The following is a 72,089-nucleotide window of genomic DNA, read 5'->3' as shown; positions in this document are numbered from 1 at the left end:
ATAGTATTTGATATTAGTTTTTATAACCATTTGCTTTTTATATCTTATCAATTTAAAAAATACACTTTCCATCAGTTTTTCGATCTTTTCCTAGACGCCATTTTGGTATTCCGTTTAACCTTTATAGTTATCTACATGGATATTTAGAAAGCGCTTATTAATGTGACTGATATATAATTAGTTTTTTATGTCTAGCTGTTTAAAATGCAAAAAAGAGATCCGTATTTCTGGTATCAAAATTTAGAAGACAAAAGCTTAGCCAATGCGTGCATAGTTTTTACACAACACTTTTATTCCAATTTCCAAATTGCTAAAAATGACCTTACTTTGTTTTCGAAAATAAAAAGAGTGATTCAAAAAGTTAACTTGCTCACTAAAAAAAAGAAAGAAGAATTGTTGCTTTTAAATTTTATATCACCATTATGTGAAACAAATTTTCAACCATTCTTACAATCAACGTCATCTGAAAAAGAAAAAAATCTTGTGAAAAACTACATCTCAAAATCAAAAATAAAACTCTAAAGCGCAAAGTTCAAGAAATCGACAGTTTTAAAAAAGTTTCTGAAAACTACTGTAACCAGTTAAATGGTCTTGAAAGTGAAAAAAAAAAATTAAAACTGTAAAAACCAGAAATGGAGAGAAATTAGAATTTGTAAGACAAGCCATGCAGTGTAAAGCACTATATACAGCAACAAACAAAAGCCTGTTGAGTCTAGAAAAAAGTTTAACGCATTGAAACTAAAGAATAAAACAAATAAAATTCGAAATTTAAACAATAAGATTGTTTATCAAGATATAGAGTTGAAAAAAAAAAGAAAAAGAAATTGAAGCATTAAAAGCACAATTTGAAACATCTCAAACTTTAAATATGGAATTCAATAACCTTAATCAAATGCTAGAAAATAGTAATGCAAAAGTTGAAATGTTGTTTCAACAAAAAAGAAATCTCAAAAAGAAATTAAGCCGTGTAAAAAATAATTTAAGTAAAACAAAGGAAACAATTTCCTTCTTGTCAATTGAAAATCTCACTTTTTTAAAGTCAGAAGTTAAAGAACTTAGTGAAAAAGTTAAATCATTAAACAAAGAAAACATATTTTAAAAGGTCTTATTTAAAAGGTCTTTTAGAATTGTTGGAAGATGAGAAAATTGTAACATTTGAAAGAGGACGTTATTCAAATGATATTCGAGAAGTTATCCTGGAGCTGTTATCATTAAATGTCAGTATGAACAAGGTCAATGATGTTATTAAAATTGTTTTAAAGAAACTTGCAACAAAAGGAATTACAAAACTTCCCTCAGTAGGTACAAGATCTAGATTTATGTCAGAAGCTTTAATTCTTGCACAGCTTCAAGTATCAGAAGAGATGTTACATAATATTGAAAAAGACACAGGAAACTGTTTACATGGAGATGGAACAACCAAATATTACAGACATTATTAAAACTTTCAGTTGACTACCAAAAGCGGTAGAATGCTATCATTTGGACTATCAGAAATGGCCTCTGGAGATGCTGCATCAATTTTGAGTTCTTTAACAGAAATGTTATATGATATTTGTGATATTCTTGACACAAAGGACAGCGGAAAAAACTTTGCAAAGTTAATTTGTTTATTCAAAACAACTATGTCAGATTTAGGTTCTGTCAATCCACTATTTAACAGTAAGTTCAAAGAAATGAGGGAGCTATTGTTATTAAAGGTTATAGAACATTGGGATAGTTTAACAATTGAACAGAAAAATGAATTTAAGGATATGTCAAACTTTTTTGGCAAGTTACATCTTTTAGCAAACTTTGCAACTGAGACAGATAAAGTACTAGATTCATTTGAAAAAATTGCTCTGGGTGATGCTCATTAAAACACTTTTGCATTTAAAACTTTTGAATCTGGGGTTGCAAGACTGATACGCACTGCATGTAAAACATTCCACAAACGAGGTAGTGATGAAGCTGGTGTGGCAGGATATTTCAATTCTTTTCTCATTGGAAAAGGTGAAGATAAGTGTATGTTTGTGTAATTCCGGAAAGTTCTAGAACATTTAATGACGTTAGAGATTTAATAGCTTTAATAGTTTTTACCAATAATAATTGTAAATATGTTTTTGCGGTGATTTATGACGGTGTTTTGAAGGATATTTTAGGAAAAGCATAGAGTATATATATTGAGGAAAAATTTGTAAAGAGCAGAGTTTTAGTTAGGAGAAAAGATTATTGTTTATTGATTTAATTTATCTGTTTATTAATTTGTTGATTACGAGAAAAAACTACAAGCTAACCGGGAATGGAACCAAGTATGAGATTATTTGATATGTTTGAAACGTATGATGGCACTTCGGATGCTGCTGTTTGGATTCAACGAACGAAAGTGATTGCTGAAATTCAGAACTTAAAGCTTAAACTACTTTTTCCGATTCTTCTCAGAGAAGCTGCTTATGCAGTGTACGATGCTTTAACCGCGGAAAATAAAAAAGATGTTGCGGAAGTCGAGCGTGTGTTATTAGCGGCGTTTTCTGTAGATGCCTATAGTGCATATGAACTGTTTACAAAACGAAAATTATGTGACGAAGAAAAAGCCGACGTGTTTTTGGCTGATTTAAGGCGATTAGCCTATCTTGCTAAATTATCAGAGGAGTCTGTGCGTTTGGCGTTTGTTGTGGGTTTGCCAGAAGTTTTATCATCAAGATTTCGAGACGTAATGGACCCGATTGATATAATGTTACCTAGAGTGAGAGCTGCTTTGAACTGTGCAAATGTGATTGACAGTGACGCTGTTGGCGCTGTATCTAGATGCCATGCTACAAAAACCGCTGTATCTAGATCGCCATGCTACAAAAACCGCGTTAGTGTGTTACAACTGCAAAGGTTTGAATCACATTGCAAAGAATTGTTTGCTTGCGAAGAACTTGTCACCGAAGACTGTTAGATGTTTTAAATGTGGTGAGGAAGGACACATTGCATCGAAATGCTGGAAGCTGCAGGGAAACGATTCAGGAGCGAGGAATCTGCGCTACCTCGCTCCTGAACAACGGTGGAATGAGCGCATTATCTGTTATTCGTTTAAAAGTTAACGGTATGGTTGCGACAGCTTTAGTGGACACAGGATGTTCGAAGACAATTTTGAATAAAAAATTCCTGCCCAAAAGTCAATGTAGGTACTCAAAAGGTAGTAACGTTTGAAGGAAAAGTTCATCAGTGCACTGGGTCAGCGGTCGTGATTCTTGAGAGTTGATGGCATTAAAGCACGTGATGAAGTTATTTTAGTGGACTTCCAACCGTTTGGAGTTGATATGATGCTCGGAATGAGTTCCATTAAATTACTAGGCGGAGTATCCATTTCTCCTTTGGGAAAAGCGAAGTTCGGATTGAGTTACTGTGGAGCATCGGCTTTGAACAAGGACAAAGTTAAGAAAATTGAAATAAAAAAGAAAGATCACGAAGCAGTTTTTAATGGTGTTGAATGGAGAGTCAAATGGAAATGGAGAGATGGAGAAAGCCCCGACCGATTGCGCAATAAAGTGGCACAGTACGGAATTCCACAACACGCTAGAGCAGACTATGAAAACGAACTACAGGATTGGATTGATCGGAAGTGGCTGTTAGAGTATGACGAAAATGAATTGGGGCCGCCCAAAGGGCAGATTCCTTTAATGGCTGTCATTCAGAGAAACAAAGACCACAAAATCCGACCTGTTCTGGACTGGAGAGAAGCTAACGATTTCATTGAGACATACACGAGAGATGCAGATGTGTGTGTCGAAAAGCTTAGAGAATTGATTTACGCAAGGCTTATCTTCAACTAAAAACTGATAAATCTCTTTGGCCCTTCCAAACAGTGGTGTTTCGAAATAAAAGGTATTGTTTGACACGACTTGGTTTCGGATTGAATGTTGCGCCAATGATCATGAAATCCGTTGTGAGTGTCGTCATTGATCAAGACGAATTAGTGAAGAGTGGAACGTCCGCTTATGTTGACGACATTTTCGTAGACGAAAGTGTGGTGACTCTTGATTATGTCAAGAGGCATTTTTTAAAATATGGTTTGGAAAGTAAAGAAGGTGAGCAGATTGGTAATGACGGAGTTCGTGTGTTGGGATTGTGTGTGCGCAAGGTTGGTAACAAACTGATGTGGTCCAGAGGGAATCGAGTTGATGCTATCTCGCAAAAGTTAGACCTCGAAATGATACTCAGTCCTGCATTATCCCTGATGTGGAAATAGAGATGGATACTGAAACTGGTCTAGAGAACGCTAAAAATCAAGGAGAGCAAGTTAAAGATGTATTAGAGACGAACGAGGAAAATGTCGAAGCTGAAGATAGACCCCAAGAAATCGACATGCTTTTGCGACGGAGTGGTCGGGAACGGCGCATGCCTTCGAAATACTTTGATTCCTATTTGGATGATCCGTAAGGATGAATGAGGAGTGTAATTCCGGAAAGTTCTAGAACATTTAATGACGTTAGAGATTTAATAGCTTTAATAGTTTTTACCAATAATAATTGTAAATATGTTTTTGCGGTGATTTATGACGGTTTTTTGAAGGATATTTTAGGAAAAGCATAGAGTATATATATATTGAGGAAAAATTTGTAAATAGCAGAGTTTTAGTTAGGAGAAAAGATTATCGTTTATTGATTTAATTTATCTGTTTATTGATTTGTTGATTACGAGAAAAAAACTACAGTTTGCTTCTTTTTTAGGCAATAGATTTAACATTTTGTTTTATAATGGGGCTGCACTGTGTTATTATTCTAAACCTATTAAAGAATTTTTTTGTCAATTGCCAAATCCTAATAATCTACTGAAGGCAGTTAAATAAGATATATCAAATACATTATTTTTAGCTGAATCTCGTGCACTAGGTATTTTGGTTAGCTTATTACTGGTCCTCTTTGGAGACTTATTGAAGAAAAGAAAAACATTCTTAGCATGAATAAGTATTTATTTCGTTTAAAAATGAAATTGTCAGATCTTTGCAAAGATGCTTCTCCAATGCTCAATGCAACACCTGTATTTGACCCAAGAGATGTTAAAATACATAAAGATAAACTTTATGAAAAACTATTTGAGGATACAGGCAATATAGAATTTGATGTCTTGGTGCAACAGTCATTAGAAATAATTTCCCATGCATTTCTAATAATACTTTAAAGACAAGCAATTGATCAGCTTCCAGGTGGTAAATATTGGAACTCAGATGATCAAATTCAAAAGGCTGCTGAAAATGTACCAACGACTAACAAAGCTTTAGAAAGTGATTTTGCAATTCTGGATCTACTTATTCGAACTAAACCAAATGCCAAAATTCAAACAATTCAAGCATATATTATGTGGTACCGAAACAAAACCTTAGCATGGCTGGATGCAAAATCAGAAGAAAAGCGTAACATTTTAATTGAAACAGCTTCTCATAGTGTTGAAAAAATGAAATTAAAGTATAAAGAGCGACAAGTAGAGTTAATTTCAAAGAAAATGTCAATGTTGAGAATAAAAAAGCAACTCAAAACAGATGCAGAAAAGAAAGCATCACTAAAAAAAGCCAATATAGTAAATGTGTTTATTCAATTGAAATCACAAATTTGGCTAACAGTAGAAAAAGCAGAAGATAAATCTTCAAAAATTGATAATAATACTTTAAGGAAGCAAGTTCCCAGCTAGCACGCATACGTTGGGCCAACGTCGGGCCGACGTCGAAAAATTGGTTGGCCGATGGTCGGTAATCGACGTTGGCTTAACGTCGATTTGGTAGTCGGCGCGACGTCGCACCCAATTGTTGGCTCAACGTCGGCATCCGACGTTGGGCCAGCGTCGCATTCTACCGTTCGCCCAACGTAATATTCAAAATTTTAATTCATTTTTTGTTTGCGAAAACTTTGCTTTTGATTCAAAAGATGTGCATACCTTTTGAATCAAAAGTAAAGTTTTGCAAACAAATTAAAACTAATTATTTAATTAGTAAACTGTTTCTTTAACTAATGTGTAACTATTTCTTTAGAGAAAACGCAGCTTTTTCTTCAAATAAAGTGCAACTATTAATTTAAATAAAGCGCAACTCTTTGTAATGTTTATTAAAATGTCCAAATAAGTTAAAATAAAATTTGGCGCTAATAAACAAAAGTAAATATTGATGTTGAATAATGAACCAACTTTAATTTAATAATTACACAGAGAAAATCGAAACTTGTTATTATAATTATTATAATTAAGTTAAAATAATCGTATAAACTATACACATATCTAAACATAATAATGTTCTTTTTAACTGCTTGGCATCCTAACGAATCTTGCATCTTTACTTCGCTTTAGAGCAACTACAACGTTCGAATGCTCCTGGTTATACAATTTGATAGTCTTTGATAATCTTTAATTTGATAATCTTTGATTTTGTATCTTTCATTTGATGAGCTTTAGGCATTGCCATAACTACTGTTAAAATTATAAGTATTATGTTATATATTTATATGAGTGTAAAATGCACATAAATAAAAACGTAATATTTTTTTTTTTTATGTATTACCTGCACAAAAATGGTGAAAAAATATAGGTTCATTTGTTGATATTGCAACCATTTTTTCAAGTCATCGTCTATACACAAAATTATCGAATAATAGTGTCACTGCAATAATTAGAGACAATAAGCTTCAAAACTCTACTATAAAAATGCTAAAAGAATTCCAATTACCATTAAAATGCCACAAATATATATAATTAATACACTCCTAAATAATTGTTACCTTCTCCCTCTTTAACAGCTGTCAAATAAATTAAGAAATAAACGCCCCTTTAAACATAACTGAAAAAAAAAAAAACAATTTAAACAAAAGCTTCATTCAGTAAATAATTATAAATGTCAATAAATAATAATGAAACAATAAATAATAAAAACATACAATACAAAAACTATACAGGAACAATAAGTTATATAATATATTATAACTTTAGGAAATTTCAACAACATACAATTATAATGCAGAATAAGAATAGTAATACAGGAAGGAGGTACACGTATTTACTACCAATATCTTTTATCTTCGTAAAACACATGCATTTACTAACAATATGTTATCTTTGTAAAACAAAACCATCTACTAAAAATATGTTATCATTGTTTAACACATGCATTTACTGATAAATAAATATTTAACATTAATGCTGATCAAATAAGCATCTTTAGCTTTGTAACACAGAGAAAAATCAAAATTTGTCACAATATTTATTACTACATTAAAATGTTCATACAAACTATACATATATTTAAATATAATAACGTATTTTCATCTTCGCAGTCATTTTCCTTACAAATCTGTCGTCTTCATCTTTCAACTCAAAAATCTAAATGCATCTCTTTATACAATGTGATAGTATTGAAATATCTGAAACAATATCTGAAATTAACTTTTAAGTAAATATTTGTGTATCTATCTATCTATCTATCTATCTATCTATCTATCTATATATATATATATATATATATATATATATATATATATATATATATATATATATATATATATATATATATATATATATATATATATATATATATATATATATATATATATATATATATATATATATATATATATATATATATATATATATATTTATATATGTATATATATATTTATATATATATATATTTATATATGTATATATATATGTATATATATATTTATATATATATATATATATATATATATATATATATATATATATATATATATATATATATATATATATATATATATATATATATATATATATATGCAAGTTCCAGTTTATCCTTGGTTTTTCTTTTTTGCTATTGAAGAGAGAAATAAAAACCAAGAGTTAAGTGGGAGTGTATTAATAATACGCCTTTTTGGCATTTTTATGGTAAGATAAATTCTTGCAATATTTATTTAAAAAGTAAAAATATAAATTACAAAACAAATTATTCTCTGAAATATCAATCAAAAAAACTTCATTTAATAAATAACTATGTAAGTATGAAATAACATAGAAAAAACAACATACATTTATAATCAATGCAGTATAGGAATAATAATGCAAGAATCTTCAGAGTAAGGTAAGCACATGCATTTACTAACAATATCTGTTATCTGACAACATTTCAATGAATCAAATTTGTTTCTGAGTACTTTACAAATACTTAGTCTTGAAGAAGGCAATGGAAAAGTAAATGCATCAGAAACAGTGCTAAAACTTTGACATATTAAATTTATATAACTTCCTTTTTCAGTAATATTACGAATAAGATTTACAATATAATAGATTTGCAATAAAACAGTTGTTACCTTCAGATATTTTAAAAAAACCAATGCTCTGTTTGAAACTGTAAATATTGTCTTACATTAAATTCTCCAGGAGTTATAAGAATTCCTTCAAAATGTTCTTTTGTTAAGATAGGAAATATCTTTTTTATATCTTCCTGTTTATTATGAAAAATTTGTTTTTCTTCAAGTCGACGCAGTAATTGTTGAATAGGGGTTTGAGGTTTTCGAATTAGTTTTTTTAATTGACCAAGCATATTTTCATATGGAAAACTACTAAATTCATCTAATGGTCCTAAACGTTTCACATCTTGTGCTATATGGACTAATGAATGCACATTATAAACTAAACACTCTTGTCCATAAAGGTTAGCAGCCTCACTGACAAAATCAACCAGTAAATTGTTTGCAAAATCTGTGTAGTTCTTTGAGAGCTCAGAACTAGTAAGAATTCTAGATGCAACATATAATAACAAAAAATGATCAAGCAAATTTGTTGGTAAAACTCCATCTAGTGCAAATGGACCTAAATACAACAAAAACAATCTAAATTCAGTTGCTTTCCATTGCATGATCTCACTTAAAGCTCTTGGTTTTCTTGCAAACTCATATGGAATATATGCAACATAACTCAACAACTTGTCAGACAATTTAGAAACATTTCGTGAACTAATACGAACATTTAACAGACCGATTGGTCCTTTCCAATACAATAAGAATCTTCTCATAACTCCAAGACAGCCTAAATGCATAAAGTCAAGTCCAAACTGTGTTACACCACCAATATTCAGTGGCTTTAAAGCATAAGGACTTCTATGATGATCTTCATCAGACATTTGATTAAATGAAATGTCAGTTCTCAAGCGATCATTTAGTTGTGGGAAAATCACTTTACCAACATAATGACCCACTTGAACACATTTTTCACAAGAATTGTAACCTGAATGGTACTTGATACCTTTGACAAAAGCCCTTGCAGGAGCATCACAAACAAAAGAATGAATTTTTAATTTAAAATGTTTTCCACTAATCAATAATCCATTATGAAGAAGTGACAAAGTTTCCTTAACAAAGTCCTCAAAAAACTCTACAGCACTTGAAGGTTTTTCTTGGCCACAGAAAACCCCAATAACAAACACTGTTTTAATAACATTGTTTTTAAGCATACCAAGTATGGGCCATAAACTTGTTCTACTACTTTTAAAAAGAGGTAATTCATCTGTATTAAATTGAATTTCGAGACAATCAATATCAGGGAGTAGACAGCCTTGCAAAACTTGTCGAATTCCTTTTTCCAGCCCTATATGACTGTACTCTCCTCCACTGGCCAGTTTCCTAATCACATGTTTTCTAAGGGTGTTTAATAATGTTCTTGGATCTTTTGGCAGGGATGGAAAGTATTGTCTTAGCAACAAAAGTAGTGCACCAATAGCTAACAAAGAAACTTTAAAATTAACAGCCCATTCAGCCAAGGAGGTGACAATGTCTTTTTCTTCATGGTCGCTATTCATATTACTTTCATTTTCTGAGTCTGAATGAAAATAAAAATTTTCATCAAGATCATAGTCATATTGATTACTATTTCCATGAGCAGTAAAATTATCTCTTGCAGTGTCATTATTATCCTCATATACCTTGTCATCATAATAAAGACTTCCACAGTCATTAGAAACAGTACAAGTAGCAACATTATTTTTATGATTGCAACTTTCACCATAAATTTCTTTCATATCTCTTTCCACTTGCTCTCTCACTTTTCTTCGAATTGCTGTATATGAGGCAGCCATCTAAACTATTGTTAGAAAAATTATATTATAAAACATAAAAGATTCATGTAAATTCAATTGAGGAAAAAATAATGAAACCCCTTCTCTGTAGTATTTAAACTTCACCCCCGAACTCATTATTTAATTACTTTTTATGGGTTGGGGTTTGGAGTAAATATTTGAGTAAAAATTTTTAAATAATAGTTATGTAAGACAATCACAAAGACTAGGACAAAAGAAGGATCAAACAGATTTGCATATGCATATCTGTGTACGCAAAACACTGAATAGCTATATGACTTTCTTATATTGCATATTGATTTACGATAAGGTAACAAACACCAAAATGAAATCAAAGTATTTAGTACCTGTTTTTAATGATTATTTAATGATACCTTGTGCTATGCAACAAAAATTAATGGTATATCTTTTCAAAACCACTTCTTCACGTGATTCAATCTTTTTCGATTCTCCTACTGCCACTTCTTCTCGTGATTCAATCTTTCTATGTTTTAAAATTAAATCTTTACTTTTTTGCATAACTTAAATGAATAACTACTTATAAGAAATAAAACTTGATACACAACCACACAAAAACAGTTTTTTACACAGGTTTCTTCATAAAAAATAAAACCAAGGTTGGAAAAAAGATGCCAAAATGATCACTTTTAGGTTGGCAGTTAGATCAGAATGTCTGAAATAGGCTGAATAAAATAGGCAGTTAGATCAGAATGTCATGCCTAATTCCGAGGGCTGCGTGTATATATATATATATATATACACACATGGTTACATAGATAATTATCCTATTTTAAATGGCTTGAAGTTCTTCAAGGACTATTTAAAATTAAAATAACCTTGAATTTGTTTAACGGGCGACAACTAAAAACAAGACTAGACTTAAAGACACATATCTCTTTACAGAAGTAAGATAAAACAAAAAGGAAAAATGTTCTAGAAAGTATTTTTATTATAGTTTTTAAATATATAATCAGTTGTTCTCAATTAAACCATTTCTTCTGACTTTATCAACTAGGCCTGGTATAGACTGAGTTAGGCTCCGTATGAGCTCAATATCAATTTTATTAAGGCAATACTTGATTCTAGAACGTAATTTTTAAAGATTTTCTGCATGCCAATTATTCTTGTAGACAAGGCCTTTCGAAATACTCCAAAAATTTTTGATAGGACAACATTCTGGCAAGTTTGCAGGGTTATCCACATTTTCAACATAATGTACGTTTTCCTTGTTTAGGTACATGATTACTGATTTTGCATAGTGAGATAATGCTAAATTTGGCCAGAGTAGATATGCACCATCTGAATAATACTTATTGATGAATGGAATAAGTCCTTCTTAATACATTTGTTTAAATAGATTTTTTGATTTACAGTCAGTCCACTTGGTACAAAATAAGGTTGAGAAATTCCATTTTCAGAAAAAGCAATCTATAGAAGTAATTTCTTTTGAAACTTTTGTTTTGTTTGGTATTTAAATGTAGATGGAGTAGATTTTACATCACTAGTATAAAATATATCATTTCCATTGATACTGGAGTGATTTAACATGAAATAAGACTCATCATCAATGATTGGTTGACGATTGTTGAATTTCTGACACAATCAACTGCGCTTAGTTCTCGCTGCTGCTTTTTGCTGGTTTTTGCTTTTTTTTTTTTTCTTGATTTAATATTTGTTCTTTTTTTTAATGTTTTACTAATGTGTTGCTGAGTACAGTTGAATTTTTTACATGCCTGTCATTGAGAAACTCCGACTTTATGGTCAAACATGAGTTTGAGCCTTTCAATGTTTGTCCTGGTCATTTTTTTAGTTTTTACTCCACTTCCTTGAACTCTTCTGTACCCAGATTCACTTTCAGCACGTTTAATTATCTTGTAGATAGTACTTTTAGGTATATTCTCAACTTTAAAGTGGTCATAAGTGATCTTTTAACCAGCGTTTTTGTAATTTAAATAAAATTCATACACACGTTTTCTAATCTCTTCTTGTTTTGAATTTATTTTTTTATTAATTTTTCTATAAAAAATAAAAACACATGAAATATTTAAAAACTAGAACAAAAATACCTTCTAAAACAGTTTTCCTATTTTTAAAATCTTATTCCTTTAAAGAGACATGTGTCTTAAAATCCAGTCTTAATTTTTAGTTGTCATTTTTAGTTGTATATTAATAAACAATAATGAATGATTTAAAACTAGAATTTAGTTATTAAAATAAAATTATAAAAGTAAAAAGATAATTAATAAAACACTTTAACTTTCAATAATAACAAACTCCAAGAATTACCTTCAGTCAAAGTCCTTCTTTTTATGTAAGAAAAGTAAAAAAAAACATAAATAAATGGAACATACAGTAAAAACAAACATTGAAAAACTTAAATACTTAAATAACGTTAACCTTTATGCAAATCTCATCATTACCCATGTGATTACCTTGATAAATAGATTTTTCTTTTCTTTTACCTCTACCAGGAGCATCCCTTCCACCTTCGCGATCCCCAGCATACTTTAACCATGATTTAATAACATTTTCAATGGTTACATCATTTGAATCAAATGACTTATTAATTTGCAGCTGTTCAAAAAAGTTGAATAACATGTATAGACAATCAAAATACAAAGTATACTCAATACACTTATTTACCTTTTATACAAAAAACAATTTTTAAATCTTTCACACCAGTTTTATTACAACGCCCTGCCCAATTGAGTTTCTTAGCAAGGTCATTGTTAAAAACTTTTTCTAAAATACGCCTTGTGGTGTCACTGACATTTATACCTCCTCTCATTCCCAAGTGATTACTCTAAAAAGAGTAAATGGACAGTGTATAAAGTGAAGTGCATAAAGATGGAGTAATTTATATTTCAGATAAAATTTGAAAATAAAATCTTACAACAGCTTGAGCTAAATCCTTGTTTTCTAGATTTTTTTCTAAAGTTTCGAGCTCCAATAAAGTTTTAACTGGTAACTCTATGCACTCTGGAGGTTCGTGTTTCTTTACTGTTACCAATGTTTGCAAAGCATTAAACATATTTTGCTGTACTTGAGAAATGTGTAAAATTTCTTGCTGCATTGTTGCAAGTTTATCCAAAACTAATTTTAATGCAGAACTTGGAACAGCTATTGTTAGAAAAAAGACATTAAACTAAAATACAATTAAACCTTCAATAGATAGTGTTTTAATTAATTTGATCAAATTTTATTTGACATTTTTTTGAATGACCAACCACAATAAAAAGTTAAAACAAAAACACATGCTTGCTTCTACTGATATAGTTTTAAAGAAACTAGGTGTTTGGCTGCTGCAGGCTGTTGCATTAACAAACAATTTTAATTTTTTATAAATTTACCAGATTATTTATTGAATGACAATATAAAAGGAAAGTAATGAAAAATTTTTTCTAAAAGATATTAAAAATTTACCTTTTTCTAAGCAAGCAGGGACATTAGATGGTTTTTTAAAAAATCACTCGAACTAGACATAGTGCTGGATTTTCTTTTTCTATTAAAATCTAAACCAAAACAAAAAGTAATTTAAATTATTAAAGACTTTTTTTAAAGAGATTTTATAAAACTTTTATATATATCTTTATATATACATTCAAATAAGCAGCATGAAAAATAAGAAATCAAATTGGCCGGTCAATTTGACCAGCTAAAGCATTTAATAGACGGTCAATAGGTTTTTTTGGACAGTCACTTTTTGGACAGTCACTTCTAATAATTATTAGAAGTCAATTAGATTTTTATCGTTATGTAATGGAGGCAAAATGTTCATTGAAGCTGTTTTTTAAAACTAAAGTTTCTGGAAATAAACGTATTGACCTAAATTCAAGTGAGCTGATGGAGAACTTGGTAACTATCATTTGCACATGCAATTTGCCTCCACCAGAGCAAAGGAACAATACACTAAAAGAAAAAATCCAACGCAATGACTTGAGTAAGAAACAAAAAGAAGAGTTGTTTAGAAAGTTAAAGGATTCGACAATGTCACATCTTGCAAGACAAAAAAAGGTCCAGTTTTTACCGACTTTATTAGATGATCCAGGTAGTTTAGTTGGGCGAGTTGTTCTTCATAAAATAAAAGAAGTTGATGAAGAAGAGTATTTTTGGTGCAAAGCAGATGTTGTTAGAATAGCGGAAGTCGGAAAAAAAATCAAACAAACATTAAATGATGTTATTTATGAATCAGAAGCTGGAAGTATTTACACATTTCCACTGTTATCTGACTTTGATAAAGGAGATATGATCTTGTTATAAAAGGTATAACCACTGAAATTAGTTTTTCAGTATTTATTAGTTTAAAATCTTGTGATTGTTATTTCAGATCCTATTATTTAAATGTAAACAAAAATAAATCTATTATATTTTTTTAATGATAATCGAATTTATTATCAACATTTTACTTTCAGGACCATATGAACTCTATGAAATGCTTTAAAGATTGAAAAAGCTCTTGTTTTAAACTAAAGTTGTTTTTTATGTTTTCCACAGAGATTTTATTGCTTATGACCCACTTACATATTTTCTTCACTATCATAAGTGTATGTTCACTCTAATAATAAAAAAATAATAGAAAAAACTCTTGTTTTTTACAGCTTTCACAGAAATTGTGTTTTGTTTGTCCCAATTCCCCCAAATGGGGAAACGAGCCCTAGGGTTCTTAGATATTTATAGAATTTTCATAAATTTTTATGAACTTGTTCACTCTTATAGGATGAAAAGATATTATTTTTAAACAAAAGTTAATTTTTATACTTTTTAATTAGAAATTGTTACTTTTGAGCCAAATTAGAATGCCCCATATGGGGAAAAAAAGCCCTTGGATTCTTAGATATTTTTAGGATTTTCATAAATTTATGAATATGTTCACACTTACAGTTTGAAAAGGCTCTTGTTTTTAATTAAAGTTGATACTTATACTTTTTACAGAGTTTTTGTTGCTCTTGGCTCATTTACCCCAAATGGGGGAAACGAGCCCTGGGATTCCAATATAGTTTCTAGATTTTCATAAATTTGTATTAATTAGTTGACTGTGACAATTAAAAAAGCTCTTTTTCCTTAACTAAAGTTAATTTTTATTACTTTTACGGTGATTTTATAGCTCTTGACCCATATGCCCCAAAAGGGAAAAACAACCCCTGCTCCAACTATATCACAAAAAAAAATTGTATAATTGAATACATTGATTCCTTTAATTTTTTTTTTTAAAAAAAGAATGAGTATACTTAATTAATTCTGCTCAACTTTTAGTCTTTTCGTCGATGTCAATTGAAAAGTAAATAAAATTTTTAATTTCGGTGCCATAAATCCTTAAGAAAAACTTCTCAAATTTCGACCCGAAACAGGCATTATTGGGCAGTACATAAATCGTCATAATTCGGGAACCAATTATCCAAATTTAAAAAATGAACTCATTTTGAAATTGTCTATATTTTTTACATATTTTGGTAATAATTATAGCTAAAAATAATAAAGATATTAAAATCATGTGAAGTACCTAGTAATTGTTGGGTAAATTTAACAATAACAATCATTAAAACTTCAGAAAAAGCTGAGCGCTACGTCGATCATCAGTAGATTTTGCTTTAATTTATTCTTAAACTCATTAAGCGTAGAAATTGTTTTAAGTTTATTAGGTTAATATTTTCTTCCATAACTTCGGCCCTCTAGTAGAAATTGAAAATTCGGTCGCCGCAAAATAACTTTTGGGTTGAATATAACTGTTATTTGAAAATCTGGTTAGATATCTATTCTGATTTATTTTGAATAATGGGTAAAATATTTTAGGAGATATATTTTTATTAATTTTGAACATAACTATAAGAACTTAATAGACATTTAATTGATAAACATTCATTATATTTGAATTAACAAATAATGCTTGGGAGTGTGTAAACGGCCCACATTAGAAATGATTCTGATTACATGCTTTTGTTTATTAAATAGTTTTTTTATTTTATTATTAATGTACTGCACCAAGCAATATTTTCATAATTAAGATGGCAATGAATGAACGAGAAATATAAAAGCTTTAAGCAAGTTGGATTTAAAAAAGGCTTAGACCTGCATAGCAGGCCTATGTTCCTTGAGATTGTATTTTCGAGATATTGTATGTGATCTCTCCACGTCACATTTTTATCAAGAAGCACGCCGTGAAATTTTAAAGTGGTTTCTCTTTTTATGTCTTGATTGGCAATACAAAGTTTTGGAAGTTTTAAAGGAACTTTATCTCGGTCATGAAAACGATGGAAAAAAGTATATTTTGTTTTGGTTAGATTTAGAGATAATTTTTTTGCATTAAACCATTCAGTAAGATTTAATAGCCCTTTGTTTACTGACTTAAACAGAATATTCATATCATTATGTGCATAAAATAGATTTGTGTCATCTGCAAATAAAATTGTATCTAGTTCAGTTCAAGCTTTGCTTAAATCATTAATAAAAAATAGGAGTGGCTCTAATATAGATCCCTGAGGAACCCCACATGTTATGTTCATATTGGTTGCTTTACCTTCATTATAAGAAATGTATTGTTTTCTGCTTGACAAATAGCTTTTAAACCACGCAATATTTATATGATTAATACCATAGTTTTCTAATTTTTTTAATAAAATGTAATGATCGACAGTGTCAAAAGTGATTAATAATGAGATCAATAATAACACCTAATGTATATTTAGTTTCATCAAATGATTTAAAAATATCATGAACAAGATGAACCATAGCCAGATCAGTAGAGTGGCTCTTTTTAAACCCAAATTGCTTACTTTAGAGAATATTGTTTACTCCTAAAATATAATACAATCTTTTATACATAATGTGTTCTAATAACTTTGAAAAGCATGATAGTATGGAGATAGGTCTGTAATTGGAGACACTAGTCTCATCTCCTGGTTTTAGTATAGGTATTACCCTTGCAATTTTAAGTTTATCGAGAAAGATTCCTTGGTTTAAAGAAGCGTAAATATATGCAAAAGCGGAATTTTTAAATAAGACATTGATTTAATTACTACATTACTGCTTACATCATCAACTCCATTACCTTTATTTGGTTTAGGTAAGTACATGGCATCAAGCAATTCTGTTTCTGTTAGCATATTATTGTCCATTGTATTATTATTAAAGTTTAGGTATGATTTGAAGCAAGTTTTACTTTTTTATTTTTGATGCTAAATTTGGACCTGTGCTAACATATGCATGGTTTAACGAATTAGCAATTATTGTGTCGTTAATAATTTCACAGTCATTTACAATTAGTTTTTTTGGTAAACGACTAATACTCATATATTTATTACCTATAACCTCTTTTATTATGTTCCAAGTTTTTTGTATATCATTTTTGTATTTTAGCAATTGGCTACTATAGTAAAACCTTTTTGAGCGCTTTACAATCGTCACAAAAAGGCGATTATAGTTTTTATAGTTTGTTTCATTTTTAAAAGTTCTTTTTTTACTGAACTTCTCATACAATTGCTTTTTTTTCGAAGATTTTATGATTCAGGGTGTTATCCAGGGATTTTGTAGAGTTTTTGTTTTAATAAATTTAGTTGTTATTGGGAATGCTTTATTGTAGTGACATTCAAATATATGATAAAATTTATCATAAGCTTCATTAACATTTTTTGTTTTCAAAACAGATTCCCAGTTTGTTGTCGATAAAAGGCTAATAAATGTCACAAGAGAAGCGTCCTTAATTACTCGTTTTTTAGTTTTTACTTTTTTAGAGGGTTGATTTAACGATTTTTGTGCTGTTATAAAACCCGGAAAATGATCAGATATGTCTGTTATAAATATTCCAGTTTTAGTTTTTATGTTTTTGAAATTTTTAATTATAATTTGATAAATTAAAGTAGCAGTATTTTTTTAATTCGAGTAGGTTTATTTATATTTGGAATGAATCCATTTTGAAACATAATATTGAAAAAAGTTCTGACGACTTTGTTTTTGTTGTATTCAAGTAAATCTAAATTCAGATCGCCTACGAAGTAAACGCATTTGCCACATAATTCTTCGCCTACAATTAAGCTTTTAATTTGTTCGTTAAAGGCTTTTTTATTACCAGAAGGCAGTCTGTATATGACGAGCAACTGCGTTCTTGCAAGTTTTATTTACAACTTCAATAGATAACAATTCAAAATCATGCGCAACAGCAAAATAAATTTTGCTTAGTTTGAAATCTAAGGAGTTGCGGATAAAAATGCATAATCCTCCACCTGTTTTTAAGGGTCTCTAAATTAAAGAAAAACTTTATTATTATTATGTTGAAAATTAGAATTGTTTTCAATTTCCTTATCGCGGCACCATGTTTTGGTTAGACATAATTTGAAAGTTAATTTTGACACTAAATAAAAATCGTTTAAATTTCTCAAAACTTTTTTGGAAGCTCCTTATATTAAGGTGTAGGATAGATAATGCAGTTGAATTTATGTTAGCAGTAATACTTGAGATATCTGAACTATAGTAATAAGGACTTATATTTAATAATCCCTCCTCATCATTAAAAAATTTAATATCTATATCTGCTTGATTTTTTAGCGGTATATTTTTGTTTATTAGGAAAGGTTCAAGATTATTTATGTCAATATTATTAAAAGCGTCATTATAAAAATTATTCCCAAATAATCGATTAGTTTCCATTTTAAAAATATAAATTTTAGATAACAAATATAAATAAAAATGAAAAAATAATAATTACTTTTCCTTTCGAATCCACTCACAAACGATTAATTTATCGTAAAATATTATTGCAAACTTGCCAAGCTCTCGTTCCTTTTTCATTCGCTTTTTTAGATCTTTTCTTATTAATATTGTTTCTGCGCAGTAATCTTCATTAACGTAAACTTTTTTTCCTTTTAATTTTTGGACGTTTTTTAAATTAGCAACTTTATCTTTATAATTTAGAAGTTTTATAACAACTGTTCTAATCTTTTTCGAGTCTCTAATCCCTGTCTTATGGACCCGTTCAATTTTTATATTTTTCAATCCAAGTAAATCTTCAAAGAATTTTTGCACTTTTAACTCAGTCTCATTCCCTCATTTCAATTTTCGTTTTCACTTTCTTTTAATCCGTCAATTCACAAGTTATTTCTTCTTGAGCGGTCTTTTATTTCTCTAAGTTTACTTTTTATTTTTGTGATCTCACTATTATCTTTCACCTTGTTATTAATTTCTTTTGTGTTTTTTTTTCAGTAGTTCTAATTTACCAGAGAAAATATCATCGTTTGTGTGAACGAATTTCTGCATTTCACTGAATTCAATTACCAACAACGTCACAGATTTATTTGTTAATTCAAGCTCGTTTGTAATGGCAATTATTTTATTTGAGTTATTAATATTATCTTTATCATTCTTATCAAATCGTTCAGTAATAATTTTCATGTTTGCAGCTGTTATGGAAGCAAATATTTTTTCGTGCTCTTTTAATAATTTTCTAGTTTCGTTAGGATGCCGATTTTTTGCTTTTCAAGCATTTCAGGGAATAATTTTTCGATACAATTTATATCCATAATACGAATTTGAATGATACTAAGAAAATAGAAGAAAAAAGTTTTTAATAATAGTAAAAGTAACAACAAAAATAAAAAATGAAAATGCCTTTTTTTCTATCATTTTTTCTTTTATGTTTTGTATATTATTAAGGTACACAATAATTATTTTTTTGTTTCTTATTCAATAGATGAATGTTTATACTTTTGAATAAGTCATTTCTTTTATGTTTTGTATATTATTAAGGTACACAATAATTATTTTTTTGTTTCTTATTCAATAGATAAATGTTTATACTTTTGAATAAGTCATTTGACACTTTGTTTTCTGTTAGTTCATGTTTGCAATCTGTATTTTCCTTAAGTGTCCCAACTTTCCCTTATTAATTTAGTCACTTTTGAGAGCATAATTTGAACAATAAAACTGAAATGAAAGAACTATGGCATGATCAAAGTTATGATTTATGAATCATGCTTAAGTTTTACAATATTTAAAGAGATCATCCCACATGGAGTGCAAATATCAAAGAGGCCTAATAGCAGTGTATGATTATGAAGCAAAAGTTGATGTTGAAAATGATTCTTGCCATGGTAATGTAAATGTGACAATTATTCAAGTTAATGAAAAATATTGGAAGATTTTATTTGATGTTTCTGTCTAGAATTTGCCAGTTCCAGATCAGTTTGAGGTTAAAATTAAGAAAAGAGGAAGCTTTTTTTTTAGAATAAGGATGATTCATTCAGTGCTTTATCAAGACAAGGTGCAAATACTAAAAAAGATATGTGCCAACTGTCAAATAAATGGTTCTAAAACACGTTGCCAAATTATGAGAAAATTTTGCGGTCGTGGATGGTTTACTTGCTCTTAAGTGAGAAGCGCTTTGCTACGAATACAACAGAAAAACCATCCAAGTTTGTCATTGGGTTTCAGAAGTGGTGGAAGCTGAGGCCAAAATTATATAAACATGAGATATCAAATAAACATCTATGTAACATTGAAAAATTGAAAACGTTGGCAGCAGGACATAAGCTGCACAAAACAATTGATGCCAAAATTATTTCTGTGATAGAAAGGGAGAAAAAAAAATTAAGGGATATCCTGCAGATTTTTCTTTGATTCTTGCTAAACAAATAGTTTCTTTGCTAATGTCATTGTTTCTTGCTTTTGCTAATATAATTGTTTCTTGCTTTTGCTAATGTCATTGTTTCTTGCTAACAAAATTTAACATTTCGTGACTAAACAGAAGATGAATCTTTATTTAATTAAAGGAAACTTTATTGAGGTGGTTGTGATGCTTTCTAATTATGACCCTGTGGTGAAAAGTACAGCAAATGCATCCGTATCTAATCTTTAACCAGAACCTCACAATAAATTTATAAATATCCTGGCGAATCATATTAAAGAGATTCTTGTCAACAAAATAATGGCTGCAAGGTAATTTGGAGTTATGTTTGATAGAACACCTGACCAGCTGTGTGTGATAATCAGGTTTGTAAAAATCTACAATTGGAATATTGAATTGAGAGAAGTGTTTCTAGGATTTCTGAACTTTAAAGGAAAAAAAAGCTGATAACCTTAGTTCTGACATTTTAAAAAATCTAGAAAGTGATGGTCTTGGCATAATAATGTTCAGAGCTTTAGATTATCATAATGCAGCCAAAATGTATGGAATCCATAGAGGTTTTATGCAGCCGTATTCACTTCTCTCCGTTAAACTTAAAAAAGATTTTCTCTGAAATTTCATTAAAATTATTCTAAGTATAGAAGTAAAAACTTTATTTAAATTTGCTTAAATAAAACCAACACTAAAAGAAAACATTTATGCTTGAAAAGTTATACTTTTAAAGAACTTTTTTATTAATATAGTAAAAATGAAACTTTTGACTATCGCTCCGTTAAGCTTAACGGAAAGATGAGAATACGACCATTCTGAAAAGAAAGAAAAAGGAAGCTATTTTTAATGAATGTATAAATCATTCTCTTAACTTGTCTGGTCAACATACTTTTGCAGAAAATACTTCATGTATAACATTTTTTGAAACTTTGAAATGTATTTCTTCTTTGCTGCTTCCACATATCGATGAGATATTTTGGTTGAAAATATTGCAATGTTGGTCAAAAAACTATACACAACACATCATGTTGCTCTTAAACCAATAAAAGAAAAGTTTGATAAATGTGTGGCGACGATTGAAGCTCTATGCGGTCCTAGTGAAAAGTGAACGCAGGATTTGCAACACTAAATCTTTTACCTGCTGTTTTGATTTTACATTTCTCTGCTACCTGTACTTTTGTAATGCTGTACTTGAGGAAGTTGATCTTACTCAACAGTATCATCAGACAAAAGACTTAACCCTTGACAAAGTAGTAACCAAGTGGTAGAAACATTAAGATTTTCTCTGCAAGGAAAGCGCCGTCATTTAGTGAAACATGCAGTTGATTGCAAAGCTAAAACCGTTGAAGCCGAAATGATGATCCTCGGGCATAAGTGAGTGCTCCTGGAAAGACTCTTTCGGTGGTATGGGCGTAGGCAAGCTTGTTTGTAACCTCCTCGTGTTTGCAACCGAGAAATATTAGAATATTGGGAAGTAAAACGAGGACAAGGGATAGACAGAAGAACAATCCGTTTGCATCGAAGACACCCACAGTCTGAGCCAAAAAATTAGTATCCGTTTAGCTTTAGTCCTTTTGCCCCGCCAAAAGAGGCATGGTACGTGTTGGTTACGCAACATACTTGGCTATTAGAGGCACTTTACTTTTAATCCTGACTACCTACTTATACAATAGGTAGTCAGGATTTAAAGGAAAGTGCTTCAAACTAAAACGGAATTGAGTTAAGTATCATGGTCATATTATTATATAACCATGATATTACTCATCAGGTTCACGTAAATGCTAACTTTCAAAAGTTAGACATGCGACAGTACGACTATCGGTCAAGCGAGAAATACTGAGCCTCGATGAGAAATATAAGTTCGTGTCTGGTCTTTTCCTTAGGCAAAAGTTCCGCTGTCACGCCATAAACATCACAGAGGTTTGCCAATTACTGCTTGCTTGGGACGCTGAAGGTAACTTTATGCCCAGGGTTTTCCGGACACCTCTTTGTACCTAGTATCAAAGGTGGACTGTGCAGGTAGTATGGTATCAAAGCTGAAGTCACCTATAGTCTTCGAGTTTGTTTTTTGATTTTAAGAATTAAGAAGGTGTTATGGCTGCAAAACTTAAAGAACTATTTGCAATCAACAATGGGACAGCAAGACTTTCTAATCTGGCAGATATTTTTTATCTAAAGTCTTGAAGTTAAATTGCTAAGCCTTTTTTCTGATATCATTAATAAATTTCTGACTTGTTTTAAAAATATATTATAAACAATTATAAATGGTTTATTGTATAGGAACAATCGAAAAATTTTATATTTTATAACTCGTCGTGCTAATAAAAATCACTTTTGATCATAAAAAGTAAGTTAGAAATGGTTTTGTCATTTTCTAATTAGGGATAACGCCATTACGGGAGCTTTAATTCTGACATACGGTACATCGCTGAAAAGGTCGGCAAAATTTATGAAACATCTGATTTTGATTTTTAAGGTTTACAATAAAAGTTTTATAAAGCATAATTTTTTGCAAAAAAACAATTAACTTATTTTTTTTATAATCTTTAAATTGATCTAAATATTGCTATAAATTTACTTGTTCTTCAAGAAAACAGCAAATAATTCAGACCAAACTATCTCAAAAAATATTTACAGAAAACATGTCAAGCATATTTTATGCCGTAAGAAAACAATTCTGACAACCACAAATTATGTCAAAATTTTTAGGAGCAGCCGTGGCGCAGCGGTAATACACTTGCGTCAGAAACAAAGGATCCTTGAGCCAAACTCCACCTCTGGGCAAGTTTTGCGACATTGGTTAGGAAGGAGGCGTAAACTTCCAATTAAATGCTTATCTGCGGTGCTCTGTGATAAGACCGTAAGGACTTCTTGGGGCATCTAAAAAGAATTAAAAAAGGTATATATGTTAAAAGAAAATATGTCTGCCTTATTTATGTTGGCAGAAAATAATTAAGAAATAAAATTTTGTCAAAATATGTCGATAAGAAACATACATAAGATAATATATATGGGAAGAAAATAAGTTGCAGACATATTTGACAGATAACAACCCTGGTCATTGAAGTAACATAACTTCCAATAAAATACCGCGTAGTTATACCAATTTAAAGCTAACCAATCACACCTCACTTCACTACAAAAAACTATTAAATCATATCGTTTTAAAACATCAATAAAAGATAAAAGTTAAAAATAACTGGTACACTTTTTGTACCAGTTTTTTTAATTGTAATTTTTTATGATTGTATAATTTACTGATTTAGTTAGTTTACAGACATTTTTTTTATGTAGCGTTTATAAACGACTAATAATATATTTCTAGATTAGAATTGAATTAGTAAATGTCTTGATTAGAATTGCAAGTATTTTTGGTGGGTTTATTTTAAGGTATTTTATATCCCTATATTTTATATCCCTTAAATATAGCTACCGGTTTTTAAATCCGGCAAAAAAACAACAACGCAAAATAAAGTCCTGGCAATATTTAACAAGTTTCTTGTCGATAAAACGTTTTTAAGGAGCGTAATAAGTATATAGCTTAACAGGAAACAAACGGTAAAGTTCAAACAAGTAGTAAAGATTGTCTGAATAATCCACTCCAACTACAGCTTTTAGAGTTGGCATAATAAATTTCAGAATTTCTCTTTCTCAACGCCAAAGTACGATTTTAACTTGCCGCTGGAATACTAAGAGTAGTGGAATACTACTAAGACTGTACTATAATTTTAAACAATTTTCGACACTGAGAATATAATTTCTAGTTGTTGAGTAATTAGATTGGGCGCACTTTAAATATATTTAATTACAACCATAGACCTTGAAAAAAATAATTTCATCGTTAATTTTGATTTATTAAATTAAAAAAAATTGTTATTACAGTTACATTGTACAAATTTATTTTTCTATATATCTATATATATATATATATATATATATATATATATATATATATATATCTATATATAATATATATATATATATATATATATATATATATATATATATATATATATATATATATATATATATATATATATATATATATATATATAGAGATATATATATATATAGATATATATATATATATATATATATATTTAGATATATATATATATCTATATATATTTATATATATAGATATATATATATATATATATATATATATATATATATATATATATATATATATATATATATATATATATATATATATATATATATATATATATATTGCGGCCGTGGCCCAGTGGTTAGAGCGCTTGCTTTATAAGCAGGAGATCCAGGTTCGAAACGAGCTCTGGACAAATTTTCGCGTCACGGTAAGGAAGGAGGCGTGAACTTCCTGGTTAAATGCACTTCCGCGGTGTTCTGTGACAAGACCGTAAAGACTTCTTGGGGCACCTAAAAAAGAAATATATATATATATATATACATATATATATATATATATTTAGTTTACAAATTTATGTTATATATCTATAAAAATATAAACCAATATTAAAAGCCATAACGGATAACGATAAAGTAATTACAATGAGAATGCTTGGAAAACTCATGTCATTACAAGGAGATACAATTTTCAAACGTTTTAAGGAAAGTTTGCTCAGCGTTCATGAAAAAGTTGATAACTTAGCCAAGGACATGGAAGAAATAAATCGTGGGCTAACTTTTCTTAGTGATCAAATGGAAACAAAAGAGAGCAAGGTTGATAGTAAAATGGCAAAAATTAAAGAAACTATTTTGGGTAAAGTAAACAACGATTCAAATGAAAATAAAAGAAAAACAGCCAATCTTGAGGATCGAAACCGACATAACAATCTAAGAACTGTCAAAATCAAAGAAGCAAATAACAAACCTTTTAACGATGTTTTAGAAAAAGTAAGCCTACTATATAAAGAAGACCTTGAAATTGAAGATCCAGTGATTATTGAAAGATCACATCGTGTCGGTAAATTTAATCGCAAGCCTATAACTATTGTCTGCAACATATTAAACTGGCAGGACAAGGAAAACATCTTATCTAACGCTCGTAAACTTGAGGGAAAGAATATATTTATTAACGAAGATTATAGCGATGAAACAATGCGAATTCGTAAAGAACTTTTTGTCCAAGCTAAAATACTTCGTGGTAACGTAAAAAAACGGAAAGTTATCTAAAATATAAGTGGTAAGAGAAATGAAAAATTAGAACGAGGGTGTTGAATGCAAGTAATTTATTTATATACGTTAATGATTTTATCGAGTACAAAGTTAAGGCTATATATTTATGTATATAGGGGAAAGGCGCCTATGATGGCATAGCGCCTATGATGGCATACCGGTCATATTTCCATTTAAATTGGTTTTGGTAAAAAAATGATTAGACCTTCATGACTATACTGACTTTACATTAGTTTTAGTGAAAAAACGTCCCATGTGCACAAATATTGTTTTTATAATCAACAAAAATCGATTTTGGGATGTGCTGTTGTAGTTTTATTTCCTTCATATATTTAAGATTGTGATTTTACTATTAACTGTGCAGAAATGAAATTTTCATGCATTTTATATTCAAGTTTTGTGCATTTAGTGGAATGGTTACTTTAATTTTATCTTTTGAACAAAGCAGACACAGCTTGTTTTAATGAAAATGATGAATTTTACCCATGATTGCATACTGACGAGTTGGGGGTGTTGAAATATTGACGAGTTGGGAAAACCTTTTTTTTTATAAGGAAAACTTATTTTTAAGTAAAGTTAAAAGAAAGCGATGCTCCAAAACTTTTTTTTGGTCCAAAAAAATACGTAAAACGCAATATATCCTATGCACATGCGCAAAATTTTACAATGCTGTTGTGTAGCATGAAATGGTAAATTAGGATGGTTTCAAGTAATTTCTGGCTTTTCTGAGGGAAGACTCTAAGGTTAAATGAAATCATTAAGTTACCCTCGAACCTAACTAGCCCCATCCTCCCCTATGCCATCATAGGAGCAGTGGTCGCCTATGATGGCATACTTGTGCTTTTTGTTACAATAAGAATAACTTATAAAAAAAATAAAACTGATGAAAACTCCCAGGGTAATTATTGTTCTAGATGTAACAAGGAATGTATCCATATCAAAACTTTTATTATTGGTCTTCAGGATACTGAATAATGAAGCTTCAAAGTTAAGTATGCCATCATAGGCGCCTTTCCCCTATATATATATATATATATATATATATATATATATATATATATATATATATATATATATATATATATATATATATATATATATATATATATATATATATATATATATATATATACATATATATATATATTAGACTGCTTCATTTTGGGGTCATGAAAAAATTTAAAGTACCATGGAGTCTTATCTACTGCGCAGATCCCTATTTTATTAATAGAACTTTTTTTTTTTTTTGAATTTTGACTATTTTCAGGGGTTGCTCAAGTGCCCCAATTGCCTGAAAATAGACTTTTTTAAGCCTATTTTTGGCATATTTGAGCAAGTTCTCAAACTCAAAATAATTAAATTTTTTTTCTTTCCAGAGTTTCTTCTATGTTAGAAGAAACAAATAAGAATGCATGGTATTTTTATTTATCTGAAATATTTCATGCAAATCTATCTATAAAATCGCAAATTTATGCAATTTTTTCCGATTTTTACGCAACGTAATAACTTTTTTGATATGTTAAGTCATTTGGAAAAAACACCAGATATGTTGCATAAAACGTCTAGCGATTTCATTTTAAAAAATTCTTAAAAATAATGTTATTTTTTACAAATATTATGTTATATTTTTATATTGCTTTTTTGTTTTTCTTGGAGGTTTTGCTTTTTCCTACATATTTCCTTTTGTAATTGTGCAAGAATAAAAGTGAATCTTGTCTTTTTTCTTCCTTTCTGGCAATATCAATGTTGTCCTTTATGAGTTTAACAGTTCTTTCAGAGCAATCATTAACAACTGCAAGATTAAAAATGGCATCTTTAAATTTTAGGTAGAAATCGTTACAAGTCCGATATTCTGGCGGGGTTTTCATCCATTGACAGTCACTTTTACTCTGCCCTATCATGAGGTATAAAAGCCACGAATTTTCTGTGACCAATTCAACTAAGCTTGGTGGCTTCGGTCCACTGAAGTCTAAAGAATTGAGGACCTTTATGTTAGCTTTTATTCGGGCTAACGAATATCTATCTAAGCTACGAAATTCAAAGGTGTATAGTTTTTGAGCAATTTCATCTCTTTCTTCACAGTTTTTATCAGCTAAGGCTAGAACAATAAGGTAAGGGTCCAGAAACCATGTGTGCCGTTTGATTGATTCAATGACTGATTCTGCCCCAATAAGATTGTACTCCTTAAACCAATTTATTTGCCAAAGAGCTCTCATTTCCTGGATAAACAAAAAATTGTTAAGTAACTAGCTTTCCTTAAAAAAATTATATTTTAGAAACTTTTAATTAAAACTTTTTATTCATAATAGAATCCTTTTATATATATATATATATATATATCATACTTGTTAACTTGGTACCTACCAGACGAGGAGCCAGAGCAGATAGTTCAGCTTTGAGAAACCAGGTAGTATAGAGAAAAGCCACAAAAGTTGCCACTTCAGTAATTTCATTTTTCAGTCGATTTGTAAGACTGGGTACTGCATTCATCATAAGCTGGAGCTTTAGATACCTATAAAAATATACATTTTTATTTTTTTGAAAAGCTAAATACTTGATCATGTATAACAAATTCATTTTTTTTTGCTATGAAGCTATAATTTTTTCATAAACCTACAACTCTCTACCTCTTGCCATAAAACGGGCATGATGGATTGCTCCGGGTGTACGAAACTTGTACTTTTCTTCAGAAAGCACCATAAATGTAAGCTCTGTCAGCTCAATGTATTCCTTCCTTGTAGCCCCATCCTAAAAATTAAATTAAATCAGAAGTATATTGGTATAATGCAATAAACATAGGTATGTATATTTTTGTCTTATAAAGAATAATAGAATTAAACAAGAAAAATCTAGGATATATTACTACTTCATAGTACATATTGTATACATAACTACGTATTAAAATATCTAGTCATTGGGCTACCTTTTTCAGTGACCCATGAGTGATAATATTCTGGTCGCTGAAAAACTTCATTTACCAGTAAAGATACAGCTCCATTTTTGTTTCCAGTGTTGATTTTGGTTGTATCAAATGTAACAGCTTGTATACTGTTTGTAAGGTCAAAGCAACTCAAGATATCTCTGACCGCATTTTTTTGATTTTAGCCAGTTCCAGAAGAAATTGCTGGAATTCCCAACAGACGCGTTTCAATGTTACCGTTTATTAACATTGCTAATCGATCTTTTTCCAATTTTTTCCCATCAGAATGTTCATGACGTACTTTTCCATCAAAATGGAGTTGAACTATTAGGTTGTTGCAAAAATAATCTCGTTTTTCATGTTTTTATATTTTTGGATGAATTTTTGAATAAATTTATTATTGGCAGATGTCATGCTATATGTTATTTAAAAGCGCGTTTTTCGCTTGATCTAGTTATCGTATTGGTTTTGTTTTATAATAATTTAGTCATTTTTTACAGGACGTGAAATCTATCATGGACAAGAGACAAATTCGCACGATTTTTCTGTTCCAGTTCAAGATGGGCCGAAAAGCTGCCGAGACAGCTCGCGATATCAACACTGCATTTGGCCCAGAAACCACTAACGAACGTATGGTACAGTGGTGGTTCAAAAAATTCCGCTCAGTGGTGGTTCAAAAAATTCCGCAGCGGTGAGGAGAGCCTTAAAGATGAAGAGGGTCGCGGACGCCCGTCTGAGATTGATGACGATCAATTGAGAGCCTTAATCGAAGCCGACCCGCGCAAAACCATACGAGAGGTTGCGGAAGAACTCAACGTTCATAACTCAACAGTTGATCGCCACTTGAAGCAAATAGGAAAGTCAAAAAAGCTTAGCAAATGGGTGCCGCACGAACTGAACGAAAATCAAAAAAATTGTCGTTTTGAGGTATCGTCTGCTCTTCTTCTGCGCAACAAAAACGATCCGTTTCTCGACCGGATCGTGACGTGTGATGAGAAATGGATCCTCTACGACAACCGACGACGTTCCGCGCAGTGGTTGGACCGCGATGAGGCCCCACAGCACTTCCCGAAGCCGAATCTCCACCAAAAGAAGGTTATGGTGACTGTTTGGTGGTCTGCAGCCGGTCTCATCCATCACAGCTTCCTGAATCCTGGCGAGACGATTACGGCAGAGAAGTATTGCTAGCAAATCGACAAAATGCATCAAAAGCTCCAATGTATGTGCCCGAGATTGGTCAATATGAAGGGACCAATTCTCCTCCACGACAACGCCCGGCCGCACGTCGCACAACCGACCCTGCAGAAGTTGAACGCATTGGGCTACGAAACTCTGCCTCATCCACCATACTCACCGGACCTCTCGCCCACCGACTACCACTTTTTCAAGCATTTCGACAACTTCCTCCACGAGAAATGCTTCAAAAGCCGAGACGATGTCAAAACGACCTTTGATGACTTCATCGCTTCCAGGACTTCGGAATTTTACGCTACCGGCATAAATAAACTTGTTTCTCGTTGGCAAAAATGTGTTGATTGTAATGGTTCTTATTTCGATTAATAAAGTTTATTCTATGCTGAGTTATGTTTGTTCAAAGTTAACGGTTGAAAAACGAGATTATTTTTGCAGCAACCTAATAAAATGTTCTTATTATTATTTCTGAAATTTCTCAAATGGTCCTTGATCCTCTTTGATTCATCATAAATGTCTTTATCTGCTGCTCTTAATGCTGTAGAGGTCGAATATTTAAATTCATCTATATTTCCACCTGATTTAGTAATTATACTATTAACCATGGCAGTATGCTGCTTATGACTTATTCCTTCCCCAACAGCAGTATCAGCAGTACTCTTGAGAATATCTTTTGGAAGTAGAACAGTATCTACTTTTTTGACTTTTTTCTTTAACACTGGATCTGGATATGGGAAATCATCATTATCTTCATTTTTATCGGATCCACTTGAGCTGAATTCATTCTCTGACATGGTTTCATTCAAACTTGATCTCATTTCGAACTTGGATAAACTCCTGTTAACAGAGGAAATTTACCTTGTGTCTAATCCACCTATTCTTGCTTTTCTATCTCCTAATTGGTCTAATAAAAAAGAAATATCTTCAGTCTTGTCTCGCCAACTTCTTTTCTTATCAGCTTTAATGATTGCAACCAGAGTATCGAGCTCAGGTGCAATCCAAAAGATCCTTTTCATCTGAGTTAAAAATTTCCTCCTTTTTTCAATTTCTGATAAAGTTTGTCTTGATTTGTTTTTTTTTAACAGTTTCCAGGTTTTGATCAGCTTTTCTATCTTTTAACTAAAAAATGTGATTTGTAGATTCTGAACATTTTACAACACATCTATTTCTGTTCATTAATATATTTAACAGCAGACATTTGTTATATTAATTGTTTTCCTCTAATAAATAATAATATACAAATAAAAGAAAAACATATACAGTCTGGTACCTACCAAATTGTTTGTAATTGCAAAATCTGAAATCCACCCTTCAACCAAGGTGCAATTAACTTTGAAAGAGTGCAGCATAAAGAGTTTTCATTATGGCATCTGATTTCAAAGTGTTTTGTCAACGGACTGTGGATAATTCTACTTTCTTTTTGTTTTGGTTGCTTCTCCTTTAAATGCAAGAAGTATTGCAAAACCTCTTGCTCTGTAGAAATTTTGTCTTTTGGTAAGGATGACCTGGATTCCCCAACCAAAAAAACTACTTTTTTCTTACTTTTTCCTGACATGAATAAAACTGTAGTAAATAGCTCTAATAAGCATATTAAGTAAGTATATAAGTAAGTTATCAATAATTATTTCCCACGTTTTTAAATAAAAATTAAATACCGTCTTTGCTAAAAAGAAATTTGCATAACGTGTTTAAGCAAGTACGCAAAAGTATTAAAGTAAACGCGAAGCGTAAAAATTGGTAAAAATCTGCATAACTATGCAATTTTTTAAGTTAGGTTTAGACAAAATATTTTAAGCAAATTAAATTACCATGCATTTTTATTTTTTTCTACTAACTTAGTAGAAACTCTGGAAAGAAAAAAAATAGAATTATTTTGAGTTTTAGAACTCGCTCAAATGTGTTGAAAATAAGAAAATGATTACAATTTTTTGACTGATATAGATTTTAACTGCTTAAATAATGAATATTATAAACCAGAATTAGGGGTCATCCAAAAAGGACGTCACGCTAAGTTTAGCTCGCGGTAGGAAGTTGGAGAATGTTGGGTCTCGTGCGCAGAGATTTCTTGAGTATTATTGCGCTCTATGTTCAATAAAAATCTCCGCGGAAGGGAGCTAACAAACTTGTACTTCTGGTTTGTATTTAAATTCTGAATAACGTCCTTTTTGAACGACCCCTTAAGTATAATTATACGGTCAATGAACAAAAATTTTAAATCATTTAAACATTTTTATTATTCTTTAAACTATCTTTTTGACGTTATATGTATATCAGAAACTTGGGAAGATGCAAATTCGCCAATGTCCGAAAATTCTCTATAAAATTTTACATTCATATAATATGATAAGTCAACCACGTGTAATCAGCAAGGGAGGTGGCGTTGCAGTATATACTCATGATAAATTTGCATTTAAAAAAAACAAAACATTTTTAAAAACAAAACATGCACAAATGAAACTTTTTTACCAGAAGTATTTAACAAATGAAGTGTTAAATACTTCTGGTAAATCGTTTTTAATCTCATTGTATCGACCGCCATGTGGTAAACAAGTTAACCTCCTTAATATCTAAAGAAATTTTATGTCTCAAATGAGTAAACAAAACCAGCACGTTTTCTTCGAGGGAAATACAGATATGGACGCATTATGTTATCAAAAGTTTGCAAACAGAAAGCTTTTTCAATTTACTATTTGAATTTAATATAAAACCCACCATGTTTAAACCCACACGCATTACTAACCAATCATCTTCTGTAGTTGACAATATTTTATCAAACAGTTCCCTAAATACTAAATTTGAATTAGGCCTTTTTATTGCAGACTTTTCTGATCATTTTCCGGTTTTCCATATAGCGCGCGAAGTATTATCTAATATTGACAATAAAAAAATGCTTCGTGACTTACAGAAATCTTTTTATAAAAAACCTGAATAATTTTAAAAACAAATTGCAAATAGAACGATAGGATAACGTTTATTTATCAACAGTTCCTAATATTGCGTTTGATAATTTCTCAAGCACATTTCAATATATCTTTGATTATATATGCCCAAAAATAACTACAGAAATAAAAAACAAAGGATATAAAAATCCTTGAATGACAATAACTTTAATTAAAGCATCAAAAAGATAACAAAAACTTTACGTAAAATTTTTGAAATCAAAAAATAAAGAGGATGAAAAAATTTACGAAAATTATAAAAAGTTTTTTCAACATAATATAAAAAAAGCAAATATAAGATATTTTTCTAATCAGCTTGATAAACATAAATTCGACATAAAAAAGACTTGGGCTGTTGTAAACCAACTAACTGGAAGAGAAAAAAAGAAGCGTACTTGCTTACCACAAAAATTAATTTCCGCTAAAAAAAACTATAACTAGTGAAACAAATATATATCAAGAATTTAATAAATATTTTGTTAATGTAGGCCCCTCTCTTGCTTCTAACATTGCGCAACCCAATAAAATATTAAATAATTTTTTGGGAGTAAAACCCAGCATAGCATAAATAATAAAAACTTGAATATTATAAAGCGATTATATAACTCGAACGCCACACGTCATGTGGATATGATGGTATTTCCAGTAATGTAGCTATTTATGTTATGGACAGCATTAGTAAATCATTATTTTATTTAATATCATCTCCGTTTGAAAATAGTATATTTCCTGACAAATTTAAATTAGCCAAAATTAATTTGATTCTCTAAAAAGGTGATTGCAATGTTTCTAATTACCGACCTATTTCTCTACTCCCAGTTTTTTCAAAAGTATATGAGCGAGTAATTTACAATAGAGTTAATAATTAACGGATGATGCGGAAGTTATCGGACAAATCCTAACTTCATTATTTGAGCATAATAATTAGTTTTTGTGGTTTTATGCGTAGGCATAAACGTTCTATAAAATATAAACTTTATTATTTGAAACACAATTATTTAAAATGAGGTTAAATGCAGCTGAACGAGAATCTTTTCGAAAGCGACTAAAAATGTTTTTTGTAAGTAAACCTAACATAAAAAAAATAAAAATCGTAAATCATTTTGAAAAGGAAGGATTTGCTCGAAGTACAATATATGATAATCTAAAAAGACTTGAAACTGTTCAATCGTTTTCTGATAGAAAGCACCATGGTCGTCCGACATCCTGGACTAGAGAAAAGAAAGCCGTATTAACGAGACTTGTCAACAGTCGAAAAGGGGTAGGTTAGAGAAAAATAGGTATTAAATTCGGTGTAAATCAATCGACAATAGGTCGTCAGATAAAAAAAAATAAATATTAAATATAGAAAACGTGAAAAGACTCCAAAATACTCTATAGAACAACAAATAAAGGCAAAGAAAAGAAGCAGGAAACTAGTCAACCAACTCTATAACACAAAATCGCTTCTAGTCATCGATGACGAAAAATACTTTTGTTTTGCAGAGGACAACATGCCTGGAAATTCTGGATACTACACAAACAACAAAAAGACATGCCCAGAAAGTGTTCGTTTTATAGGAAAAGAGAAATTTCCAAAAAAATTATTAATGTGGATAGCCATATCTGAGCGTGGTATGTCCAAGCCATTGTTTCGCATTTCCAAGGCTGTAGCGATCAATTCATCAATCTATATTAATGAATGTTTAAAAAAACGACTTCTTCCATTTATTCACAAGTATCATGGAGACTTTAACTATTTATTTTGGCCAGAATTAGCAAGTTCTCATTATTCTAAAGATTCTCTAAATTGGGTGGACCAATATGTCTCTTACGTTGATAAAGAATCCAATCCCCCAAGGGTGCCTCAAGCACGACCAATTGAAAATTTTGGGGGACATTTGGTACAGAAGGTTTACGAGGGAGATTGGCAAGCTTCAACAGAGTAAGTTTTTATTGATCGCATTAAACTAAAACTACAAGAAATGGATTTAAACTTTTTACAGTGGCATATGAAAGGCGTCAGAGCAAAATTGAGATTAATTGCAGATGGTGGCGTTTTTTCATATAAAAAATAATATTTTTTTATTAAAAGATAAATGCTTTATTTAAAAAAAATATAATAGTAGTTTGTTTTTTTATGTATAAATAAGTTATTGACGTTTTTATTTTGTCCGATAACTTCCGCATCACCCGTTACTCCACATTAAACAATTTATTATACAAAAATCAGTTTGGATAACAAAGCAATTGCTCTACTGAACATGCTATTATTAAACTTGCTGACGAAATATATAAGTCGTTTGATAGTGATGAACTGGTATTCGTAATGTTTATTGATCTTTCCAAGGCCTTTGATACAGTTGATCACAGTATTTTACTTTCTTAGCTAAAATATTACGGCATAATAGGCTCAACATTTAAGTGGATTCAAAGCTACTCGTCTTACAGAAAGCAATTTGTATTACTAGAAAAGTCAGGAGCCCTTGATATTACGTGTGGAGATTCTCAGGGTTCAATCCTAGGTCCATTATTGTTTTTAATATATATTAACGATATGCATAAAACCTCCCAAAAAATGTCTACAATTATGTATGCTGACGATACACATTTATTTTTTAATCATACTGATGCAAAGACGTTATTTGAAACTATGGATATTGAACTCGAAAATTTCAACCTCTAAGGCAAGAAGACCAATATGGTTTCTCCATGACAAATTTTCATCAAAAAGTACTCCCAAAAGCTAAAGATAATAAAGATAATTTATTTTCTATGAACCTCTGGTTCATTCTAGTTGTGAAAAAATCATCTTTACTCTTTTTCATAAAAAGAACAATCAATTAATCTTCCGTTAAAGCTGCTTAAACTTTTTAATAATAAAATAAAATTAAACATGAAAAATACACAAAACTTTTGGGAGTACTTTTTGATGAAAATTTGTCATGGAGAAACCATATTGGTCTTCTTGCCATATACAAAACACTTATTACAGAGGACAAAGGTGTCCTCTGTAATAAGTGTTTTGTATAAGGCCATAAAACAAAATTGCTAAAATTGCAAAGTCTGCAAAACCATGCATGCAAAGCAATTAATTACTTTAATAGGTTAGTAAACCTGGCCCCAGTGATGAAAAGCATGATGGTTCTAGATATTGAAAAACTTAACACATTACAGATATTAATTTTTATGTGTAAGTTTAAAAACAATCTTCTACTAAGCTTTTTTTCAGATAATTTCTTGATATCATTTTCTGAAAAATATAATCTGCGTTCAAATACCAGCTACGACTATCACCTAGGAAAAATTAAATCACAGCAGTCAAGTTTACTAATTACAAACCGTGGTCCATCAATATGGAATCATTTCCAAAATATAAATATCAAAGACCTAAAAAGCATTTAATCGTTTTAAAGGCAAACTAAAATGCATCTTCTTAATTCCTGACATGTATATTTTAGTTTACAGTAATTGTTTTCAGACTTTTGTTGTTTTTTTTCTTCTTTTTCTTCTTTATTGTTTGAATTTTTTTTTTTTTTTTTTCAATTTTTTAATCTAGAAAAAAAAAAAAGAGCTTTGTTTTATAGAATTTTTAATTTATTTTAAAAATTAAAGTGTTTTTTATTAATGAGTGACTAAAGGGGCTCTATGAAAAGGTTGTAATGAAAAACGCATCATCCTTACCTTCTTCGAGTCCCTGACTGATTATAACAATATATATATATATATATATATATATATATATATATATATTTATATATATATATATATATATATATATATACATATACATATATATACATATATATATATATATATATATATATATATATATATATATATATATATATATACATATACATATACATATCTATATATATATAAATAAGTTGTCTGTGTGTGTGTGTGTGTGTGTGTGTGTGTATACATATATATATATATATATATATATATATATATATATATATATATATATATATATATATATATATATATATATATATATATATATATATATATATATATATATATATATTATATTATATTATAAAAAAACTAAAAACGTTTTTATCAAGGTTTTTATGTTTACCATGTTATTTATTTTTTACCTGATTATAAGAAAGTTGTAAAATTGTTTAATCAGCGAAATAAAAGTTATAATAATAAAATAAAGATGAAAGTATTATTAAACCAATTTTTGTTGATGTTACTTTTTTTTTTTTAAATAGTTAAATTGTTCTGTTTGTGTAAGTAGTTTTTTTTCTTCCTCTATAATATAAAAATAAGTTTTATAATTTTATATCGTTCATATTAAATAATAAATCATTAAAAATTGATTTACATTCTATTCAATAAATCAAATCTATTGTTATTATAATCTCTTTTTAATGCTACTTATGTCAATTTTATATTGAATTAAAAGAAATAGTTGTTCAGTGAAATTTAACTGATTATGTAAGAAAATTATATACGAGCAGTAAAACATGTAAAGCTAGAACAAAATGGAGATCTTTCAATGGAAATTATTTTTATTTTTTTGTAGTTTTTTGATTACGTATTTGATATTTATACAAAATTCGTCGTTCAAAAACAGTTACAAAATTCCAAGTTATTACCGTATCTTTAACCAAGGCTTAAATATTACATTCAACACATATGAAAACATTGAGTCAGGTGAATAAAATTGATTTTTATGTTTAATTTATTTTAACTTTGCTTTTTACATTTAGAATAAAATAAAATACTCATTGAAAAAATATATTTCTATACAAGAGATACTTATATATAAGACTGAAACGGCAATCTATAACAGTATAAATCGCCACGCATTTCAATTCTGTAAATTAAAACGCATACGGATTGATTCCAGTGGGCACAAGACGTGTTTAAGGTGTCAAAAAAAAAACCGTTAATACGTATTTTATATGTCTTTAACAAGTTTTGTACTTATTGATATGTAAAGCAATAATAATATTACTGGGATTCAACTTTATTATTGTATTTAAAAGTAATTGAAATATTTCCTTACATGGTAATACTAGAATTCTGCTATTTTAGTGTTTCCGTCGATTCAACTACAGATATTACTTACATTAAATAACATTTTTATCGATACGTTAAACGTAAGGACGGTAAGCCAGTCAAAAATATTTTAACTTTTTAACTATGAAACGTCACCTCGATGCAGAACAGGTTTTAAAACTTTTTAGGCGAGATTCGTTATTTAAATGGTAATAGTTGTAAAGTTCAGTGTACGATAACGCCGCAAATATGTTTGAAGAAAACCGAGGGATGCAAACTATCAAATCTAATATAAATACCATAGGCAACGCATTTGTTAAACTTAATTTGACAAACTGCTGTACAGTGCTACTTATTTGCAGTTAATTTTTTTTCTATCGTGAATCTACTTTATACGTTTTTTAACTTGGCGCATCGGTGAGATATCTTAAAATAAAACATAGGAAACAAAACAGTGCTCTAACGCGTTTGATGCTCACACGAATGCCATCAAAGCAATTCTCAATTCTTTAAATGTAATTTTGACACCATTAAATGAGTTTGCTTAAGATTCCTCTTAAAAAATAGGCAGGAAGCTAAATGTATTTCAAATAAGATAGGTACTTATGAATTTGTCTTCATACTCGTATTGGAGCAATATTTTAAATAGTTTTCGATCAACAAGCAAACTTTTTCAGTCAGAAAAAATTGATGTCAAAATATTCGCCTGGATGCCTCTATTATTATAATATTTATAGTACAGTATGTTTGGAATAAAGGGAGACATTCTTATTGAATTTGAAAACAAAGCAAACCCAATCTTGCCAGCAATTGATAATACAGATGTTACTACGTGAAATCGTGTATATAGGAGTATTCCTCTAATGGGATTGCCCTGCAAGTGATATTACCTGCTTGAGATTATTTTATATAATTCACTCTCAACAAGACTGCAAGCAACCACTAATAGTCTGGTAGTTACTAAAAAACAGAGAAGTATTTAAGAGCAAGGAAACAGTTGACAATAGACTTAAAGCGTTTTAGGTTGTATAAGTTTTTGTTTTTTTTTTAGGCTATTTAGGTACTCCCAGAAGTCCTTACGGCCTTATCACGGAGCACTGCGGAAGAGCATTTAACTACAAGTTCACGCCTCCTTCCTTACCAATGTCGCTTATTGAGCTGGAGCCGCCGTCGAACCTCGGACCTCTGGGTTCTGAGCCAGAACTCTAACCACTGCGCCACGGCTGCTCTATACTCACGTCTTAAGAAAAGAATAAGTTAAGAAAACAAAGATAAGAAAAAAAGTTAAGAAAACAAAGATAAGAAAAAAAGTTAAGAAAACAAAGATAAGAAAACAAAGATAAGAAAAAATGAAGTAAGGAGAGAGTTCCAAAACATTAATATTCGAGAAAAAAACTCGATGAATGTTTTTCATCAGGTAGAGTAAAAGGCTGCTTTGTACGAGTGAAGCGAGAATCAAGAGTGAAGCGAGGATGACGAGCCAAGCGAGGATGACGAGTCAAGTGAGAATGAGTTTTGGTTGATAGAAGTAAAGATGACAGCTTGTTCGAACAAAGACCATGATAAGTGATCAAAAAAGTTAACTTTTTGTTAAGAAATAGTATTAAGTTGAGATGTCAGCAGTCCTCTGCATTAGAGCCACTTTAGATATAAGATTTTCAGGAAGATCATTAATGTAGATAAGAAAAAACAAAGGACCAGGGATAAAATTTTGTGGGACCCCAAAAGTTACTGAAAATGATGACTATAAACAAAGGTTTTCTGATTTAATTAATTTTTACTTTCAACATCGATTTTGATGATATCATAAATAACTTTATCAAAAAAAGACATACGAAAAACATTTTTAAAGGCATATTGTATAACAATATTGATTTCTTAAATTGATATCCTTTATAAGTTTTTGTAATTATCATAACTATAGAAGCAAAGAAAGAAATGTAAAATATTCATAAATAATTATAATACGTAATATACTTCAAGAAAAAAAAAAAAATATATATATATATATATATATATATATATATATATATATATATATATATATATATATATATATATATATATATATATATATTAGGGTGATGCAAAATTTTTAGGTTCAAAACTTTAGTTGTCCTCAAGCTTGCCCTTGTTCTATATGACAATAGTAATTATTTTCCAAAATTTGAATCAAATCGGATGATATTTAGGGGTTGCCATGTTTTGTTACATTTTGGAATGAGATTAAAAAAGTAAAAAAAAAAATTTACTTTTTAATTATTTATTATCAATTACTTATTATTATGTGGTATATTGTGGATGTTTGATGTTAAACAAACAATAATATAGTACTGTACTACTATGTAATTACACTAGGCAATAATAGATCAATCGTTTTCATCATTCAACAGTCATCTTCATCAGGGTAGACTTTGATGCAACTGGAAATTCCTTCCGGTGAAGATCAACCAATCGAAGAAGATACTGCTTCTGGTTTTTATCTTTCGTAATGCTTTTGTTGAAGGATGTTATAAGTGCTATGCCTCACTCCGCGCAATTGTTGACGACCTTCATTTGACAAACCTTGTGCTTCATTTCAAGATATGTTGAATCCATTTTCCACTCTGAAGATTCTTTCATTAAAAATAATTCAGGTTTTTCTTTGCCATTCTTCAAAATTAGATCGAAAAGTTCTGCGGTGCGTTGTGTAGCGAAGGAAGACAATGTACTGTGACAATTGAATGTGGCAGTATCAAGTCTTTTGAGAGATTTCTGTTTTGGCTGTTGTTTCAGGTTGTTTGCCATGTCTCTCTAGGTGTTGTTGTCGACACAGGAATCAAAGAAAGCCAATCCTATTAGATGTTCAGAAAAATACCACAGATGGCGATGAAAAGCTTTTGCTGCATTAATTGCAATTGTACAATTTGGATATTTTTGAATTTATTGAAGAAGCTTGGATCATTGAATGGTGCTCGTTCAGCTAACGGAGCTTCATTCCAAAACTGTCCGTATATAAATGCCACAAAAAGACTTATGTCTGTTATTCCTTTCTTATCCTTTGCAGTAATAACAAATTGATCCTGAAACAAATATATCTTCATACAATATATAGCTTTTGCCATGTGCATTGTGTGTTGCACCTGGTGCCCGAAACTTTACATTCAACTCTAGTGTTGCAGTTGATCCTCCAAGAAAAATAAGGCACAAATTCAAGAGTTCTAAGTAATCATCCCTGGGTTGTTGACCTTTAATTGCTTTACCATAATACACAACCATTTCTTCACGGAGTTTGAGAAAAAAATCACAGTTATACAATTCTTCATCCCTATAGTGAACACCTCCTTGTTGATTGCTGGCCATTGCTTTTGGAAATGGTTAAAAATTCCAACTTCAGGTCCTCCACTGCTTCCAAATTCAGTCATGAAAATGATAGAAAGCATGACTTCAAAGACATGGTGTGTGCATGCTATCCATATAAGATTATGGTCAAGATTCTGCTCTATTATTGTGCTGGCACTAATGTTAAACCCAGTGTTGGATGAAGTAGTGTCAAAAATCAATCCCTGAACAAATTCCCAATCTTTAAGAGCCTTCATGTAAGCATCAGCCTGTTGCTCACCTGTACCTCAATCAATCTTTGGAACGCCCAGCAATTTTTCCACACAACCACCAGTCACAAGGATGACAATTCTATCCACTTTTTTTTGACCTTCAGTGATATCAGGTAAGAGCTTTCCATCCCAATGCAGAAGAAGTGGATCATCAGGAGAGAAATCAACCTTGTCAGCTGTAGTCAGCGCTTCACGAACAGATCGCCTTTCTCTGCTGATTGTGCTGTACGACAATGATAAATCTTTTAGAGAGTGACCAAGAGCCTGAGCAGCTGTTCCGACCACGAAGAGTGCACAGCAATCAGAAATATTAACACGATCAAGAGACGATACAACATTATTTGTTAGAACTTTCATCTTCTTTTTCGTTGAACCACTTGTGCTGCATTGTCAATTCTTTGAGTTGGAATTCTTCCTTTCTACCATATAACAAGAACTGCTTCAATTGTTGCCTGAATACTTTTTTTCATTTCTTGTTTCTCTTCTATATGATGGAAGAGCAACCTCCGAAGAACATCCCCTCTTGAAGGAAGTCTGGCAGTTGACAGAGTTTGTGTAGGTTTACCAACAAGCCACACCACAGCAGAAGATCTAGTGGTTGCCATATTAATTTCTATTCAAAATATATTGTTATAAATATATCTAAAATAAAAAAACAAATTTGCAAAATTTTAGAGAATTACAAATTTTTACCAATGGTTAATTCATCTTATAAAACATGGCAACCCCTAAAATTGCTTCTTTTAGTCTAATTTTTGGTACACATGATCCTAAGTGATAAAGGAACACAGGCAACCTTGAGGAGAATGCTTTTTGTGAACTTTTTTTTTCTATTACAATCTGAATCACCCTAATATATATATATATATATATATATATATATATATATATATATATATATATATATATATATATATATATATATATATATATACTGGCCCGTAGCAACCGGGGGTCAGCAGGGGCATTTGCCCACTCGCCCTCCCAATAATTTTTAAATAAATTTAAAATTAGTTAATAGAAAAAAGCAAACGATTGCAAATTAATATATAAAAAAAAAAAAAAGTTAGAAAAGACCTAACTTGTTATCCGTATTTTCGGATAAAGTTCCTTTGAAAAAAATTTTTACTTACTACTATTTGACCTACCCAGAAGTATTTTTGTTCCTACGGGCCTAATATGATATATTCAAAGAAATAATAAATGCCAGCTTTTATGCAATCGTCCTGTAACGCTAGAGTTCTAGCTTCAAAACGGAATATCCGTGGTTCAAAGCTAGGCCTGCCCATTAAAGCGTCATTGGTTAGAAAGGAGGAGTAAACTTCTTGGTTAAATGCTAATCCGCGGTTTTAAGTAATAAGAGCGTAAGGACTTCGCACATGATAAGAGCGTAAGGACTTCGCACAGATCACCTAAATAACTAATAAAATATTTATCTCATAACTTTTTATAGTGATCAAGAAAATGAGCATTAGTGAATATTTACATTTATTAATACGAATTATGAATACGAGTTGGGATTGTACAAATGCACGTACAATCCCAAAAATTTTTAAGCCCAATTTTTACATTTAAAAAAAATTATTTTTAACTTTGTTCTAACGCCTCCAGTTTTGTGCTACTCGGCACTATATGTATATATATACATATATATATATATATATATATATATATATATATATATATATATATATATATATATATATATATATATATATATATATATATATATATATAATGTAAAGTATATTGCCATTAACTGGAACCTCCAAGGAACCAATTAACTATTAACGGGAATTAACCGTATATATTACCTATTTATAACTACTTTAGCTATGAATATAGATTTTTAAAACTAAATTGATTTTTTTTTAACAGATTAGAAAAAAAAACCTATATAGTTTTGCATTGTAGTCGATTAGTTTCTTCCAATTAGAAAATTAGAGTTTCAAAGAGAACGCTAATAAACCAGACCAGAAAAAATTTAAAACTTAAGTAAAGTTTTTGTATTTAATTATAGATTGCTTGCCCAAACCAAACCCTCAGTCGATATAGCGGCACTCCCTTATAGCAGCAGGCCATAAGATAGTCGATGTAGCTTTGCTTAGTGAATTTTAAAAAAATATGTTTTTAATAAACAAAAACAAAAATACTATTAATTAGAAAAACTTTCTAGTCATTATTATTGCGGTTTTTTAAAAAAAGTTAAAACTTTATACGCTTCCATATTTATTATATGTGTGTGTGTGTGTGTGTGTGTGTGTGTGTGTGTGTGTGTGTGTGTGTGTGTGTGTGTGTGTGTGTGTGTGTGTGTGTGTGTGTGTGTGTGTGTGTGTGTGTGTGTGTGTGTGTGTGTGTGTGTGTGTGTGATATATATATATATATATATATATATATATATATATATATATATACTCAAAATAAAGTTTTTCCTTGATCCCTTGGAGGGATCAAAGAAAATCTTTGTTTTGAGTTAACGAATAATGCTCAATACTATATAAATTCTTATTGTAAAATTGTACACTTCTATAAAAAAAAACGAATACGGACTTTTTTTTTTCAGATCATCTGCTGCTTGTTAGGACCATCGCACTGTGAAAAATAGTTAGAGATGAGAGTTAAGGTTAGTTTTTATCTAACTAAAATTAGTTGAATAACATTTTAGTCTAACTAAAATTAGTCGACCAACTTTTTATTCTAACTAAAATTATTTGACCAACTTTTTAGTCTAAATAAAATTAGTTGACTAACTTTTTAGTCTAACTAAAATAAGTCGGCTAACTTTTTAGTCTGACTAAAATTAATCGACTAAATTTTTAGTTTGCTAATATTAGTCAACTAATATTTCCGTGTAGCTAAAGTTGGTCTGCTAAAACAAGATGAAGAATAATATATAATAATATATATAAAGAATAATATATAACATAAAACTGCCACACTCGAGGCCGCTTAATCAAGGCGTTTGAATACAATTTTGTTACTATCTTAATAATGATTCTTATGGCTCAGTCAAATTATCATAGTAACGCATTAAACTAAATTTGATTATTTTATTTGTCGCTATGTCAAAGACAACTGTTTTTGCAATTGTTGCCTCTCTTTATAAACAGTGTGCAAATTGGCTGTTACCCTGTTACGTTTTGCACACAAGTTTTTGAATGCGTCAGAAAAAAAAGAGGTCACTTGGTGCACTAGTAGCAGGTGTACATAAAAATGTTGTTGAAATACAATACAATATCAGAAGCACATGTTGATTTTTATGCCAAACTCTAAAACATTTTGTTCATGCACTGAAAGTTTTATATATTTAATGTAGATGAAGGTAATAAGAGGACTTTAAACAAAAATTCGAATATTTTCAAAACTAATTATGCTCGATACAAAATTTGTGCAAATAAAATTTTTTTTTGGATTCCTGCATATGATCCAATTAGATATTGAGGTACCCGAAATTTTTTCTTAAAAACACAGAGCTTTTAAAAAAGTAGCAAAAGAGCTTATATTACCAAGACCACTTGGTAATATGAGCACTTTAATTTAGCTCAAAAAAATAACGTTAATTAATTAAAAAAGCACCAAATTGACAATTAGAACTAATTTTTGGAATATAATGATACGTTATTAGCAAAACTTACAATTAAAAGATAAAATTTTAAGCCACTGAAACATAGTATTGTTGAAACAATACTATGTTTTCCACACACACAAAAAAAAAATTGATTTGTTATTTTTTCAATTTTATTAACTCAAACCTTTGAACAATAAAATTTCAAATTTTTTGAATTTAAATTGCAGAAATAATTTATTATTGTTAAAATATTAAAATTTTGTTTTTATTCAAAAAGCAATTAAAGTCACTGCTATTGTAGGACTTTAAACTAGGTAATTTCAATGAAAAACACTGCGTAATTTGAGCATGCTTATATTACTCAAAAATGGCATCTTTAAATAAAGTCAAAACTAAATGTTTCTATGCATTGTTTTTCAAACAAAAATAAAAAAGAAATGAAAAGAAATGTTTTAGCTAACATATTTTTCTTTATGAAAAAATTAATTTTATTATTTTAGCACTAAAATTTCGCGCGGTTTCTTCATGTGTGAAGATATTTTTTTAACAACTTTTTAAGACCCAAATTTAACTGAAAGACGAATTTAGATCATATATATACACCAAATTTAACTGGAAGACGAATTTGGATCTTTTAACCGAATATAACTGAGAGTCGTAATTGGATTTAAAAAGCACATTTAAATGAAAAAGAAATTTGGGCTTTTATGTTGGATTTTGACAAACTTTTTTTTTTTTTTTTTTTTTTTGTAGTTATTAAGGTGCTAACAGAAGTCCTAACGGTTTTACCGCAGAGCACCGTGGAGGAGCATTAACTTGGAAGTTAACGCCTTCTTTCTTATCAATGTCGTTTATTATTAGAGTCGGTCTCGAACCTTGGACCTCTGGGATCTGAGCCAGAACTCTAACCACTGAGACACGACTGCGTTATTATGCATAATCTTGCATTAGCTTAACTTATCATACATTAGCCAAATTAACATTTGTTAATATTTAAAGAATTCAAATAGATTGATTTTTAGTGAATTGCAGAAAATAATACGAATTAAAGCCTTGAACTTTATCTTACAGTTTTAATTTTTTTTTTTTTTTTTTTTGCACTCCAGGATAATTCTGTGTAATGTAGACAAGTTTTTCTACATTGTTGCTGTTAAAAGTTGTTTGGGTTCAAGTGACAACTTGTCCATCTGCAGAAAAGAAGAAGCTGATGAAACTGGAATGGAATAGATTTTTCTGACAACAGATGCCAGCTTTGAATATTGTGGTACCATGTTCTTCCACCACTAAAAAACATTAGTTTCTTTTGCTACTAATGATGATAAACGATATTTTTCTAGTAGTGCTTGAAAGTCAGAAGTGTTTTTAGATTTCAATTTGAAGCTAAGATCATCCTGAGTTAGTGTAGCCAGAGTTTGTCCCGGGCGGTAGATATCCATGTGGCGCCAAATGAAGTAAAGGTACCTAAAAAAAAAAGGTCTCTCAACTATAATATAGGGAAATTTATAATAAATAAGGGCGCCGATCACTGTTACTGTCCCAGGCAGTGTGACAGCTCGCGGTAGCCCTTCATGAAAAAGTTAATACGAAGTTAAATAAAATGTGATAGTTGAAATTTTAAGCAATTACCTGTGTGTTTGTTCCTTTGGAAGCAGATTGAGGGTGTCAATCAAGGCATACAACTGAATGGCAATTGCTACCACTGTGTGTCTTTTATCTAATAAGGAATGGTTTTAGTTCAAATTCTTGTGAAATGTAATGGCAAGTTAATGCACTGAAAGCACCATTGTTTCTGCTTGTCCACATAGTAGTGAATGATACACCAGTTAGTGTTGAAATATCTATAGCAAAGTAAGCAATGACACATTTCTTAACTTTTTCATAAAGTTCTGGCAGATTCTTTAACAGTAAGCCTAGAGTTAATTGAGTTGATGAAATCAACAAAACCTGCAGTGGAGACAATATTGAATGGAGTGTTGGTTCTGCAAAACATAGCTGTCAGATTGAAGTCGAATCTGACTTGTTGTGTATCATTGTCCGCATAAGCTTTTTTTTGTACTATGAATTTTGTAATTTATGATTGAATGGAAAGACCAAAACCACTTTTGGATCTTTTTGTTGTACTAGCAAGCTCTTCTGCAGCAACTCTCTTTTTTTCTCCTCAAACCTTTTGTTAATGTCTTTGTGCTTACTTTTTATGTAAACGTGAAGACTAGATGTTGAGTTTTGAGGTGTGCTTAGTATATCTCCGCAAATCTTTCAAGTTGATTTAAAGTTTACTGATGTATTCTTGAGGAAATGCTCACAGATTAAACTTTCTGGAGGCATGATTTCCGATATTTAATTTGGTTTTTTTCAAATTAAACTGAAATATAAAATCAATCACAAATGCTGCTTTTTGGGGATGGAAAAAGAAACGGCAAATCAACTAAATGAAAGTTTAGTTATTGCTCCTTCTGATCACTTATTAATAAAATTTTGTTTAAAATTGAAATCTAGTTAAAGTTAATGTTTCTTAAATTATCAAAATTTTGATTGATAATATGCACATATATAAACACTAGTTTTGTATACAACAGGCCTGGACACATTATATAAGCATTATTTAAGTTTGCAATCAAAATTTTTATAAATTAACAAAAATTGAGAATTTCAAAAGTCAATTTTAATAAGGAAAAAGATCGTGAAGAATATTATGTTAAATATTTCCCTTTTTGTTACTTTGAGGATTTTTTGAAAGCGATAAGTAAGATTTAATAAGTGATGAATAGTGATTATTATTTTTCTGAAAAAAAAAAGATATAAAAAAATAGCAAATATTAAAATTCAAAAAAAGTTATTTTTCAATAAAAATTAAAAAACAATTTTCGAATTTAACTGAAAGTTAAATTAAATTTTGTTTAACTGAAAGCTGAATTTCTATTTCAAATTCGGCACTGAATTCGAAGTTAAAGTCAAGTTCGCCTTTAAGTAAACTTCGTAATCCGAATTTTAACGAATATTCGTCAGTCCTTAATTTAGTATATAAAAGGAAACCATTATTTTCTAAGGGGTCATCCATGAATAATGTCAGTGTTTTTTCTCATTTTTCGACTCCCCGTCCCCCCTTTGTTAAACTCTGTCAATTTTTGGCCAACCCCCCGTTATATATGATGTCAGTTTTTGTGTACTCCCCCCCCCCCCCCTAAAAGACAATAAAAATGCTTAAAAACCATTAATTTTTTTCTGACTAAATTATACATTTATATAATAGTAGATCTCATCAAATTATATTATATAATTGACGATATCTCATTAAATAATCAACTAAGCAAATAGTATTATATACCTTTAATATAACCTTCCCATGGGTTGTTAAAGTGATCATCGATTGAAACAATAGGTAGTCAATGCTCTCCGCGCTCTAAAAGGATATCGTATTCTTGAGGTACAATCAAATTCGTTGCGTCAACTTCATTTTCATCTAACCATTCAGCAGTTTCCGAACTCTTCTGCAAAGCGATGACTGCCAAAAATTCTGTCTGACGCTTGGCAGCGATACGAACTGGTTGGACCCTTTTGATTAGAGGGAGTGTTATAGCAGCAGAATGGATAGAAGCGTGCTTTGTCAACATAGCTTGAGAGGCAAAGTAGATATTGCACTTATTACAGATTCTATCAGCTAGGCTAGACTGAGTTGATGGACAAAACGCATCATAAGGCAAAATTGGAAATCCTTTGGCAGTACGAGGAAGAATTCTTTCAATGTTTGATGCGATGAGAATAAAGACGGATGATGGAAACAATTCTTTTGCTCCTTCTGAGACATCTACTGCTTTGAGCCCGTCTCTCGTTTGGTTGACAGGGACAGGTGGCGGAAGAAATCTTGCTCTAATTAGAGTAAAGTAAGAGCTTCTAATAGTCCGACAACAAGAACGATTTTCACATTTTACAATTTGAGTAAAATATTGACTTGTACGAAGATAATCGGCAATCGTTGATCTTGTAATAAAAGGCTTCTTGACTCTAGCTCTGATTTGTCTGGATCAATATACTCTGCAATGGTTGGATAACCGTCAATTTGTAGATCAGACCAAATATCAGCCAAAGCCTGTCCAGCAAAACCAAAGTTCTGTTTTTCTAAATTTTCATCTATTGTCCTGCCTGATTTAAAAAGATATGTTGGTTATTATAGGTTAAAAATTATATTATTATTTTTACAAATTAACTTTTGTCAATGTAATTACCTTGAGAATCAAGATAAGTTCCGTAATGTTCGTGAGGAAGAATCACCCCAGATAATTCTTTACTTAGAGGTGCCATTCGTCGCTCAGCTCTGTTGAATGCACTGCGGCCTAGAGCGTTCGTCATGATGAAAAGAGCCTCAAGGTTATTCTTCAAGACATGGTGAATCCCAATTTCAATTACTTTCTGATATCTGGGATTTTCGTCAGGTCCTCCATCGACGCTAAACACAACGATAGGCTTAACCATATTAAATTGAGGATCTCTGGCAATAGAGTCGAATTCTTTGATATCCAAGAGCCGCTGAAAGTCTAATTCATGAGCGAAGGCGGTCGAGGATGCGTGTTTTCCTGATCGAACAGCAATATAGGTAGGTCCAGAATAAGTAACAGCATCTGTTTTTCCGAGACCATCTTTTTTGATTGGAATTCCAGTGTATACAGATGGTATAAGCTTGTGTTTAGCAGCCACGACCCAGTCGTGGTCAGGGAGAGTTACCCGGTACTCCAAATGCATCAACAACGGCGCCTGTTTTTTGGCTGCTGTGATTTTAATTCGCACTCTAGCCTTGTCGTCTTGGCTAATGAAACACACTTCATCTGGCCCTAAAATAGAACAAACTTCTTCCACATATTTTATAGTTGAACTGCAAAAGAGTCCGTCAATATGTTTTAAATGAGATTCATTCTGAGGACTGATCAATCTAACAGGGACTGTTTTGACGTGTCTTTTGCCTTCTAATGTTCCGTAACTTCTCGGAAGTAGACGAGTATAGAGGGCGCTCTTGCTGATTGCAAATCCAATTTTGTTCATCTCGGATGTCAATTCGTCGAGAGTTTTAATGCTCTAAATGATAAAGAAATATATTTGGATATAATTAACTTTTTTACAGAAAACGGGATTTATTTCGTAAATTATATTCAAATCAAATCTTGAAATTAGTTGTTTACATTTCAAGGATATTTACAATAGGGAAAATACTAATTAAGAGTAAAATTCTAACAAATACAATATTGACAAACATAGCTAAGCTATCATTACCCGAAGAACCCCTGACCGACGTCTTTCATCAGCGGACAAACCATGGAGAGTAATATCCATGATCGCCTTCAAAAGAAGAGGTTGATCTACTTCTAATGACGGTCGACCAGGTTTCTTTCTGATTTTTAGTTTTTCTTTGACTTCTGGATGCTCCAAGCAGATTTCCTCCATTCTAGCTTTTTTCAGTTGTCTGGTTTTCTTCTGTTGAGCTTGATCATACTTTTTTTTGGCTAGTTCTTTACATAGATGAGCTAGTTTCTTCTTTTTCTTTTTCAGCAATGAATCCACTTCTCTTTCTTGTCTTCAGTCCAGTAACTTCACAATTTAAAGCTTCAATCTCAGAATTGAGTCAATCTTGAGCCACTGTTCTTGCATTTTTTGATTTTTCGTGGTCAACAAACTCAAAGTTAATGCACTTTGTTGATCATCAATAACAGATCGCTCATTGGTGGGCTCAACAAACTGTGAGGGATTCTTGTCAAATTCAAGTGGAGTATACGTGGGGGTAGACTGTTTTGGAGTATTGGCCCAAAATGATAATTGCTTGCTCTTGAACTTCATTGCCTTTTCATTAAACAAATTGATTAAATACATTACTCTTGATTCAAGATCTTTATGCACCAGTTTCTCTTCTTTTAATGAATTCCATATACTATGGACTTCTTTCTGGATATTAGCTTCTTTTTTTATCTGGATGAGTATTTCCATACGAGACCATCAATAAGTTAAGTAATGCGGTTTTATCCATATTTTAATATTGATTTATTAGTATTGTTTACATCAGAATAATGATTTTGCTCATTATTAGCGCAAGCTTTTTAAAAGAGTTTCTTCGACCCGCTTGGGAGAAATTAGCGTTTCGAATTTTCAATACTTTATGTGTTTGCATTGCATCAAGTTTTACAATCAACTAGACAGCAATTAGAGTTTCGTATTTGAAATAACGACAATTTAATTTCAAAAAATGATAAATTATTAAGTTTACTTTTATGAGTTTACTTTGAACCACATTTTATAATCCGCTAGGGAGCGAATAACGATTGTGAATTTTATATACAAAGAGTTAATATTTCTATCATAATTTGATTCGCAGTCAAATGGTAATATATTAATAAAACGATAGTAATTTTTATTTTAAGTTAGTAGTTGTTATTTGTTTAATGTCTCTGGGAAACTTATTATATTAATTTATAATATTATATTATAAATAATTTAATAAAATATAATATCAAATTCCCCGCATTTAATATTAATTTTCCCTCAAACAAAACATCATTTCTACACCATTTAGAAGATGTAAATACCGTTAAAATCTGCTCATTAAAACTAAAAATATAATTTAAATTGACATCATTTTGGCCTCAACACCCCCTCCCCATTGTCAATTAGTGTCAAACTTTCCAGCACTATGACCCCTAATTAGGGGTCGTCCACAAAGTACGTAAACCAAAAATTTTGAAATTAAACCCCCTCTCCTTCCCCATATTACCATTCGTACTTTTAAGTCCCCAGCCCCTTAAAGTACATACGTTTTCAACCCCACCCCACCCCCTAACTTTTTTTTTCAATAAAAAAGTTTATCGAAAAAAAAAGGATACCAATTTAAAAAACATCTTCAAATATATATATAAATATTAACTTTAATAAAGTTAATCTACAAAGTACTATGTGTTGGCTTGGCCGAGAGGTTAATATTAAGGACATCGAATGCGAATACCGGAGTTCGATTGAGTTTTTTTTTGTTTTAATGACGAATCAAATAAAGATAAACTATAAAGGGGTGGCATTTGTGCCATGTGTGCATGGGCACAAATGCCACCCCTTTACAATAACAAAAGTTATGACCATGCAAAATTTACACCAATTTACATTTACATTTTTTTTTTTTTTTTTTAAATTTGCATGGTCATAAATTTTGCTATTTACAAAATTTTTCTACGAAATTTAAAATCTGTCAATAAATTTAAGTTTATTTTTAGATAGTAAAGTTGAAAATTTTACTACATTAGTGCCGTCACGTTTGAGCAGAGGGGCAAGCGTTTTAGGGCCTTTTTATTCCTAGGCTTCCGCTATCCCAATTTTTTGCAAGGCCTCCTCATTTGGCATAGGTATACCCATACTTAAGTTTGGAGTTTGCACAATGTGTGAAAGTGTCCTATCTGGAACATCAAAAAAACCTGCGGGCGCCGATGCATGTGTGTGCATAGATGGAAACTCTACTGCCTTTACTATACATCTTTTTATGTTGGCAAACTAGGATCTTTAGTCAGAATTTTAACTTTTCTATTGATTAGCTGGTTAATTGTGATAAATTAGAAAATCGAAGTACGTACTTTTAAATTGAACCCTCCCCTCCCCCCTCCCCCATACGCTTTTGCACGCTTTTGAAACCAATTAAATCACGTTGAAACCAATTAAAAACTTTAATTAAATATCTGTGCTTTTATTTGTGTAGATCTAAATTAAATTACGCATTATCTCTTTATCATTATTAATGAAACAAGGTGTTATTTAAAGGAAATCCGAAACAAATTCTATATAAAACATACCTTTAAATAATATGGCATGGCCGATTTCTAAAAAAATTGATTTCAATTAAAATGTTTCGTAATTTGTTATAAATTGAAAAAACGCTAAAAGATTCTAAACAGCTTTTCATTGAAATTTAAAATAATAAATTAATGACAAAGACATCTAAGTTTAGAAAATCTTTATACTTCCGATTAATTTCAAATAAAGGTGAATAATATTTTTGTTCCATAATAATTTTTATTTAGTTTTTACACAGTACAAATAATATATGCGAATTTTACGCGAGTGACATATTATAATAAGTATATCTCTAATAATTCAATTTTTTCAAATTAGAACAAAATTATTTTTCGTTCCATATGAACGAAAATTATGTAATAACTCAATTTCTGTTTTCATTCCGATCGAAAAATAGAAATTATTGTTTTTATTCAGTTTTTGTTCTTAACCTCGTTAACGATAGTTAACGAAAGCCTTTAATTTTCGCTCTCGTTTTTTTTCGTTCACGAAAGTGTAACTGATTAATGACATAGGAAGACAAGAATCGGAGTATTATTAATAACTGGTTTTTGGTAATAATAATAATTATTATTATTATAAAATTGCCACTCTATATTTTGCAACATAGACTAAGAAGTTAGTCGAGTAATTTTAGTTAGACTAAAATGTTAGTCGACTAATTTTAATTACGGTTTTTGTAGTAAAATTTATAAAAATATAATTTCAGTAGTGAAATTGAAATTTCACTACTGAAATTATATTTCGATTTTTTTTTATAGTTTAATAGTTAATTTTTAACTATAAGGTAGGAATTTCATCAAATTTTATGTAAAAAGATAATTTTTGAAGCCCTAGTGTTTCATATTTTTGTAAAAAATCAATTGAAACTAAGGATGTAATGCTAGAAGCGAAATTGAGTCAATTTCGACTTGAAGTTTACATTATAACCAACAGCGGCAGAGTATGGGTTGTCCCCACAAAAAATACACTGCCGCTAGTGTTACAAAGTAAAGTTCAAGTCGAACTTGACTCAAGTTCGCTTCTTGCATTCCACCCTTATTTGCTTCAACACTTTACAAGTCATTTTCTATAAAACTTTATATGAATAAGTATAAAGTGTTGTACATTTTAAGAAGCATCATGTTATGGAAATTTTAGAAAAAATGCATATCTTTAATTATATGGCTTTGTTTACTAATAGTTAATTGAACTATAAAATGAGCTAGAAAATAAAAAATGTTCACCATATTTTATAGCAGTCACCCACGCTTCCCCACGATTCATTTTTATAATTGATTTGTTGCTCAGGTGTCTATAAAAATGATTTATTAAAAATCAGCAGCGGATACCTGCAGTTTCCAAAATTATAGATAAAAAAGTGATAGAAGTCAGAAAACAGAAAACCGCTTCTTATCGTGGTTTCAGGCTATTTCTGTTTATAACAATAGCTATGTCTATGTTTTTTTGTCAATTATTATTGAGAATTATTTTTGATGGACATGCATTCTATTATTTTTGCATTTTGTAGAAAAAATGTTATCAGCAATTTTTAAGCACTGCATTATTTAAAAAATAATATATAAAGAGTTGAAAAATTTATATCACTACAACAAATTTACAGTAGAAATTAAATACTTTGGTTGCTTTTTAAAATGACAACTCTAAGTGTTTGAAACGTAACTATAACTTTCCTTTATTGATGGAGAAAGGTCAATTGAGACACTATCAATAATTATAAAAGAAAATTATCAAGTTTCTCAGGATAGGTTGTGTTTCATCGTTAGTGATATTCTGTCGTTTAATAAACAATGGGCTAAGGCGTCACGGAAAATGGAATCTTTTTTTATCTGGCAACAGTAATTGGTTAGATTCTGAATATAGTATTTTTACCGAAATCGGAAAACGCAATAACATAAACCCCCCACCCCCCACCCCCCGCGATATATACATCATTTAAAAAACGTAGAAGGCCCATGTCTTATAGAGCTTTTTCAGAGAAGGAAATTGGATTCGAGTACATCTTTAATGCATATTTTCAGGCATTACGTTCAATAGGAGAAGAAACAGAAACAAAGCGGAAACATTCAGGATTGCCAAAAAAAAAAATATCTGTATCTTGAGTTTTATGGAAAACACAAACGTTTTGCTGACGTATGACAGCGTCTTTGTTGATTTTGATTTAACTAAATCACAATATTTATACTTGAGGAAGTTGACAGACAAAAAAAACTGTTCCTTATTCCCACAATATTACAAATTGAAAGATTTTAAACAGACCTGCTATCCACCATCTTTAGCAATAGAAATTACGAACACATATGCAAAAATTATGGAACTGCAAGATTTATTGGATCACACTGTAGATAAAATTTTGACTTTAAATTTTGTGTACAATAATAAATTTAAACATTTGATTTTGAAAGGCGGAGTGGGGAAAAGTTGGACACGTAAATTTTTTTTTTAGGGCAATGTTTTTTTTATCTGATGTATAAACTGAACCAAACAAGTTTTTACGAATAAACTTTTTTGGCACCGATTCAATCCCCTAAGGATTCCAGCCAGTTATAACTAAGTATATAAATTTTTGCGGGTTGAGAAATTGTACTATTGGGGTAAAGTGGGACAAGTGAGAGTAGAAGTGGGATAAATAAATTTAATACAGCATTTTAAACACAAATTATTAAATAGAAGCTGATAAAATCATAAAATCACGTTATCGACATAAAAATATTTAAGAGCTTTCACCAATCAAAATAATCAAGTGGTGACGGGAAGAAGTGGGACATAAATATTTCATTTTTTTTGTCCCACTTTACCGCAATGTAAACACTTTTTTAAGATACGTTTCAAAATTAGCGCTTCTAGCGCACGCAGGGAAACAAAACAATTTCTGCTAAATAGTGGTGAAGAAATTTAATTTTTACATTAAACAACAGTATTTAGGCGCCACTCCTAATTTTTTTTACAATGCAAGCTGCTTTTCTGAAATATATATATATATATATATATATATATATATATATATATATATATATATATATATATATATATATATGTATATATATATATATATATATATATATATATATATATATATATATATATATATATATATATATATATATATATATATATATATATAGACACACACACACATTGCCGCTCTATGCCAAGCCCTCAGTCGATGTAGTGGCACTCCCTAGCAAAATAGGCAATAAGATAGTTAATGTATGTACTGTATATAGTTATATATACAGATAGATATATATATATATACAGTACTCGAAGTAGAGAAAAAAAAGTAACAGGATGGTACTCGGTAAATTAAAAAAACCGTTTCGCCTTTTCATTGTTATATAGAGAGATTTATATAAGTTATATAAAAAAAATGGGGTGATATATATATATATATATATATATATATATATATATATATATATATATATATATATATATATATATATATATATATATAAGAATATATGCTCACAGCAAAATTAAAGTAAGTTTAATTTTACTGTGAGCATATATTCAGCAAGAGTGCTCGATGAATGATATCAGAGCTATATAATTGATATTTTGACAAGATTAAATAAAAATAACTACATAATTTTTACTACTAAAAGTTTCATGCGTTTACCAATCATCAGGTAAAAAATACATTGTTTTTTTCGTTAAAAAATCATGTAGTTATTTTTATCTAATCTCGTCAAAAAATCATATATATATATATATATATATATATATATATATATATATATATATATATATATATATATATATATATATATATATATATATATATATATATATATATATATATATATATATATATATATATATAAAATAGTAAAAACACTTATCTAATTTTTGATTACTTTAACACTGTGTTTCACCATCAGTAGGTTCATCAGGAAGAATGTCTAAGCATAAAAAAATTTTCAAATTATAGAAATATTTTTTCACAGGAAGTTGGGAATTGTTTTTCCTGTGAAATAATATTTCTATAATTTGAAATTTTTTTTATGTTTAGACATTCTTCCTGATGAACCTACTGATGGTGAAACACAGTGTTGAAGTAATCAAAAATTAGATAAGTGTTTTTACTAATTTGTTATTGCTCTGTTCTTTTAGAACATTGAGCACTCTATTTGTTGAATGCACTAACATAATTTATAATTTATATATATATATAAATATATATATATATATATATATATATATATATATATATATATATATATATATATATATATACATGTTATGTATATATATATATATGTTAAATATATGTATATATATATATATGTGTGTGTGTGTGAGGGTGGGGAGAAAGAGGGTTATGTTCGTGTAATATTGTATGTATATATGCATGTATGTCTGTGGGGGTATATATGTACAAGCATGTTTATATGTTTATGTATATTTGTTTAGGTGTAAATTTTACATATATATAAGTAGTAGAAAAGTTAAGTACTAATGTATCTCTGATTCGACGATTCAACCAAAAGTAGCTATTGTTTGTTGTTATAGATTTGGAATTGATGAGTAGTATAAGTGTAGCAGAAGTAAGATCCTTTTTAAGCTCAAATGCCCCCTCCAAGCAATCAGAGAGTGTTGCCTCTTTATCAAGACAAGTATAAATGCTACTATCATTAGCAACCAATGCGACCTTAGATGTGAGAATATCTGGAAGATCGTTAATGTAAATAAAAAAAGAGTATAGGGCCAAGAATAGAACCGTGAGGAACCCCTGATGTTACAGGATATAAAGAAGAGTGCTGTCTATCGAGGACAATTTTTATACTATGATTGGAAAGGGAGGACTCAATAATCTTAAAGATGTTACCAGATACACCGTAAGAAGAAAGCTTATGGCAAGGACCAGCATGCCAAACTTAATTAAAAGCTTTTAAAATTTCAAGAGCGATACCTTTAACCTCTCCACCTCTATCTAATGCACGATTAAATCTACCGGTTATTACTGTCAGTTGTTAATTAAAGATTCAAAAACCTAGCATATGATAGTAAGAAGACTAATGGGACGGTAGTTAGACGAGTCAAATCGCTTTACAGAATTTTTGAAAATAAGGATAACAGATGCCGTTTTGCAGCATTCCGGAAAACAAGACTCCGATAAGCACTTGTTAAATAGTTTTGAAAGTATATGCAACAGCTCCGGAGGATACTTCTGAAAGACTTCAACGGGTATATTGTAACGGGTAAGCAGGAAATCACTTTAGATACAGAAGCTGGAGTTATACAGAAGCTGGAGTGATCAACCTGTTTGACAGTTGTTATATAGTTGCTAATAGATATGGAAGTAATGGTTTCGATTGGAAATTGCCGCAGCACAATGTAAGAAAAACGAAAGAGAAGAGTGAGGCTTGACTTAGAATTGTCGAGAGGAATGAAAGATTCCATGTCAGCCTGAATCCAAGAAGTTATGTAGAAAGCACATTTATCAGCAGGAAGACGAAAGATTTCAAAGCAGGGGATGTTTTAAGTCGAAATTAACTTTTCCTAGCCTTTGTCTAAAAAAGCGTATCATTCTACAAGGCAGCAGGACATGAAGCAGGTTGTACTGGTTTACATGTTATCAGTAGCAGGATAATCTGATCTGACGCATATTTATATATATATATATATATATATATATACATATATATATATATATATATATATATATATATATATATATATATATATATATATATATATATATATATTTCAGTTATATGTAGATATAAATATAGAGCTAAAAAAATGGTTAACAACGAGTATAAAGCAAACAAGCAGTCAATTAATGTAAACAAAACTCAATAAATATAACTTCATTAAAAAAAGAGAAAAGAAAATTTACCTCTTAAATTACCTGATCTGATAATAACTCATAAAAAAGTTTAAAAAAAAGAATCTAAAAAGTTTTTACCAATTGTTATTGGGAAAAACCTATCTTGACTTCCTCATATAAATTAATTGAATCAAAAATGAGCAAATCTATCAGTGCGGCCGTAACGCATCAGCAAGGCAGGCTCCAGCCTATGGCCTCCGATTTTTAGGGGCCCTCAAAATGTATCTTCTTGTGTAACTTTTGTAATTTTTCATATTTAGGTTCTCAATGATAAAGTTCATTTTGCTTTCTTTGATAAAATATTTTTTAAAAAGGTATTACCTTTTTTAAAAATATTTTGTTAAAAAAAAATCCTCAAGTTCTTTTAACGCCGTCGTGTCGTCGATAGCAACAGCCTAAAATAATGTTTTTTGATTGATTGTTTATTATTTTAATAGTCAAATTTTTTTTATCGCCATCAGAAGCACTTAAATCATTCCTAACTTAATAAACAATATTTTCATTCGCATATATGAATATCCTCCGCCGCGTTTATTTACTTGTCTTTTAAGCGAAATGAATTTAAAGTGGGGAATAAAAAAGGTCGAAGTAAATTAAAGATCTAATTCAGTCGGTTTGACCGATTGTATTAGACCATACATGAACAATCAAAATCTAAAACTTATCTAAATCAGCTTAATTCATTGCTTTGTTAAAAAAAAAAATGTTCAGCATGCAAAAACATGGTAGCTGAATCATATACAGAAAAAAAAATTTCAATCATACAAAACCGCTAATAAGGGACATGAAAATAATGAATGTACACGAGATAAATATATTTCAATAGATGATACTGTATTATTATTTTAAGAATCTTACACTAACAAATTTTGAAAACAAATTTAACAAAAATATGAACGATAACTATCAGGCCTGTTTTTAGCTTATTCCGGCCCCTAGTGAAATAAAGGTTGTGGCCTCTTAACCCTCACCCTCCTATGCGCCCCTCCCATTCTGAAAAAAAATCTTTATTATTATTATGAACCAACTTTTTTTTTTTTAATTCAATAATATTTTTTTATTTTTTATTTAATATTAGTTTTTGATATCAAGAAGAGCATTTCAGTAGAAGTTCGCGCCTCCTTTCTTACCAATTTTATTAAACTTTGCGCATGGGGTGTGTATTCACCAAACTTTCGTAACACTTGCGCTGTTCAACTATGGTTACGGAAACCCTACGTTCAGCGTTATTTTCGTAACTTTCGTAACCTATTTGGTATTTACCAATACTTACCAATACAAAAAACTTACGCAAAAAAAAAAAACAATCAAGTTGATTTTTTTTTTTAATTAACAAAGTTTTCGTAATTTTATAAAATAAACTTTCTATAATTTATATATATTCTAAAAAATTTAAATTAGGGATTATTACTAATTAATATTTTACAGCTTTGATAAAATGACAGTAATACTTTTATGAAACTCTGCGATAAAAACTAAATATTTTTTATTCAATGTTTATTTAGTAAAAAATATTATAAAAATTTTAAGTAAAAAAAGAGAGAGAGAGGAGTTCAGTATTGATCTACAAAATGGTTATAAAGGGCAGATGAATATTGACAATTGTTTAACGTATAATTAACAAAAACCATAAAAACTTTCATTTTTTTCAATCATAAATATCACGAAAATAGCGTTTTTTTAAATACAAATAATTAATAATTTGTATGCTAATTTGACATACGCATGAACAAGTTTGGAGTTTGCATAATGCCTAAACAAGTCATATATAAAACATAAAAGATTTAACTTAACAACAATTTCGACTTAAAAGCAATTAGTGTTCTTTGTACAATGCCAAGTCAAATTGGTTGACTTGTGTTAATTCAGCCTAAACATCGTGTATATCATCTTCATCATTGTACTCAAAATTCATGTCATCTGGAATTTCTAATCCTAAGCAAAGGTTTTCCATTAAATTGCACGTAACATATATTTTGCAGTATATTGTTCAGGTGAGCACATGTTAGGAACACTGGTTTTTAAGATGATCAAGGATTGCTTCATATCACTATCTACCTGAAGATGAACTTTATAAAAGTATATTTTTCCTGGTGTAGTTGGCTGATTATATGGTGTAATCGTGACTGTTAACAAGCGAAAAGGAAACCTTGATGAGGATTATATTCCAATGACTTTTTTAATTTAGAATTAAAAAAAATAAAAATCTTTATCCAGGATACTTTCAACAACATCTCTGAAAAAGGTAAAAAGCTACTTTTAAGTAAGTAGTTGATAAATCAACTCTTTTAAACTTCATTCGTAACAGTCCATTAACAACAAGCATATTATCGCAAAAGGTTCAGCTGCTTTAATATTAGCCAGATTGTAAGAATTCTTGGAACATAATCAGGTAGTGGATGTAGCTTCTTGAAACGGTTGAAACCTTAAAATCTTGAAACCCAGTTTAGAGCCCCAACATGTTGCACGCATTGTCGCACGATTGCCCACCGCAATCAATAATGTTGATGCCGTGCATCTCTAATGTCTTTTGGACAAGATTAAACATATCATCTGCCCACTTGTTTTTCATTGGGTGTTATATACCGAACAACAGAAGTGAGTTGATCAACGCCAAGTAGCTCGCTTAACTCAACTAAATGTAAGCCTATAGTTAGAAAGCGATTCTTTTTATTTGGTTTATGTTTTTATCTTTATCTAGAAACGGGTTGTATTCAGCTAGTAACTCTAAAGAACCACGGATTCCATAACGGATTATCCAACATTCTAGTCTGTCTGAATATTTTCTTTTTCCAACATGTATTCAAGAAAATAATTTGTTTTTTTTTGTTTTTTGTTAATAGATTCACGATTTAAAAAAGCAATACAAAGAGTAAATTGTTACTTTCTATATTTAATTTTCATAATTCATTTAAAAAAAAATTTTTTAATTAATTAAAACAAAATTTGATCTAGCTAGCTGGCCTCTCTTAACGCCCTGGCCCCGCAGCGGCTGCCTGGGCTAGACATGGGTAAAGACGTGGGTAAAGACTGATAACTATTTATTAAGAATCAATGAATTGTTCATTTATTTTCAGTTAATTAATTCCCACGGAAATTAACAAAATATAAAAAATACAGTACCTATTGAGAACCAGTGTATTATATGCACCAACGTATTGAGGACAAATGAAATGGAACAGTTTAAAAAACAACAATTTTATTATGGTAAAATTAATCAAACCGTCAAAGTTTCTATTAAAATCTTTTAACAAATTTTAGCAAATTATTAATTAGACAAAATGACACAACCTCAGATTTAACTCAACATTAACTCAAAGTTAAGTTTTATAAATCATGAAAATAAAGAACACTTGATTTTGCTACTAACGAAGAAGTAAAACAAGTTTTAATTGTTGAGCTATGCAATAAAAATTGTATCGAAAATCAGCATTCGAAACTTATACTATTGTTTAAACTTTTTTTTTAACTTTTTTTTTTGTTCTGTTTTTAAACTTTAAGTAAACTTTTAAGTTAATATAACAAAAATCGTTTTAGAATAAGAAATAAGTTTAAAATTTGCAAAGGATCACCAGGTTTTGCCATTATGAATATTTTGTTTACTCTGAGTCATTAATTGTTTTCCTAAAGTACATATAATAGTTATACACATAATAGTATATCAAAGATCATATTCAAATATTTCATCAACTAAGAATTAAAAAAATCCTCATTGTTTTTTTTAACCAATTAATAAGAGGTTTTTTATCTTGCCTAAAGATTTGCAAATTAATTAGAAATAAAATTCATTTTGTGTATCAGTTTTTCTCTTTTTAGAATACCGTTAAACGATTTGTTAACAAAATTAATACTTTCGCATAATTAATTAAATATTATTCAATTAATACGAGAAATATAAAATCAATTAAAATCACAACGATTTGGAAACATTTTAAAACATCAAAGTTTTATTAATATTATAATAAAGGAATGAAACATGGCTATTCTACCTAGCTTGAACAAATGCACAGGCGGTCTTCATCTTGCTTTACCCTTTTCTAGTGAATACTGTTAATATATTACATATTTTTGAATGTTTAGTTTTTTTTAATTTTGTTTGTTTAAGTTTTTTTGTTTTGTTTTAAAGGTTTATCAATTCAAAGCCGAAAACTTCTTATACTGACATACACAACTTTTTTTGGCGATCCGTTTCCTATCTACCCTTCATCTGAATGCGGTTTCAACACTTCTAGCTTCCAAGTAACAAATAATAAGGAACAATTTAAGAGTAGTGATGTGGTAATGTTTCACTCGCGCAACATGCCATCCATGCAAGAGTTGATACACCTTAATAACCTGAGAGGAAAAGACCAACTATGGATTTATTTTACAATGGAGTCTATATACAATAATCCAGGTGTTAATGATATAGACAAGTATTTTAATGCTTCCGCAACATATGGAGTCGATACTGATATACCGTTCCCTTACAGATATCATAAAAAACGGTTAGAAGTTGATGAAAGCTTTAACAAAGACTATTTTTTAAACAAAACAAGAATGGTTGCTTGGGCCGTGAGTAATTGTAACGGTGATGCTAGAAACAAACTTGCACTAAAGTTAGTATCATATGGTGTTGATATAGAGGTTTCAGGTGGGTGTGCGGGAAGATTTCCAAAACTTTTTTCATCAAAATGTCGAGGAAGACCTTGTTATGAAGACCTACGCGATTTTAAGTTTTATTTTTCTGCCGAGAATTTTTTATGTGACGGTTATATCACAGAAAAGTACTGGAATACTGGACTTGATTATGACGTAATACCTATAGTTCTAGGAGGATCCAACTATTCTGATCCAAGATTAGCAATTCCAGGCTCATATATCGATGCTATGAGTTTTGATTCTCCTAAAACCTTGGCTAATTATATTTTAGATGTAAGTTCAAATTCTACAAAATACAACTCATTTTTTAAGTGGAAAAAACGTTGGCAGTTAGATAGCTCTAGTTTTTTTTGCATGCTTTGTGATAAATTAAGAAATGGTATTAATTTTCGAACAAATCCTTTATTAAAGACAATGAATGTAGAGAAATGTATTCGGCCACAAGAAAAGTTCAACATTTGGATAAACAAAAGTTAATTAAGTTTATTATTCAAAATTAAATACATTTAAAGCCTCGTTTTAGTGTTTTAAACACATTAAAAAACCTTCTTTTAATATGGTTTAAAAAAAAGAAATGCTACAATTAAATGTCAAGTAATATTTAGTTTAGATTTTAAAATTTAGCACTTTAATATTAAAAAAAAAAGAAAACTGTTGGTTTAACTCTTTTCTTCAATTATTTTAAAGAAGTGCACAATGGGATGTAGGGTGGCCAATATTAAATTTTTGTTTGTTTGTTTGATCGTTTATATGGGCGATTCTAAATTTAATCCGTTTAATATGTTAAAATATCGAAAATTTTATAAATTTTAATAATGAGATATTTTGATACAAACTTAAAATATTTGGTCAAAAGCGTAACTCAAAGAAATTTAATAGGCGTAAATATGACATACATATGACATATATACATTTATGGAAAGGTCTCACAGACCTTTCCATAAATGTATATATGTCATATGTATGTCATAAATAATAATCGTATATATGTCATATGTATGAGATCAGGTTTTAAAAAAATGAGAATGTAGTTGTGAAAGTGGAACTAAAATAAAAAAATTATTTTAAAATTATTTTAAGTATTATAACTATAAATATATAACTTTAATGGAGCTGGAAAACTTATATGAAACTTATATGACATCTACATAAAGACGTTATCAGGACTTTCATATTTAGACGTCCTGTTGACGTCGTAATTACCTTAGAAATAAGTCGCTTCAAAGACGTTTAAAAGACGTTTCAGAAAAATTTTTATTAGTAGATAAATTCATATATAAACTTAGCGCATAAAATAATATTTTGGTTGATTATTTTAATATTATTAATTTAGATTGGTTATTTATCGTTTAAAGATATTTTCCAATTTTCTATATCCTATACTCTATAATCTATACAATTTTTACTTAAAAGAAATTTGATTTTAGTTATTAGGTGTAAATAAGTTGCCAGTATAGTGAGGGAATTGTCTGTCTGGATGTCTGTGTGGATGTGGATTCCAAACTGGTGCACAAAATTCTAGTTCAGATTAACATAGTTTAGTACACAAGTTAGTTGACGAGAATTTAAATGTCCGCTTTAGTGTACCTAGTTTTGAGTAAGCTTTTTTAGTTATTGTTGTGATGTAGTCTTTCCATTTTAGATTATTGCTTATGTTGATGCCAAGGCCTCCTTCCTGGTTTGATTTATTCAATTTGATAATTGTTCCATCATGGGTTGTATATACAGTTATTTATTTATATATTATGTATAAATTATATTATAATGTATAAATGATGCAATCATATGAAGAGATTTTTTTCAAAGCGCGGTATGAACAATTTTGATTTTATGGTAGCTTTACATATTATTTAATTAAAAAATAATTAACGTATAACGCATTTTGTGAATATTTTTTAGTTTATTTATAATTAATTAGTTGTTTATTTTTTAGATAATTGTCTGTTAAAATAAGTCATGTGTTACTTTTCAAGTTGAGTAAATTTTTTAATTTAAGTTGGCACATGAAAATGAAATTACTCATACCGCTTTTTGAAAATAAGCTCTTATATATTATATATATAAGAGCTTATATTATATATATATATATATATATATATATATATATATATATATATATATATATATATATATATATATATATTGGGTTGAGGAATAATTCATGAGCGTTTTTTTCAAATTTATTTTAAACAAAAAAACTACAACGATTTAATCAATAATATACTCTCCGTTGTTGTTTACGACTTCCTCCCATCATTCAATAAGTTTTTCGATGCCTCGGCGATAGAAATCTCCCGGTCTTGACTCAAAGAATTCGTCCAACCAAGCCCTCAATTCCACGTCATTATTGAACGATACACCGTGCAAAGCGTTCAAAAGCGATCAAAACAGATGAAAATCTGACGGCGCCGAGTCTGGAGAGTATGAAGGATGAGGCAGCACTTCCCATTCGAATTCTTGAATCGCGGCTTTGGTCATATTGGCGATGTGAGGACGGGCATTGTCGTGTTGCAGAAGAACGCCATTTCGCCTATTTGGTCTTTTTTGCTGAATTGCTTCGTTGAGTCGGTCCAGTTGTTGAACGTAGAGCTCCGCATTGACTGTTTGGTTGCGCTCAAGCAGTTCGTAATGAATTATGCCTTCCCAATCCCACCATACACACAACATGATCTTTCGAGGATGAAGGTCTTTTTTTGCTCGCAGAGTCGCTTGTTTTTTGGGGCTGAGCCATTCTTTTCGCTGCTTCATATTGACGTAAAGGCACCATTTTTCATCGCCAGTGACAATGCGGTAAAGACCATGACAATGCTGTTTGTGACCATGTGTTGAGCGATGTCGAGCGAGCAAACCGGCGGCGATTGTGGAACGTTGATTTTTGTTATTTTCGCTCAAAGTGTGTGGCACCCAAGCGCCGAGTTTCTGAACCTTGCCCATTGAGTGAAGGTGGTTCACCACAGTTTTTTGATCACAATCCATCTGCTCCGCCAATTCTCTGGTCGTTTGACGTGGATTTTTGTGAAGAAGTTGATTCAATTGCTCTTCGTCGAACTCAATTGGTCGACCGGTGTGTGATCCGTCCTTGAGGTCAAAATTCCCATTTTTGAAGCGCGAAAACCAACGGTGGGCGGTACTTTCAGGCATTGCTCCTTCTCCATACACAGCACAAATCTCACGAGCAGCTTCGGCGGCCTTAACACCTCGATTAAATGCAAAAAGCAAATGGTGTCGAAAATGCTCAGTTTTGTCCACTTGACATTCCATTTTAATGATCTGAAAATACACGAAAATAAAAAAAACTAACAAATCAAAACACACTATCTTGTAGAGCAAAACATTCTCTTTCAAACAACATAAAACATTTTGCCAATGCATTTTATTTCTGCGTGCATTTTTAAATTTGAAAAAAACGCTCATGAATTATTCCTCAACCCAATATATATATATATATATATATATATATATATATATATATATATATATATATATATATATATATATATATATATATATATATATATATCTGTATATTGATAAATGTTGTATTCTGTTGGAAATACAACTTTAAAAGGAAAAAAAATTATTTTGGTTATATTGCTTTAATTCCGACAAATATTGGATTATGTATATTTGATGTTAGATGCCGTTTCAATGCTAAACTTGTATTTTTTATAATGGTTCTATATTTTTGAATAATATGGCTGATGATTGCCAAAAGGCAGGAAATTATAGATAGAACTGCACAGTTCTCTAATGATCCAGAAGAAAGTTTTAAATAACGTAAAAGTTCAGATGAACTTAATGTTTTGAATAGAAAAATTGCAAATGGAGATATCTAATACTTCACTTTTGTATGCATAAATGTTTATAGTTTATATGTTATATATTATTACAATATATTTTTAAAATTGTCATGAACATTTTTAATGTTTCTTTCGCATTGTTTCTTTTTAGGTAAAACAGTTATCAATAATTGGTAAAAATCCAGCTGATACAATTAAAAATATTTTGCTCACAAGTAATTAGCATAAGTTTGAATTTTAACATTTATGTTTGACAGTATGACATTTATCATTTTTTTTATATATGTCGACTGACAACAGACACTATTTTGTCAGAATACAGCATGAATGGTCTAAAGAAGAAAAAAAAAGTTTAAAGAGTTGTGAAGTCTGCGTAACGCTATCACTGGTATTTTCATTAGCATATTGTTGTGTTTGATTAACTTTTAAAATTAAAAACGGTTTTGATTAAAAAAAAAATTTTCAATTTTTTTAGCTAAGGAACATGACATGTATTTAAGTATATTTAATTTTATGATCTTCTTGAACTATGTGTTGTTGTTTTTATTAGATGCTGCTTTAAAGTCGAATAAAAACTTAACCAAAATGGATTCTATGCAACTTATTGGGAGAGTAATTAGGCATTTTTCTGACCGATTAAAGAGAACATCCATTAATATCGATATCGATCAATGATGGCTTAATCAACTATAATCAAAAGTTGTATTTTTTATTTATTTTGCATTTTTCGATAATTTTTTTTATTTATAATATACTATCAATTATACTCTACAAAATATATAAGTTTTTAATTTGGAAAGTGTAACTTTGTTTGAAAAATTATTCTTATTTTTCGTAAAATTAATAATTTATTTTATTTATGTCAAATTGCACTTTATTTACTTTGATTTCTCTTTATAACTTCCCTTTGCCTAGATTTAATAAAATCTTAGGTGTGTATTGTAAATCATTGCATTTTTATACAACTTTTAAAAGAATGTCTTGGTAAAATTAGGGCGTCTCCAGGACGTCCTTAAGTCTTTCACATGAGACCAGTTGGAGACGTCCAAAGGACGGCTGAAAAGACGTCTCTAGGACGTCTGCAAAAAATGTCTCTAGGACGTATTGAAAAGACGTCTTTAGGACGTCTGGAATAGCCGTCCTCAATTTTTTAATTGAGACCAACTTATGGACAAGAAATGAGACGTCTTATGGACGTCCTTAGGACGTCAAAATTCCCGCTAGGAAAGCACCACCCCAGTGGGCACAGAAACATTTAAAAAACGTTTATTTCACGATTTTATGTGACGTGTCTTTTACGTGTAACACCCGTTTAAATGAAGTTACGAAATCACGTTTTTTGGACGTGCCGTGAACGTCCCAGATAAACTTACAATAAACATGTTTTGATCGTTTATTGCACGTAGTTAAGTTCAGTTCTTGAGACGGAAAATTATGTAGTCAAGAATTCTAGCAAACCAAATTTTCCGTTTTTCTTTAAAGAAAAGAATCGAAATATAAATGGATATGTAATTATTTTTTAGCATTAATTACGTTCTGTCTGGACTTTCTTCACGTTGATCCAGCGCAACAGTTCGTGGTGCTCGCTTTAAGTGATCTCCAATGTATCGGTCAATGACATCACGGTAGTTAGACTCCGATACGAGCGCAGCTACAAAAAAAATATATATATAATAAAAATTCTGCGGTTATTAATAAACATTCTACATAGGAATAAAGTTAGTTACGATATTTTAACTTAGAACACGGCATTATCGTCGTGTTCGAATGCATAAATGTTAAAAAGATAGAAGACTTAAACAAACAATAAAATAACTAAATAGTGCATAATAACATTAAATAACAATACACTAATTTATTAAAAATACCTATCATTGCTTTGTATAAGAGCTTCGCTTGAAAGGACGCTTTCCTTTGTTTCCAGATTTATTGAATTTCGCTTGAATTCGCCTATGTAACACTTCGTTCAGGCATTTGTTTACTAATTGAGAGGATGTATTACCCCCCAGCTCTTGCAAACGTTGGATCTATATAAATAATATCAAAGTTCTCTGATAAATAGATTTTATGTTATACATAAATCTTAATCTTATCATTACGTTCCACTAAAGGTATGTGAAAAAAACTTGGAAATTGCACACACACTAGTTCAATAAAGGATCTTTATCTGTTATAAAAGACCGTTAACATTTTTTTCTCCCAATATCTGGCAGAGAGTGTATTTTAAGTGTGATAGTTAGACTTCAATAGTAGCGTTTGATTAATAAATATAAAAAAGGACTCAAAAACATTAATTACCATTAACTCAAATTCACTTTTATCAACTAATTTTCTCTTTAGCTGATCAAATTCTTCTATGGAATCGCACCTCTTAATATAGAATGATTAATCATTAGGCTCAGTTCTCTGTCCAAGTCGATCAATAGCAGCAACAATATTAGTTTGTGTTGTTTTGATCTCTGCCATTTCCATGAAGAAAGCGTATTGCCAACCTATGATAAACCAAAACCTAGAAGCTACACATGCAAAATAATTTTAAAACATCATTTAATATTGGGATTAAATTAATCAAAACAATATTCAATAAGTAATAGCTTATGAAAAAATCAAAGTCAATATTATTCCTTTGAAAACAAGTACATTAAGGCAACATTTTATGATCAGTGCAATTCGTACCATGAGACGAACTAATTTAACTGCCCTATATTTAATCTTTGGGAGAGTAAACAAAAAGTGGTAAAAAAAATACTCATATGGTGTGTAATTTATTTTTTGATATACTATAGCCTTTAAAAATAGTTTTGAATGGAAGAAAATCTTGTAGATTTTCTTTATATCTTCGAAAAAATGGCTGATAAACTACATATTACTTAGGGTGATTGGGTCATGGATCATTAAAGTCTTTGACAGAACTAATAAAGGAATAGTTGTGTCAAGCCAAATTTTGTTAGTAATAAAAAGGAATACATACGCCTGAGATCCATAGTCTTGTATGTAACTGGAGGTTCACCATAGTTTCCAAGAAGATAGATTGTATTTCTCTGCAAACCATCAACATTCTGTTGACTAGGGGGCGGTCTAAATGGCGTCGTGTTTTTTCATGGTGAACCTTTAAATTATTCTGAACATTTCGGTAATTCTCTTGACAACAAACCTAAGTTTCCTGTTGACTGTCCATGCTGTGATGAGTTCAATGTTAAAGATTCTGACTGATAAGTTAAGCTACTTGAAGAACATTGTGCTTTTCTTTGTAAAATCGGCTCTTCATAATTAACAAAGGCAGGATTTGAACAGATATATATATATATATATATATATATATATATATATATATATATATATATATATATATATATATATATATGTATATATATATATATATATATATATATATATATATATATATATATATATATATATATATATATATATATATATATATATATATATCTATATATTTATATATTCTCCTGAAGTGAAATCAGCTAGGCAAGTAAAATTACAGAAAATAGTCTAATTATATAAAATTGAAGTGTTTCGATGTATGTTTAATTGGCCATAAACATACACCCATCCAGGTGTGTGGTCTTAAAAAAGAAGATAAATGATTGCAACTTCAACAGTCTGACAGGATTTATTTAATCTATAATTACATACTAACAAGTAAAATAGACAATATAAATATAGTATTAGATTTAGCAACAATATAAATATAGTATTAGATTTAGCATAAGACAAAAATACTTTTTGTCTTATGCTAAATCTAATACTATATTTTCATGCTAATAAACCAACTCATGTACCAATGCTGAAACAACAAACCCATCTTTAACTTTCATACAACATTTCCATAAAAGGTTGTCTTTAAGTTCAACACAAACAACAGGTTGAACGCTATTGCTAAGAAAGTATATTCCAATATCTTTTGATGGGAGAAAATGAGTGAAGTAATTTTCCAAACATTGCTTACGATATAATTGGCACTGAAACTGATCTTCAGCAACTTGTTTTATTAAGAAAACTACAGTATTCTCAGTTAAAAAGCAATTATTTTTTTTAGATGTAGTTATTTTACTAGTCAACTTTTGTAACAGAACTACATCATCCATTTCATCCAGTCTTTTTGAAATCTGAACCAATGGATTGTGTTTTTGAAATCTGAACCAATGGATTGTGTTTGCTACGTTCTAACTGCTTTAACTTTTGGAGGTAATTCTCAAATTTAAAAGACAATATAATGTCAAGAGAAACATTATTAAAAAAAATATCATCACATAAATGCAAGAGACTATGGACATTGTACACACAAACAACTCTCCAAAAATCTCCAAAAAATCCTAACCCTAACCCTGGGAATTTACTACAAAGTAACTTAATAGTTGACGAGCACTTTGAAGATTCAAATTACGAACATAAGTATTACTTTCGCACAAAAGCCTTATTCCAACAGAAAAGCTAATGAAGTGCTTGTAAACAGCTGTGTCTACAATTCCTTTTAGAACAACTATGCCGGTTTAAAGTAAAAACGTGTGCAGTTCAGATGCTTTCCACTGATCGAGCTCCCTTAACATTCTAAGTTGTCATACAAAATCACTTGGTAGCGTTCCATTCAAACCGACAAGTTTAAAAGTAATTTGACTTATCACATTAGTGGATATTTTCCCAGTATTGGTACCTTTAATAACCCCTTTTTTTAAATATAACCATCTCCGCATACACCCTAAGCACACTAGCTGCATATAATCTAATGGAAACATGTAAATAAAGTTTATTATATCAAGTTCTCTCAGAATTGGATTACTTTGTTAATGAGAACTTACATTTTCATCTTTTTCCTTATAATCATCATTTTTAAATTTTTCACTTGTTCTCAAACTAACACCTTCTTCTTGATGTGTAAAGACTACTCAGCGAGTAATACTTTTGCCCACTATTGTACATCTCTCACAAGAATGCAACCCAGAA

General features: G+C 30.0%; 2 protein-coding genes and 1 pseudogene across 2 annotated transcripts; 2 read left to right on the top strand and 1 right to left on the bottom strand.

The window, feature by feature from the left end:
• Positions 1-6,168: 6,168 nt before the first annotated feature.
• LOC136084559 (uncharacterized) lies at positions 6,169-19,287 on the bottom strand. The gene is made up of 11 exons (XM_065804725.1): positions 18,756-19,287; positions 13,481-13,569; positions 12,951-13,177; positions 12,701-12,860; positions 12,455-12,631; positions 10,432-10,541; positions 8,014-10,062; positions 6,958-7,370; positions 6,732-6,790; positions 6,515-6,582; positions 6,169-6,423 (listed from the first exon to the last, which is right to left on the bottom strand). Exon 7 carries the CDS (start codon positions 10,055-10,057, stop codon positions 8,306-8,308), a length of 1,752 nt encoding a protein of 583 aa, XP_065660797.1. The 5' UTR covers positions 10,058-10,062; positions 10,432-10,541; positions 12,455-12,631; positions 12,701-12,860; positions 12,951-13,177; positions 13,481-13,569; positions 18,756-19,287; the 3' UTR covers positions 6,169-6,423; positions 6,515-6,582; positions 6,732-6,790; positions 6,958-7,370; positions 8,014-8,305.
• A 10,016-nt stretch (positions 19,288-29,303) lies between these two features.
• Positions 29,304-30,375, top strand: LOC136085268 (histone-lysine N-methyltransferase SETMAR-like; annotated as a pseudogene).
• A 6,908-nt stretch (positions 30,376-37,283) lies between these two features.
• LOC100208417 (3-galactosyl-N-acetylglucosaminide 4-alpha-L-fucosyltransferase FUT3) lies at positions 37,284-63,987 on the top strand. Its single transcript, XM_065804724.1, has 2 exons — positions 37,284-37,526; positions 62,810-63,987. The coding sequence occupies exons 1-2, from the start codon at positions 37,355-37,357 to the stop codon at positions 63,799-63,801; spliced, it is 1,164 nt and encodes a 387-aa protein (XP_065660796.1). The 5' UTR covers positions 37,284-37,354; the 3' UTR covers positions 63,802-63,987.
• Positions 63,988-72,089: the final 8,102 nt, after the last annotated feature.

This window comes from Hydra vulgaris, chromosome 09 (genome assembly GCF_038396675.1).
Source record: "Hydra vulgaris chromosome 09, alternate assembly HydraT2T_AEP".
Taxonomy (NCBI): Eukaryota; Metazoa; Cnidaria; class Hydrozoa; order Anthoathecata; family Hydridae; genus Hydra; species Hydra vulgaris.
Note: the sequence above shows the minus strand (reverse complement) of the source record. Positions and strands in the feature narration are given on the sequence as shown.

Coding starts and splice junctions, on each gene's coding strand:
- LOC136084559 (XM_065804725.1), bottom strand. CDS start 10,057: ATGGCTGCCTCATATACAGCAATTCGAAGAAAAGTGAGAGAGCAAGTG.
- LOC100208417 (XM_065804724.1), top strand. CDS start 37,355: ATGGAGATCTTTCAATGGAAATTATTTTTATTTTTTTGTAGTTTTTTG. Junction 37,527..62,809: donor ATATGAAAACATTGAGTCAG/GTGAATAAAATT, acceptor TTTGTTTTAAAG/GTTTATCAATTCAAAGCCGA.